Source organism: Moschus berezovskii, chromosome 14 (assembly GCF_049115385.1).
Source record: "Moschus berezovskii isolate FMDL1 chromosome 14, NW_MosBer_1.0, whole genome shotgun sequence".
In the NCBI taxonomy this organism is placed as follows: Eukaryota; Metazoa; Chordata; class Mammalia; order Artiodactyla; family Moschidae; genus Moschus; species Moschus berezovskii.
In genome coordinates, this window is record NC_142473.1 from 59,162,872 (window position 1) to 59,234,960 (window position 72,089).

Genomic DNA, 72,089 nt, shown 5'->3' on the forward strand with positions numbered 1-72,089 from the left:
GAGTAAGCAATCTGGTGCAGTGGGAAAATGCGAGTTTGAAATTAGGCCTGCTGCTGCTAAGTTGCTTTAGTTGTGTCCAACTCTGTGCAACCCCATAGAAAGCAGCCCAGCAGGCTCCCCCATCCCTGGGATTCTCCAGGGAAGAACACTGGAGTGGGTTGCCATTTCCTTGTTCAATGCATGAATGCGAAAATGAAAGCACGCAGCCATTCTCCTCTAAGCGCAGCCGCCGGTTCTCCCTCCAAGCGCACAGTCATTCTCCCTCTAAGCGCCGCAGCCGGTTCTCCCTCTAAGCGCCGCAGCCGGTTCTCCCTCTAAGCGCGGGCGCCGGTTCTCCCTCTAAGCGCAGCCGCCGGTTCTCCCTCCAAGTGCACAGCCGTTCTCCCTCTAAGCGCTGCTGCCCAAGCCGCCCTGCCCAGCCCCCGCCTGCTAGTGAGGGGCGCGGGCGTCTGCACCGCTTCTCCGCTGAGAGTTTCCTCTGGGCACTTAGTCTGTGAGTTTTAATTATTTATGTCTTTTGTCTCCCAGTTATGCGGCCCTCTGAGGTTCCACTCGCCAGTGTTTCCAGGTGTTTGGAAACTTCTCTCTCTCTCTTGTTTTTTCTTTTTAAGCCCCCCTCCCAGGAGGGAGCTCCATCCCTCCCTCTTTTGTCTCTCTTTTTATCTTTTTATCTATTTCCTCCTTCCTTTCGAGGACTATGGGCTGCTTTTCTGAGTGCCTGATGTCCTCTGCCGGTATTCAGAAGGTTTTTTGTGGGATTTACTCAGCGTTCAAATGTTCTTTTGTTGATTTTGTTGGGGGAAAAGTGGCCGCCCCGTCCTATTCCTCCGCCATCTTCCCATGTTCTTCCCAAGTAGTTTCCAATGGCAGAACGAATAGAGCTGTTCATTCCTGCTCACACAGTCATTTCTTAGTTGAGTATAGGCAAACCAACTACCAAACTTTCTTTGCATTACGAGGTGATATTCTCATGTATGTTTATAGTGCTGCTGTCTCAGGACCATTCCCAAGAGAAGAAGACATGGCAGCTGCTTTCTGATCCACCTCCTCCCACAGACACAGTTTCTTCAAATCAGGGCGTCTGAGACTCCCAGATCCACCTTTCCCTTGAGGCTAAGAGCACATCCCCAAGGCTTATACCATGATACTGATTGCTCCTGGCTATGTGACCTTAAACAAGTTACTCAATCATCCTAAGCCTCATTTCCTCAGCAGTCAAACAGGAATAATAGCAGGTCTCTCTTCCTAGGATTGTTAGGATGACAGAAGAGATATTGCATGCACATGCTCATCTCATAGGCTAGCAAAGAAATGCCAAAAATTCTCCAAGCCAGGCTTCAACAGTACGTGAACATATGTGAACTGTGAACTTCCAAATGTTCAAGCTGGTTTTAGAAAAGGCAGAGGAACCAGAGATCAAATTGCCGACATCTGTTGGACCATCGAAAAAGCAAGAGAGTTCCAGAAAAACATCTACTTCTGCTTTATTGACTATGCCAAAGCCTTTGACTGTGTGGATCACAACAAACTGTGGAAAAGTCTTGAAGAGATGGGGATACCAGACCACCTGACCTGCCTCTTGAGAAACTTGTATGCAGGTCAAGAAGCAAGTTAGAACTGGACATGGAACAACAAACTGGTTCCAAATTGGGAAAGGAGTACATCAAGGCTGTTTATTATTTAGCTTCTATGTAGAATACATCATAAGATACTGGACTAAATGAAGTACAAACTGGAATCAAGATTGCCAGGAGAAATATCAATAACCTCAGATATGTAGATGACACCACACTTATGGCAGAAAGCAAAGAGCTAAGGAGCCTCTTGATGAAAGTGAAAGAGAGTGAAAAAGTTGGCTGAAAACTCATTTCAGAAACTAAGATCATGACATCCGGTTCCATCACTTCATGGCAAATAGATGGGGAAACATTGGAAACAATAAGAGATTATTTTTTGGGGTTCCAAAGTCACTGCAGATGGTGACTGCAGCCATGAAATTAAAAGACACTTTCTCATTGGAAGAAAAGCTATGACCAACCTAGTCAGTGTATTAAAAAGCAAAGACATTACTTTCCCAACAAAGGTCCATCTCGTCAAAGCTTGATTTTCCCAGTAGTCATGTATGTTTGTGAGAGTTGGACCATAAAGGAAGCTGAGCACCAAAGAAATGATGCTTTTGAACTGTGGTGTTGTTAGAGAAGACTCTTGAGAGTCCCTTGGACAACAAGGAGATCCAACCAGTCCATCCTAAAGGAAATCAGTCCTGAATATTCATTGGAAGGAGTGATGCTGAAGCTGAAACTCCAATACTTTGGCCACCTGATGCAAAGAGCTGACACCTTGGAAAAGACCCTGATGCTGGGAAAGATTGAAGGCAGGAAGACATGGGGACAACAGAGGATGAGATGGTGGGATGGCATCACCGCTGCAATGGACATGAGTTTGAGTGGTCTCTGGGAGTTGGTGATGGACAGGGAAGTGGGGCATGCTGCAGTCTATGGGTTGCAAAGAATCTGACAGAACTAAGCGACTGAACTGAAACTGAATGCGTGAAAATCCCTGCTGGCTGTATTGTTGATATATCAGAATCTTGAGGTTGACCTAATAGAATTGAAAAGGAGGGAGAAAGAGTGCTTACCTGCTCAGATGACCATTGTAGTAGGAAAACCAAGGGCACCTGTGCCTTCAGTCGTTCCTGCTCTGGGTCATGACTCACCTCTGTGTCTTGCAGTGGGGAAGCCCATCGAGGTGCAGAAGACACCATATCCCTGCCAGGAGGAGGTGGACAGGCTGTACCAGAGCTACATGAAGGAGCTGGAAAATGTCCTTGAAGCCCACAACCTCAGGCACAATGCCCCCAGAAACCAAGACTTGGAGATCTACTGAGGGCCTCCCAGAAGAGGGGCTCCTCTAAAATGCAGGGCAGGCATTAGGGAGGATGGAGGGAGGTGCTGTGATCCCAGAAGGCTTCCTGGGGGTGTCTGTTGAACACATCTCCAGAGCTTTCACTGACCTCTGAAACTCCACCCCACACCAGGCCTTGGGTCAGAGCTGGCTCCTGGGAGAGGAGACCAGACTCTGGTATTAGTGATTTACTCTTCTGCTGTGACTCCTGTGTAATGGGTCCTCTTCATTGTCTGCCCACCTGAGAAATGGGAGAGATCCTGGGAGAGAATGATGCCTGTGTCTCTGTCCTTTGTGATCCTGTCACTCACTGAGCGGGACAAAGAGCAGCTCCAGTGAGCAGGTTTCTCTTCCTGTCTTGAGTGACAGCACAGACAGACAGCAAGTGCAGGGCTTCTCCTAGAAGCTCCTGCAATCTGCATCCTTCCTGTCCCCCCTCCTCCCTCCCAGAGCTGGAGAGGAAGGCCAGGCCACAACCTCATGATTCATCCAGGCACCTTTGAGTTTCTGAATCATCTGCGCCCCAGGTTGGCATCCAGAAGGGCCCATGAGATGGGGAAGGAGACTTCAGGTCTATCACTGGCTAAATGACCACACGCAGACCTCTTCATCCTTCTTCTGAGTCTCTGTTTTCCTGAGTGAGTAAGGTGAACTCTGACCTCAGCTCTGATATCACATGAGTGGAGAGCTCCGTGAGATAGACCCTACTCATCCTTTGTAACTTAAACCTTGAGCTTCACACAAAAGGGAGCTCCATAATGTCAGTTTATGAGTGAAAGGATTCTGTTTCAGCCTTCTTCTTTTCCTCCACCCTACACCCCGACTAGGAGCACTAGTCAAGCCTCCCATTTAATCCCAACCTGGCCCTGCTGACATGTTTCCCCTTCCCAGATGGTGGATCAGATGAGCCAGAGAATGGTAAGTTACCTCTTCCTCCCTGACCTGTCAGCTCTAACTTACCACCTCTGCCCTATTCTGTGGGAGACAATGGGAAGCCTATGTAGAGACAGACCATCCAGAGACGGAACATGAGGAGTGAATGGGCCTATATGTCTGCAAGCAGGGCAGATGGGGACATGTCTCTGATGACAGATATTCTGGCCCACTGCTCAGCAACACACATCATAAGTGAGGGGACAGGATGGTAGTATAGGGCCAGTACTATTGAGCTCTAACACCTGGTGTGGGAAAATAATTTTCCTTACCACAGAAACTAACAACTCTAATAACTATGAATTAGGGCCATCTCAAGAATGTAAATACGCATCCAAGCCTGGCCTAGCCCTTTTCAGTGACCATGTGCAAGTCACATCCCCTCCAAACCTCAGTTTTGTTATCAGAGAAACAAGTATCACCTGTGCACCTCGAATCTTAGGAGTGGAATAGAGTTAATGAGATAATTAACCATTCTACATCCTGTGAGGAATGGTGGGAAAGTGAAGTCACTCAGTTGTGTCCAACTCTTTGGGACCCCATGATACAAGCCTGCCAGGCTCCTCTGTCCATGGACTTCTCCAGGCCAGAATACTGGAGTGGGTAAGCTGTTCCCTTCTCCAGGGGATCTTACCAACCCAGGGGTTGATCTGAGGTCTCCTGCATTGCAGATGAATTCTTTACCATCTGAGCCAACAGGGAATGTTGGGGGCAGGTGTAATTAGAAGTCAGGTCATATATGTGCCCAACATCTCATGAAGGCCTGTTCTGACCTGACCAGGTGTGTGCTATTCTTTCTCAAGGGAGGTGAAAATCAAGAGCAGGAGGCTTGAGAAGGAGAATGATGGTTTCCACTAGGGAAGAAGGAAGAGGTAGGAGGTGGGTGGGGCCACAAAGGCAAGGCAAGATTTGTCAAGGAGATTAATTCCCACCCATTGCTATTTTCCAGTGTTTGGTAATGAAGCACTGAGATCTTAGTGTCTGAAGGGAGCAAGAAGGTATCATGTCCTCACTTTTATGGGTGGCTCGGTGGTTCTTCTATGAGTTTCTGCTCTCTCACATACCATGTCTTGGGACTTGCTGATTTCTTTCCCTGGATGCCTTATCTCCTGAATTTGGTAAGTCAAGTTCGCCTCATTTGTCAAGTGAGCTCCGCACTACCCCATGATCCCGATCCCCAGCTCTCCAACTAACGGTCCTGCTCACAGTCAGTTAGTTACTCCTGTCGTGGGCTAACTTGGGGTAGAAAGACCGTGAGCATTAATGGATGGGTAATCAACTACATGCCTTGGGGGCTGAGAGCAACTGAGGCTTCCCAATCAGTTCATTCATGATGAGGCAGCCAACCTGTTCTAGTGTGGGGGAACAAGAGCCTTGATTTGGACTGGAGGACCCACTCTCAAGCTCACTCACAAAGCTTCTGGCAGAAGGCTTCAGAGCCCTGCTTGTGGGCTTGTCAATTACCTGGTAGTTGCCACTCATCAGACTTCTCCAGAGCAAGCCAGTCATGAAGGAGAGACAGAGGATGAGAGAATGAGAGAGCAGCACACACCTTCTAGTACATAAACCCTGAGTCACTTGGCATCAGTTCTACCTTATTCTCTCACTGGCATTCGAGTCCCTAAGTCCAAGCCACACTCAATAGGAGGATGTGACACCAGGAGGTGATTTCGCTGGAGACATCTTGTCGGCATTACCACAGCAATAGCCCACGAGCCCTCAGAAATTAAACTAGGCAACTTCAGTGCTGAGGAGGCTGCAGGAGGCAGTGTGCCTGGAGGACACAGGCTGAGATGCCCGCACATCAGAGTCCCAAGTAGGGTAAGGTGTGAGCCCAGGTCAGAGGTGGGAATCATGGCTGTGAGCCCAGGACTGGCTGGGATGCAGTAGAAGGTGACCATCAGACTGAGGCACCTGAGGTGACACTGTTGGAAGGTGACTAGTAGGACAAATGATAAGCAGTACAAGTCTCCAGCAGCCAAGTGGCCCCACACAACCTCAGCATCTCAGAGAACTGGGCTTTACTAGGTATCAGGAGGAGGCAGAAGTGGGAGCATGGGAGCTGCTGAGGGAACAAAGGCAGAGAGGAGGGAGAGGGCAGAGCACATGTAGGTGAGACTTCCTGGTGAGGGTCAGGGTCAAGGTGAGGTTTAGGGAACAGGAGGCTGAGGTTTAGGCCTTTGTGCAGGGAAGTTCTATTGAGATAGAAGGGGGCAGGGCAGACGGGGTCCCTGAGGATGCCTGGTCTGCTGTCTGGGGTCTGCCTCCAGTCCAGGGGTCAGGAATTCATCCCCAGGTTGGGAGGAGCCCTGGGAGGTGCTTGAGCTGGAGCAGGTCATGGACCAGATGGAGGGGCAGTGGATGCCTCAGGCTGGACTGAGCATTTGTCTTAGTGACCCCATAGCAAGGCAGAGTCAGCTCCCTGAGCCACTACTCAGGAACCCACTACATGCTGGGCTCTGGGAGGATGCTACACACAGAGTATCTCAATGTAACTGACAGTGACCTCTTCATGCAGATGAGGTTCGTATCTAGAATCCTGGTCCCAGTGTGAAAGCTGCCTGCTCAGGCATCCTGATCTCACCTTGCCTACTATGGTCTCAAACTCGGAAGAACTGTACATTGCAAACAGCAATGGCACCAGCTGCAGGCACGGACTCCCAACAGCACCTGCACTGTGTGCCCACACAACTCTCTCTCCCTCCCGTCTTCACCTATAACAGCTTCATCCCTAAATGAGGGTACAGCCAATGCCAGCTCTTCCTTATCCCTTCTGTTTGTAAATGCCTGGAAATGGATTTAAAAGACCTGAGAAGGTTTGCGTCAATCACCAGCTTAGTTTGCACTTTTTTTAGATTGATGTCTTCCCCTCACTCTCTGCCAGAGAGCTAACCTGAGTTTCCTTCTTCAACAAGTGGAACACGAGCCAGAAAAGTCATGTTATATCCCCAGTGAGAGAATGAATAGAAATAGATGGGCCGGAAAATTCCTTCTCTCAGTTATTTTAAAAGGGGCCCTGAACAGAACAAAACATCAAACCCTGGTCTTATCAGTAAATATCAGTCATGAAAGATCAAAAGGGCCACCTCCCTGAAATAGTGTTAAAAATGTCTGATGTTCTTTTTGGAGTTGCCCTAGATTAGTGGGCTTATCACCTCCATATGTTGTGGTACAGGTCCAGATTTTTGTATTATTTCTTTTTTCTAACCCGCCATGGCCTTTTCTTTGTTGTTATTTAGTCACTAAGTCATGTCCATCTCTTTGCGATCCCATGAAGTGTAGCCCACCAGGCTGCTTTGTCCATGGGATTCCCCAGGCCAAGATACTTAACTTGGTTGCCATTTGCTCCTCCAGGGGATCTTTTTGACCAAGGGATCAATCCTGTGCCATCTGCATTGGCCAGCAGAATCTTTACACCTGAGCTATCAGGAAACCCATCTATTTGTAAAATACACTATAAATTACCCAGAAATGAAGAAAACAAAGAAAATGAGTTCAATCCAATTTTCATTTATTGGTTTAATTACACAGAGAACTACTCTGTCACGTTGCTCAAAGGTTTCTGAGCAGTTCCTCTCCAACTCTGTACTTACCTTGTCAGGAACCAGTAACAGGCAGCTGGTGGACACAGGCAGGTCCTCGGACCACACAGGAGCAGCACTGTCCCAGGAAGTATGGTGCTGCCTGGTTGTTGAACTGTAAGGGGATTGTGAAGTGAGGGACACAGAAACCCCAGTGGACTGCTAAGCACTGCACACAGGTCACTAGGGGCTATCATCTCAGCCCCTGATACCTGGTAGGATGAGAGGCTCTGGGAAGAGAAGGAGTTTTCTGAGGTCACACAGCTGGAAAGTGGCGAATGCAGGACTGGTCTCAGCTCTCATCAGGGCTCTTCCAACTTGCCTTGAGGGGGGACCCTGGAAAATGACTCCCAGATGCACCTTCAAGGAAGGAAGGGTGGTCTGAGCTGCAGAGCTGCCTGCACAGGGGCAACTGATCTAAGACAGATCCAGGCTGGATGTCAGCCTTGGCCACTTTAGCCCAGTTTGGGCCCACTCTGATGGGCCACTTTGGTTTGCCTTTGCCCTCTGCCCAATTCCACCGTCTTCCTTCTTCACAAACTTTTCACACAATGGAAATGCAATGAATAAAGTCATGGTCACCATTCATGATGTTAAATGGAAATCAAGACCCCCAACTTGGTATCTCTTTAACACCAGCAAATAAGATGTCTGAATTTACCAAGGAGGAGACATGATCTGCATCCTTGGGACACTGATATATTCTGAGTAAGATGTAAATTAGTACTGCTGTTTTGGGAAAGCCTGACACCACTACTCTGTAGCTTGCGCAATCGTGTAGGCTTGGACCCAGCCGTCCCTCTGGCTGTTGAGACTGTGGAAGGGAGAAAGGACACAGAGACTTAGACCAGTGAGAACACTGGCGTCAGCGAGAATCAAAGAGGCTTTCTGTGGGGATGGGAAGCAGCGTTCCCATGCAAGAGATACGTACATCAACAAAAACTAGAACACGAACTTATAAAATGATATTCAAATGAACAGTGAACACTTTTTTTTTCACAGAAACTTTTTAATGCTCAGCTCTTGGCAATATGCATGGGAACAGTGTGTTTATTAAGCCCAAGAGAAAAGATAATTCACTGACAGAATGAAACATTCAAATATCTTCTTTTAAAATTTAGAAGTACTTTAACTATAGACAGATTCAGGTAGAGCAGAATTCTAATCCAGAACCTCCCATATTGTTTCTATCTTTCAGAAAAGTCTCTTCTTGACAGAATTGCTTTTCCTGTAAGTTTAGTAGGTTCTGGAGCAGCTCATTACTGTGTTCACTCAACCCCAACAATTGCCCATGACCAGCTAAGTGGAGAACCATACAACGAAGCCTCCAGCACCACTTTACACCTGTGCAGGGGATCTTTCAACACATGATTTCTGATTTAATGAGACAGCTATCACTGAGAAGGGCAGCAATTTCATCAGACACTGACTGAAGCTTATTTGGGAGAATGGTGTTCTTCCTGAGATATTGATCCATAGCCTCTCTATTCATAGGCCTTTTTCTTCTATTCTGAAGATGCATATTTTCCAGTCCATAAGTAACTTCAAACTTAGCCTGAAGCTGATGAAGGAACAACCTGCTGGACGATCTCCAGCAGAGAGCCCAGGATGGAGGCTGCCATGTTGTCCTGGCCCATTAATATTTTTAAATATTCTCAACCTCTGTTAAGCGTTAAGAAACCACTGTTAAACCTAGTGAAGTACACATGGAACCCCAGACAGAGCAGTGAAAGTTCAGAGTCCTAACAAGTTGACCACCAGTGTAACGTGTAATGACTTTAGACAATTCTATGGCTATGTGGAGACTGTAGCAAGGGCAGGAGAGAGGAAGTCAAGTTCAGTTTTAGACAGGCTGTGCTGGAGGTGCTGAGGAGACTAGCAGAGAGGATGTCAGTACCCACCTTCAAAGTCAAGTCTGGAGCCCAGGGGGAGGTCAGGCTGGAGATGCAGTCTGGAAGTGCTCATCCTGTAGACAGACTCCAAGGCCATGAACCTGGATAAGGTCTCTGCTGGAGAGAGGGTGGAGAGGAGAGGGAGTGTCCAGGGACTGAGGGGGCAGGAGGACCCTCAAGCACTTAGTCTGCTGAAGGACAAGAGCCACTGTGGAGACCCATGAGTATCCAGAGGGGCAGGATGCAATCCAGGAGAGGGTGGTGTCCACAGGCCAAATGATTTCAAGGAGGAGGGTGGGAACAGTTGTGTCTGAGGCTGCTGAGAGGTCACGATGAGAGCTGAGAACTGACCGCTGGATTCAGCAGTGTGGAGGCCACTGGTGAAGTTGTCAAGGGCAGTTCCATGGAAGAGTGGTGTCTGAAGTCTGGAGGAGGGAGGACAGAATGGGATCAGAGGGTGTTTAATGCAGATGGCTCTTCTTAAGTTGTGCTGTGCAGGTGAGCTGAGGAATAAAGCAGGAGAGGGAGGAGATGGTGGGGCTGATGGATATTTATATGGCAACTGTGAAGGGAAGATATGTGAAGAGGAACCATTGACCTGGTAGGTGAAAGGAGACAATTACTACAGCCAAGAAGTTCTGTAAGTGAAAAGAGGGCAGGATTGCCCTATACTTGCTGCTTCACTTGCCAAGTAATGGGCAAGATTTGAGCAAATGTGATCTGGCAGATAATGTATTGCCTGAGGAGTAAACTGTACTTCTCTTCCCCCATACTCACCTAGGTTCAGGCCAGGTGCTTTTAAAGATTTCTCCTAAGAAACTTGTTCCTGCAATGACACCTTTCGGTTGGCTGGTAACCCACCCCACCCCACACAAGTGCTTAGGAAACTGCTGGCAGCAATGAACCAGAGGTGTCTCAGACCACAGCAGAGCTCAGAGAAGCCTCCTGAGACAGCAGATTAAACAGCATGGTGGAGTTCGCCCCCTTGTTTGTGCCTTGGGAACGCAGGCTGCAAGCATTCGTGGTCCTGCAGTGTGTCAGCTGTTTCCTGGCCATGGGTAAGGTGAGCTGTTTGGAAACCGGTAACCTTGGGCACCTGTCACTTCTGGTGCACACAGTGCTTTGATGGGAGGAAAATGCAGATCCTAAAGGGGTTGCTACCTCAGCACCTGGTGATCACGGGGATGAAGGACATCCTGCTCAAGTGGCCATTGGGAGATTTACCAGAAGGAGTGTGTACGACTATCTGTGTCCACGCCCAGGCCAGCCTGGCCTCTGTGACCATCAGGAACAGCACAGGGAGGTCTAGTAGCCCTGAGCCTGGAGCTACAGTAAGGGAAGCTGAGAGATGGAAGGTGAGCCCACCAGTGCCAGAAACAAGAGACTGTACCTTGTCCCTTTTCCTGAGGGCAAAGGGTAGCCCCAAGAAGGCTTTAGGTACTGGAGTGACATGGTCCAATCTGTGTGTGACGGGCTGCAATTGAGGGATCTCAATTGTGTTGTGGTGTCTGGGGGAGGCAGATGACAGGGAGAAGTTGTTACTAACTCAAATTTGGGCCTGCTTTCCTGAGCACAGTAAAGCTCATATACTGATATTTGGTTGAGATAAGTTTTTAGAAAGTGCAATACTTATTGCAGGAGCCAAGAAAGAAGTCTAAGTATGTACGGCTTAAAATTACAGAACCCCCCCCCCCCATGAATTTCAGGGAATGGTATCTAGAGACTGGGTGAGGTAGAGTTTCTGGGCACATGATCAGCTCCTAGACAATCGTCAGATTGCTTGGTGGTGAGGTAACTGGGAGCCATCATCAACCTTCTGGTTCCCCCTTGTCTGAGGTCTACAGACTGATGAGCAGCTTCCTCTACCTGGCGGGGGTTCAGTATCTGGAAAACAGCTGAAAGATGAGGCTCAGAATATTATCTATAGCCCTTGAAGAGTTACTAAAATTTCTTGATTTGTTGAATAAGTTAAACTATTATTATTAATATTTTCTCTTGTTGACTGTTTTCCTTTCTTTCTTTGTTTATCATTTCTCTGGTGAATTTTACCCTTTAGAACTTTGGGAAAGCTTATGGGGTCACAGTATTTCTACAAATGAGGGGCAGACTGAGGATATGAGAGGTCTTTTCTAGGAAGGCTGCATATGTCCTGCTCAGGTACAAGGTCACAGTTAACACCAGGGGTCACAACGTAGGTCCATGGGCCAAATACAGCCACGTGATTGTTTTTGCATTTGTACAGCCCAAGAGTCAAAAATGGTTTTTACAGTTTAAATGCTCTCATTAGAAATGATTTTGTACCTATGCAATATCCTCCTAGTTGCCTCTTGAGCCCCACATTCTGAATTATGGCTCTGAATTCTGAAAGGATTCCTGACCCTGATCTAGGGAGGCTAGCAGCAGGTAGCGAGATGGGGCCCCTTTTCAAAGATTCTTAAGAGATTGTCCACAGGCAAAATGTACAGACTGGCAAGAAAGTAAGGGCTTGCAGTGGGCCATAAATGCTGCACATGTAGTGAACAGCTGGCTCATGCTGGACATACAGCTGGTATTTGGGGGAGGGGCAAAGAAGTGGCCAGAAAGGTCAACAGGGACATGTCACCACAGACTCAAGTCCCAAACAAATACTTTCTAGTGGGTTACTTGCTTACACTGTTCTTTTTTTTAATTCACACTCTCACACAGGAAGGTAAGCTCCTTTCAAACGGATGGTCTTGTTCTCATCTGCATCTCCAGCTCCTTGAAGAGTTTATGTTGGTATATGTTTGTTAAATGAAAGATTGTTGGGAGCATAACGGAGCCAAAATAGTAGAATTGAATGCCAGGTCCCATCCTACTAGCTTTCTGGGTGACCTAGCCAACCTGGTCTCAGTAAAATGGGGTTTTGCATTTTTCTTTCTGGGTGTTAGAAGGGGAAAGAAGGGATCTTCCTTTCTCAGGGACTGGAAATACTCCCAAGTTTGGCTTTGCCTGCTGACAGGAGTTAAAAGGTGAGCCCGAGGTGAGGTATACTGAGGTGTAGGAGAGTTCCTTTGGTCAAGTGGAAATGCCAGCTTTTTAAAATCTTTTTTCTTTTTCTGAGTGAAAAATGAATCCACGCTATTGTTACTCATTCAAACAGAATATGTATTTTAAAAATGAATCCAGGGAAAAGTGAATCTTACCCTGCAGGGAGCCACTATGAACAACTTGGGTCTTATTCTCTAGACCAGACATGGGAGTTCTCATTTCATGGGTACTGAGGTTCAGGTTGGGAAGATGAAAAGAGTTCCAGAGATGAAGGATGGTGATTGTTACACAGCAATATGATGAATTAATGCCATCAACAATACACTAAAAATCATTTCAGGTATATGCCCAGGAGTAGGAATGCTGGGTCTTATGGTAGCTCTATTTTTGGTTTTATAAGGTATCTCCATTTAGTCCTCTATAGTGCCCATGTCAAGAAAACCATAATATAAAAAGATCCATGCACCACAATGTTCATTGCAGCCCTATTTACAATAACTAAGACATGGAAACAATCTAAATGTCCAATGACAGAGGAATGGATATAAATGGAATATTACTCAGTCATTAAAAAAGCACAAATAATACCATTATAGCAACATGGATAGACCTAGAAATTGTCATAGTGAGTGACATAAGTCAGACACAGAAAGACAAATATTGTATGATATCACTTATATGCAGTATCAAAAAAGGGTACAAATAAATTTTTTTATTTACATAGCATATGGACTTGAAAACACATTTATGGTTACCAGGGGACCAGGAGGGAAGGGAAAATTAGGGGATTTGGATTGACATATACACACTCAGTTCAGTTCAGTTCAGTCGCTCAGTCATGTCCGACTCTCCGCGACCCCATGAATCACAGCACGCCAGGCCTCCCTGTCCATCACCAACTCCCGGAGTTCACTCAAACTCATGTCCATCGAGTCGGTGATGCCATCCAGCCATCTCATTCTCCATCGTCCCCTTCTCCTCCCGCCCGCAACCTTTCCCAGCATCAGAGTCTTTTCCAGTGAGTCAACTCGTCGCATGAGGTGGCCAAAGTATTGGAGTTTCAGCTTTAGCATCAGTCCCTCCAATGAACATCCAGGATTGATCTCCTCTAGAATGGACTGGTTGGATCTCCTTGCAGTATAAGGGACTCTCAAGAGTCTTCTCCAGCACCACAGTTCAAAAGCATCAATTGTTTGGCAATCAGCTTTCTTCACAGTCCAACTCTCACATCCATACATGACCACAGGAAAAACCATAGCCTTGACTAGACGGACTGCACATTGGGCCTGTCCTATAGCCCTGCTGCACTCCTGATGGACAGGCCAGGCATAGATTGCCCTCTTCCTTCCTCCCTCCTTCAGCAGGAAATGGCCTGGCAGCAGAGCAAAGAACTGAACAAAACCTAAAGAACTCAGGGAGTTGTATCCACACTGAGCAGCTTAGCGTGGCCAGAACAAGAGGCGCATGTGGTGAGTGAGGCTGGAGCAAGAGGAGATCAAGTTAGCAGTGGGGAGGCTGAAGTCAGGCTGAGCTGCTGGAGCTGAGCCTCAGCTATGAGAAGTCATGTGGGGACTTCAGCTAACGGGGAGACATATCTATGGAATATAGGATTTATCTATGGGAAGATGGGCTGAGGAAAACAGGAAGTGGGCTAGGTAGAAAGCTTCTTCATTCACAGGACGGATGCTCGAAAGATTTCATCCTGTCCCATCTCTACCAGGCACTTATTGAGCACCTGGTGAATACAGACTACTGAATAGGGCAGAGATGGCGGTAGAGGGAGAAGACTGAAAGGAACGAGGTGTCTGGGAAAAAGCGTCGTGGGAAAAAGCCAGTTTGAAGTTAGGTCTACCTGTTCAAACCCAATCTCCCAGTGTGACATGGGACAGGCTCATCTCTTCTTCCTTTAAGGCAGAGTAGGCCGACCCCTTCCTCTTGGGGCGAGGCCTGGACAGGACTGTGCTGCTAGTGCTGGGCAAATGGGGAGAGCTCGTGCCTTCATACCTCTGAGCACTAATGCTCCTGCCTCCCTCCCCAGGCATTGTCTGCTCTGTGGTCTTCATAGGCCTCCTGTTCACAAGATTCTGGATCTTCAGTATCCTGTATGCGATCTGGTGGTATGCGGATCGAGCCAAGCCCTGGCAGGGGGGCAGGCAGAGTGATGTACTAAGGCACTGGGTCATATGGAGGTACATGTAGGACTATTTCCCCATCTCGGTGAATAATGGGGGTGGTTGTGTTGTGGCCAGGATTGAAGTCCCCAAGTGTCCATGGGGAAGCACGTCCCTGTGTGCAGTGAGCAGAATACTGGGCTGGGAGGCAGGAGACAGGCTTTTACCCCTTTGTGACCTGAGAATAGTCGGTTTCTGTCTGGGTATGGTGTCCCACGTGTAGAGATGTGGAGCCAATACGAGGACTGATGTATGAAAGAGATTTGAAAGTTCGGTGGGCCAGGTAGTATGGCATATACACGTATCTTAGCACAGAAGTGTAAAGTTTTAGTAGTGCAAGGCAGGGACAGGCCCTCATCTGGAGGCAGGCACTCCTCTGGACACGGAAGAGAAGCGTGTATAGCGTGTAACCTCTGAAGGTGAACATCACAGATTCTAATACAGGGTCTGCAACATGCCGGCTGTATGACCTTGGGTGAGTTATACATGCTTGCCGAGCCTCGACGGCTTCATATGTAAAGTAGAGATGCTGCCACATACCTCATTGAGTTATGTGGATTCCATGACACAGCAGGTCCTCCTGGGGCCTTTAAGAACAACATCTGGCTCTCTTTTCACACCTGGAGCTGTGATCAATCCCACATCTGAAAGAAAAGTGGTGCCGAGTTGCTCTGTGCCTGTCTTATCTGCATCTATTCTGTCCCTACTCTGACAAGCTATCTCTCCCAGAGTATTTCTCCGCCTGGGCACTATTGATCTTGTGGGAAACTGAACCTGATTTCCAGAAATTCCACGTGCACAGTGTTCAGAACTGTAGGCCACTGCAGTCCTGTGGCATCAACACCTGCAGAGGGCGGGCAGTACCGCCAAGTGTCCAGCAGAGGAGAGATGACATGCACTTTGATCTCCCTGTCCTGGACTGAGGCTGGAAAGGGGGCTACTGTTGGCAGATTCTGGACTCTGTCACCCCTCAGGAGAACTTCCAAGTCATCCTCATCCCCTTACAGAGCAGGCCCTGCAGGAATTTTAGCATGGCAGGAGGTAGGGCAGCCAGGGAGAGAGTCTGCTGTCCACTGGAAACTAGTGCACAACCTTAGAGTTGTGAGGGGTTTTGTCCTTCGATGTTACTGAAGACTGTGGTCAGCAGAGAGCCTCGCAGCAACCTCTGAGGAGCTGTTCTAAAAGGCAAAGGAGGCTCAAGACTTATGGGTTTTGCTGGGGAAAAAAAACCACCTATGTTGACAAACATCAAAATATTACTGCCAGTCACAAAAAGCAGACAACTCAAGTAATTGATTTTCATGTTTTTCTCTGTGTGGGGAGGTGCAAAATCTGGGCTCACAGCAGTCGTTTCTTTGGTGTGCATCCTCACTCACTCTGACCAGTATCCTCTTTTCCTCCATCCTGAGTTCCTTTCCAGCCCCATTGTCAGTGGTGGCTACGGTGGCTGCTAGCTTGAAGGCAGGCAAGCAACATTCCTTGTGTCAACCACTCTGCTGGGCCTACTCCATAATACAAACTTTTCCACTGCGATTATATGAGCTACTACCTAATGATAGAGTTTCTAGTGAAATTAGGAGACTACTTCTGAGCACTAGAACTTTCTAAACACACCCTATGGGCTTCCTGAGGAGCTAATGGTGGAGAATCAGGCAGTGTTTCCCCCAGGACAAGCTACCTCCACCTCATGCTGAAGATCAGTCCAGGATCTGGGTTTCTCTGTGAAGATTTCATTATCCTGGAACAGCAGTGTCTGCAAAGACTAAGCCCTGAGCAAGAGTACAGTGCTGTGGACAGGCCGTGACCTGCTGTAAGGAAGTGCTGCAGACTTGGCAGGACACCTCCCTAACCCCTTCCCACCCACGCCTGTGGGCATCACCAGGACTTCATGCCCCTCCTCCTGGCCCCCATTTCCTTCCACACAGGAGTCTCTTACACTGAGTCATGGGGGCTCAAGGGTCAGCCCTGATCCGGGTCAGAGCTCTGGATGCCACAGCCCTTGGAGAGATGCTCACTCCCTCCTGTGATGGCTCCTTCATTCTGGGGGAGCTTTGCCTGGGATTAGGTCTCCCTTCACATAGGACAGGGGCTTGGGTCCCTGTCACCATCCCAGGAGTCTCACCTCTGCCTTGGGCAGGGGCCTTCCTTCCCTGGTGGGATGTATCGGCTTCATCCATTCATGGGTCTGTTCTCTCTCTCTTCATCCAACAGTCTCCCAGAGCATCTCCTTTGCCCCAGACCGGCACCAAGAACAAGGATCCTCAGATAAGCCATCTCTAATTTCAGGACACTCACATGGGGGTGTCATATCCCTTGGGGACACATAGAAGAGGTCAGCACAGACAGTTAGCAGAGACTGGGGAGGGCCTGAGGTGCAGCCCCGATTCACCAGGCTGTTCTCCTTGCAGCTGGTCAAGACTGCCGACATGGACCCCTCCCGGAACTACCTCGCTGGCTTCCACCCTCATGGGATCGGGGTGATTGGAGCTTTTACCAACCTTTGCACTGAGAGCACAGGGTTCTCCTCGGTTTTCCCAGGCATCCGCTCACATCTAATGATGCTAAACTTGTGGTTCTGGGTCCCTGTCTTCAGGGAATGCATCATGTCTGTGAGTGAGTCTTCCCAAATCTGGCCAGCCCGAGAGGTGAGGGCTGGAGACATGGAGGAAGGGTGTCAGGGAGGGCTGCTAAGATTTCTGTACTTCCTGAAGAGCATGTGCAGTGGAGAAGGAGGCTAGACCCAAGGAAGCATTTCCCACAGCTCTGTGCCCAGCAATGACCTTAGTGAGGGGTTGGAAAGAAGGGAATGATAGAGTCCCAGCCCTCAGGAAACTCCCAGCTGCGAGAGGAGGGTGAGTGGAGACCTGCCACACGTAGCCCACAGTCTCTCCCTGTCACCCCATACCTAACCACCTTCCTCTCTCCCCAGGGCTGGTCTCAGCAGACAAAGAGAGTGCTGCTCACATCCTGAGCAGGAAAGGAGGTGGCAATCTGCTGTCCATTATTGTTGGGGGCGTCCAGGAGGCACTGAATGCCAAGCCTGGAGCCTACAAGCTGGTGCTGCAGAAATGCAAGGGCTTCATCAGGCTCGCCCTGATGCACGGGTATTGGGGAGAGGGCTCTGTGTTCAGCTGGAGGTTGGCAAGGATTGTGTTTTTGTGGGATACACCAGAGATTAAGGCAGATTCTATTTTGGCAGGTAGATTCTCAATCCATTGACATTGAAGAGTCTATCTTGGTGATCGATATTTTGTCTCATTTCCAAATACCCAGAGAAGATTCTAGAAGGGAGTTTTGGTGATTAAAGGGAATAAGTGTCAAAGGTCATATTGTTGAGAGCTTGCATTACATCTGAGTCGAAGGGACTTGGACAATAAAGTTTGAGACATAGCTTAGAGCTGTTCTCCTATAGCATCTTTTTTCAGAAAATTTGGAGATATTTTATATCTAGGAGGACTCTCTGCGGCATTCTGGACTCCCTGTCATGTTACAACAGTCAGACAGTGGCCCCGAGACAGGCCAGATCCCAAGGCCTTGGCAGGTCTGAGACACACACAAAGCCTCCTACTCTTGTCCCAGGGCTCCGTCCTCTGCTCCAGTTGCTGCTCACTAGGTCCCTACAGGAGGCTAGGGGACCATTTTTTGTGCCTTCTTGCTCCTCCACACGCCCTCTCTCCTGTCTCCCTCTAGGGCAGCTCTGGTGCCGATCTTCTCCTTTGGGAAGAATGACATATACGACCAGATTGAGAGCTCTCCTGGTTGCAGTGGTTTCAGGACCGACTTCACAAGAGCATTAGAGGCACCATCCCTCTCTTCTATGGCCGTGGAGTCTTTCAGTACAGCTTTGGTCTTGTGCCCTTCCGCCAACCCATCACCACTGTGGGTGAGCCTAGACCCGGGCTGGGAGGGGAAGGGCTATAGAGAAAGAGGCCTGGGCTTGTGCTGCAAGGAGACCTGGACACAGAGCAGCGCACCCTTCACTTTGTGGAGCACAAGTTCTAGAGTGTGAGACAGACACAGAGGCAAGTAACCCTATGAAAGGCAGTCTAGAATGAGAAGAGTAACAGGGGTGTGAAGCCCAGTAGCCACTACTTATTCCTGAGCCCCTGCAGTGTGTCAGGCCCTGCACTGGCTCCTAAAATGTGGCAGCTTAGTTTTCCCAACAACTTGTGAGGAGGGACTCTCATCCTCATTTTATTGATTGCAAACACAGACCCACAGAAGGCAAATCACTTCCAAGAGATCAGGCTTCCCTCGGTATCAAAGTTGAGGTTTGATAAGGGTATTTGCCTTTTTATTATGTGAGACAAGGAGGGTATAATTCTGACCACATGGTCTAATGACAGTAATTGGAGAAGGTGGATACAAGGCCATGGCAGTTCTGTTAGAATTGTGTGTAAAGTAGCATTCAACAGGTTTTGAAGGAGAGCCAGAGGGATTTCCTTGTAAATAATGGTCATGGGCTTTAGTCCATAGACTTAGCACCATCTTTCAGCTATTTGCTTTCTTCCTGACTTCCAACTAGGTTCCAACGGCAGAACTAATACAGGTGTTCATCTCTACTCACCCAGTCATTTCTTAGTTGAGTACAGGTAACCTCCTCTACCAAATTTTCTTTGCATTGTGTGCTGATATTCTCATGAATGTTATAATGCTGCTGCCTCTAGACTATTCCCAAGAGAAGAAGACATGGCAACTGCTTTCTGATCCACCTCCTCCCACAGCCACAGTCTCTTCCAATCATGGCATGTGAGGCTCCAAATCCACCTTTCCATGAGGCTAAGAGCACATCCCTAGAGCTTGCAACCTGGCACTATTGTTCCTGGCTCAGTTCTGTTCAGTCCCTTGGTCGTTTCCTATTCTTTGCGACTTCATTAATGGCAGCATGCCATGCCTCCCTGTCCATCCCTGACTCCAGGAGTGCACCCAAATTCATGTGCATTGAGTTGGTGATGCCATCCAGCCATCTCATTCTCTGTCATCCCCTTGTCCTCCTGCTTCCAATCCCTCCCAGCATCAGTCCTTCCAATGAACACCCAGGACTGATCTCCTTTAGGATGGATTGATTGGATCTCCTTGTAGTCCAAGGGACTCTCAAGAGTCTTCTCCAGCACCACAGTTCAAAAGCATCAATTCTTTGGCACTCAGCTTTCTTCACAGTCCAACTCTCACATCCATACATGATCACTCAAAAAACCATGGCCTTGACTAATGGACCTTTGTTGGCAAAGTAATATTTCTGCTTTTTAATATGCTATCTAGGTTGGTCATAACTTTCCTTCCAAGGAGTAAGCTTCTTTTAATTTCATGTCTGCAATCAGCATCCTCAGTGATTCTGGAGCCCCCAAAAATAAAGTCTGACACTGTTTCCACTGTTCCCCCATCGATTTCCCATGAAGTGATGGGACCAGATGCCATGGTCTTAGTTTTCTGAATGTTGAGCTTTAAGCCAACTTTTTCACTCTACTCTTTCACTTTCATCAAGAGGCTTTTGAGTTCCTCTTCACTTTCTGCCATAAGGGTGGTATCATCTGCTTATCTGAGGTGATTGATATTTCTCCTGGCAATCTTGATTCCAACTGGTGCTTCATCCAGCCCAGCGTTTCTCATGATGTACTCTGCATATAAGTTCAATAAGCAGGGTGACAATATACAGCCTTGACGTACTCCTTTCTCTATTTGGAACCAGTCTTTTGTTCCATGTCCAGTTCTAACTCTTGCTTCCCGATCTGCATATAGGTTTTCAAGAGGCAGGTCAGGTGGTCTGGTATTCCCATCTCTTTCAGAATTTTCTACAGATTGTTTTGATACACACAGTCAAAGGCTTTGGCATAGTCCATAAAGCAGAAATAGATGTTTTTCTGGAACTCTCTTGCTTTCTCCATGATCCAGCGGAGATTGGCAATTTGATCTCTCGTTCTTTTGCTGTTTCTAAAATCATATTGAACATCTCGAAGTTCATGGTTCACATATTGCTGAAGCCTGGCTTGGAGAATTTTGAGCATGACTTTACTAGCGTGTGAGATGAGTGCAATTGTGTGGTGGTTTGAACATTCTTTGGTATTGCCTTTCTTTGGGATTGGAATGAAGACTGACCTTTTCCAGTCCTGGGGCCACTGCTGAGTTTTCCAAATTTGCTGGCATATTGAGTGCAGCACTTTCACAGCATCATCTTTCAGGATTTGAAATAGCTCCACTGGAATTCCATCACCTCAACTAGTTTTGTTTGTAGTGATGCTTTCTAAGGCTCACCTGACTTCACATTCCAGTATGTCTGGCTCTAGGTGACTGATCACACTATCGTGATTATCTGGGTCATGAAGTTCTTTTTTGCACAGTTCTTGTGTATTCTTACTCCCTCTTCTTAATATCTTCTGCTTCTGTTAGGTCCATACCACTTCTGTCCTTTATTGAGCCCGTCTTTGCATGAAATGTTCCCTTGGAATCTCTAATTTTCTTGAAGTGATCTCTAGTCTTTCCTATTCTGTTGTTTTCCTCTGTGTCTTTGCAATGATCGCTGAGGAGGGCTTTCTTATCTCTCCTTGCTATTCTTTGGAACTCTGCATTCAGATGGGTATATCTTTCTTCTTCTCCTTTGCTTTTCACTTCTCTTCTTTTCACAGCTATATGTAAGGCCTCCTCAGACAGCCATTTTGCTTGTTTGCATTTCTTTTCCATGGGGATGGTCTTGGTCCCTGTCTCCTGTACAATGTCATGAACCTCCGTCCATAGTTCATCAGGTACTCAATCAGATCTAGTCCCTTAAATCTATTACTCACTTCCACTGTATAATCATAAGGGATTTGATTTAGGTCATATCTGAATGGTCTAGTGGTTTTCCCTACTTTCTTCAATTTAAGTCTATATTTGGCAATAAGGAGTTTATGACCTGAGCCACAGTCTGATCCTGGTCTTGTTTTTGCTGACTGTATAGAGCTTCTCCATCTTTGGCTTCAGAGAATATAATCCATCTGATCTTGGTTTTGACCTTCTCGATGTCCATGTGTAGAGTCTTCTCTTGTGTTTTTGGAAGAGGGTGTTTGCTATGACCAGTGTGTTCTCTTAGCAAAACTCTATTAGCCTTTGCCCTGCTTCATTCCGTATTCCAAGGCCAAATTTTCCCGTTACTCCAGGTGTTTCTTGACTTCCTACTTTTGCATTCCAGTCCCCTGTAATGAAAAGTCTACATGTTCCTGGCTACATGACCATAATCAAGTAACCTTAAACAAGTTCTTTAACCTCCCTGAACCTCATTTCTTCAGCAGTCAAACAGGAATAATAGCAGGTTCTGACCTCCTCAGATTGTTAGGATGACAGAAGAGATAATGCATGCAAATGCCTGCTAGCTGTAATGTTGATATATCAGAATCTTGGAGTTGCTAACATCTTCAAATCTATGACTCAAAATAGAATTGAAAGGGAGGGAGAAAGAATGTTTACCTGCTCAGATGACCATTGTGATGTGAACATCAAGGGCCCCTGAGCCTTCAGTGGTTCCTGCTCTGGGCCACACTCACCTCTGTGTCTTGCAGTGGGGAAGCCCATTGAGGTGCAGAAGACACCGCATCCCTCCCAGGATGAGGTGGACTCTCTCCATCAGCGCTACATGCAGGAACTGGAAAATGTCTTTGAAGCCCACAAGCTCAAGAACAGTGTCTCCATAGACCAACACTTGGAATTCTGCTGAACGCCTCCCTAGGGGAGGGGCTCCTCCAAAGGGCAGGACTGGCATTAGGCAGGATGGAGGGAGGTGCTGTTGAAGCTGAAAAGTTAAAATTTTACATAACCTCCTGCTCCTTCTGCCTCTGTAACTCAGCTTGCTCCTTGCAAAGTGTGGATCCCGTAGGTCTCAGATAGTGGGGACTCGCAATATTAGGAACTGGAGCTTATCTCACTCACCCTTGTCCTTCTCTTTGCAATTTCCCAGCCCCTGGAAACCCACAAACCCACTTATTCATGGCTGTCTGTGTATCAAACTCTGTAATCCCTTTGTTCGTGGCTCAGAGCTTGGAGTGTTAACTCCTCTGGCCCACAGGCATAACAACGCTGAGTTCTCCAACTCTCCAAGTATGTGCTTGGTTTCTCAAGTACTGGTTTCTGCAACATTTCTGGATGCCCCAGCGACATTCCAACCGTGTCGGACCCTTGAGCCACTGGACTGGTGGCTTGGCCAGGCTGGAGTGAAGGATCCCCAGATGAACAAGGAGGCCATTCTGGAGGGATTCTGGGTTCTCTTTCGGGCCGGTGTTCCGAATCTCCCGATGGCCGAGCCCCGACTGGACTCATTGGAGGGATGGACCAACTCACCAGGAATGGCCACAGGATCAGTAAGGCCCCGGGGCCAGTCCCCAGTCAGATCCTACCCCAATGGGCAGAAGAGGAGATTGATCACCTTCTTGGAGCTCCCATGAAGGGAGCAACAGTTAAGGAAACCTGAGGACTTGGGAGAAGGGAGCCTTTGTGACAGACTCTGAATGATTGTGAGTGCGTGATTGCTGATTGAACAGAGTGAGAGAAATTTTTCTTTTTGGAAACTGCAAAACTAATTCTTTCTGCATATGCAGTTAAAAACAACTAGCTTGTTAAAAGTCTTGCGAGGAAAAAGCTTGATGTTAACCCTTTCCATGTCCTTGAAATACAGAGCCAACTTTACCTGAGACCTCAGCCTTGGGCAGATTAGAACTTCAAGCAAAGAAAAAAAAAAGTGTCAAAGGGATATTTTAAATCTCACACAGAATACTATAAGATCTCTGTCAGTCTGTCTGTCTGGTTTTATGTATGTCTCAGTGTATGTCTTTTGTTTTTTTTTTCATGATAATACTGTTGAAGTTGTAAATGAGTTTAATTTAATTGGCCTCAAGGAAAGTAAGTGCTAAAACTCCTAGAGGAGAACATAGGCAAAACCCTCTCCGACATAAATCACAGCAGGATCCTCCATGCCCCAACTCCCAGAATATTGGAAATAAAAGCAAAAACAAACAAATGGGATCTCATTAAAATTAAAACTTCTGCACAGCAAAGGAAACTATAAGCAAGGTGAAAAGACAGCCTTCAAGAAGGGAGAAAATAATAGCAAATGAAGCAACTGACAAAGGATTAATCTCCAAAATATACAAGCAGCTCCTGCAGCTCAATTCCAGAAAAATAAACAACCCAATCAAAAAATGGGCCAAAGAACTAAACAGACATTTCTCCAAAGAAGACATACAGATGGCTAACAAACACATGAAAAAATGCTCAACATCCCTCATAATCAGAGAAATGCAAATCAAAACCACAATGAGATACCATTTCACACCAGTCAGATTGGCTGCTATCCAAAAGTCTACATGCAATAAATGCTGGAGAGGGTGTGGAGAAAAGGGAACCCTCTTACACTGTTGGTGGGAATGCAAACTAGTACAGCCACTATGGAGAACAGTGTGGAGATTCCTTAAAAAACTGGAAATAGAACTGCCATATGATCCAGCAATCGCACTCCTGGGCATACACACCGAGGAAACCAGAATTGAAAGAGACACATGTACTCCAATGTTCATTGCAGCACTGTTTATAATAGCGAGGACATGGAAGCAACCTAGATGTTCATCTGCAGACGAATGGATAAGAAAACTTTGGTATATATACACAATGGAGTATTACTCAGCCATTAAAAATAATACATTTGAATCAGTTCTAATGAGGTGGATGAAACTGGAGCCTATTATACAGAGTGAAGTAAGCCAGAAAGAAAAACACCAATACAGTATACTGACGCATATATATGGAATTTAGAAAGATGGTAACCTTAACCCTGTATACAAGACAGCAAAAGAGACACAGGTGTATAGAACAGTTTTTGGGACTCTGTGGGAGAGGGTGAGGGTGGGATGATTTGGGAGAATGGCACTGAAACATGTATATTATCATATGTGAAATGAATCACCAGTCCATGTTTGACGCATGATACAGGATGCTCAGGGCTGGTGCACGGGGATGACCCTGAGGGAGGATAAGGGGAGGAGGGAGAAGGGGAACACATGTACACCCGGGGCAGATTCATGTCAATGTATGGCAAAATCAACCAACATAATATTGTAAAGTAATTAGCCTCCAATTAAAAAATATATATATATAATAAAAAAAAAGAAAAGTAAGTGCTTACAAATCAAACAATTCTAAATAGAAGAAAAATTAATCTAAATAAATTTCAGATTCATGTAAACTAGGAAATATTCAATATTAAATATCTAGTATTAATGTTTGTTTTCTAATCTAATAAGGAAGTAGGATGTATGTTTTTAAGAAAGAAGGTATAAAAAATGAAATAATGTTGTATAAAGGGAAAAGAAAGTGGGTCTGACGTATAGCTGGTTGCTACAAAAAGTCATTAAAACGTTTGTGGAAAGTGGACCCTGAAAAAAGTTTTGTGCTTGGTTAGGACTGACTAAGTTTAAAATAAATTTAATTAAGTTTACCTAAATGAGTTTAAAGTAAGCTGGTGCAAAGAACTTGACCTTTCTCTCTGTTAAGAAGACATAGTTTATTCAGTTGTTGAACTGCTTTTAATAACACATTTAAATTTCTTTACCTCTTAACTGATCTGTTTTATATTTACCCTTGAAATCTTTTGTTAACTTTGACTAAGTGAATAACTTATTTCACCATAATTTATATGATCCTACCTGACTGAATGTTATAAACCCTTTCGACATGTATTGACAAAGCTTCCTAAATATCTTGATTTCTAGCTAACTTTGGGATGCTTCAGAGGGCCCCTGAGACATCCCAGAGAGCTATTAAGCTACCTGGGTTCACTGATCGTGTTGAACTACTTGAGAAGCACTGCTGAAGGGGTGACAAATCTTCTCAGGTTGTACTGTATGGCTGATGTTACTAATATAGATAACCTAAAATTATGTGATATTCATATAGATCTGATTGCCTGATAAGATATGGTCAATTATAATTCTAGTTGTCATATTAAAGTTTATGAACAGGTTTCTTTGTTTATTGCAATAGAATCAGATTTTAAACATGCCTTGTATGCTTTTCCTGTCATGCCTTTGGAAGAATACTGCTAGTTCTTCAAAATTTATGGAAAAGACTTTCTAAGATTAAGCAGATAAACTACTTTTGTTACTAACAGTAAGTTGATACCAGACTGGAATTTGGTCTTCACTCAGTTTAGAGAACAAAGTTTTCTTAGAATGCAGCTTTTGATAACAGATTATGAGTTTCTTTGCCTTTAAGTGATTTATATTTGTTTTAAAAATCTTTTTGCTACTTTGGTAGAGAAAATAAACATTATTCAAGATTATGGTATGTGTAGACAAAGCTCATTCTGCTTGTACAAAAAATAACCCCTCACAGTTAGACATTTGCTACCTTGATGTACATGAAACATGACAATAGTTTGCTTCTAAATCAGGAAATTAAAAATGGATAAACAATAGCTAAAGATCAAAGAGCCAGGGCTATAGGAAATCCAAGATGGCCACTTGGCTTTTCTCTGCTCACTGACAGACCACATTTTTATTTGACGGGTTAAAGCCTTCCCTGGCTACAGTATTAATGCCCTCACAATGAGTTCTCCAAAAAAAGAAAAAAATAGGTTTCACTGAATATTAAGTTCTAGTTTTGTTAATTAAGGTCTGTGCTTACTAAGATTCACTTCTGAGATAGTTCTTTGTTACACTGTTAAAAGTTTTATTTAAGGACACTCTAAGGTTGTTTCTAAAGCTTATCTCAGTAACCAATCTTTATTAAAGGTCAGATGCTCCCTGATGTACAACCAGGGATTAACTGTAAGACTAGAGATCTTGTCAAGAAAATTAGAGATACCAAGGGAATATTTCATGCAAATATGGGCTCAATAAATGACAGAAATGGTATGAACCTAATAGAAGCAGAAGATATTAAGAAGAGGTGGCACGAATACACAGAACTATATAAAAATGATCTACAACACCAAGATAATTATGATGGTGTGATCACTCACCTAGAGCCAGACATCTTGGAATGTGAAGTCAAGTGGGCCTTAGGAAGCATCACTATGAACAAAGCTAGTGGAAGTGATGGAATTCCAGTTGAGCTATTTCAAATCCTGAAAGATGATGCTGTGAAAGTGTTGCATTCAATATGTCAGCATATTTGAAAAACTCAACAGTGGCCACAGGACTGGAAAAGGTCAGTTTTCATTCCAATCCCAACGAAAGATATTGCCAAAGAATGTTCAAACTACTGCACAATTGCACTCATCTCACAAGCTTTCAAGGTAATTCTCAAAATTCTCCAAGTCAGGCTTCAGCAGTATGTGAACTGTGAACTTTCAGATGTCCAAGCTGAATTTAGAAACTGCAGAGGAACCAGAGATCAAATTGCCATCTGTTGGATCATCGAAAAAGAAATCCAGTTACAGAAAAACATCTGCTTCTGCTTATTGAATATACCAAAGCCTTTGACTGTGTGGATCACAACAAACTGTGGAAATTTCTTAAAGAGATGGGAACCAGACCACCTGACCTGCCTTCTGAGAAATCTGTGTGCAGGTCAAGAAGCAACAGTCACAACTGGACACGGAACAACAGACTGGTTCCAAATAAGGAAAGGAGTACGGCAAGCTGTATATTGTCATCCTGCTCTTTTAACTTATATGCAGAGTACATCCTGAGAATTCCTGGGCTAGGTGAAGCACAAGCTGGAATCAAGATTGTCAGGAAAAATATCAATAACCTCAGATATGCAGATGACACCACCCTTATGACTGAAAGTGAAGAAGAACTAAAAAGCCTCTTGATGAAAGTGAAAGAAAGTGAAAAAGTTGGCTTAAAGCTCAACATTCAGAAAACGAAGATCATGTCATCCGATCCCATCGCTTCATGGCAAATAGATGGGGAAACGGGGGAAACAGTGGCTGACTTAATTTTTCTGGGCTCCAAAATCACTGCAGATGGTGATTGCAGCCATGAAATTAAAAAACGCTAACTCTTTGGAAGGAAAGTTATGACCAAACTAGATAGCATATTAAAAAGCAGAGACATTACTTTGCCAGCAAAGATCCATCTAGTCAAGGCTATGGTTTTTTCAGTGGTCATGTATGAATGTGAGAGTTAGACTCTAAAGAAAGCTGAATGCCGAAGAATTGATGCTTTTGAACTGTGGTGTTGGAGAAGACTCTTGAGAGTCCCTTGGACTGCAAGGAGATCCAACCAAGCGCTCCTAAAGGAGATCAGTCCTGGGTGTTCATTGGAAGGACTAATGTTGAAGCTGAAACTCCAATACTTTGGCCACCTGATGCGAAGAGCTGCTTCATTTGAAAAGACCCTGATGCTGGAAAAGATTGAGGGCAGGAGGAGAAGGGGGTGACAGAGGATGAGATGGTCGGATGGCATCACCAAGTCTATGGATTTGGGTTTGGGTGAACTCCCAGAGTTGGTGATGGACAGGGAGGCCTAGCATGCTGTGGTTCATGGGGTAGCAAAGAGTCAGAGATGACTGAGCGACTTTCATGTCACTTGATTAGTGGCAAATAATGCCTCAATATGTTATGTTAAAGGTTGAGTTTTTTGTATTATATCTTTTTTCTAACCTACCACAATGTAATCTATTTTTAGTTGCTTTTGTTGTTGTTTTGGCAGTAAGTCGTGTCCAATTCTTTCCGATCCCATGAAGTGTAACCCATTAGGCTCCTCTGTTCATGGGATTTCCAAGGAAAAATACTGAACTCACTTGCCATTTCCTTCTCCAGGGGACCTTCCTGACCCAATACGATTCCTTGTCTCCTGCATCGGCTGGCGGATTCTTTACTACTGAGCTACCAAAGAGGACCATCCATTTGTAAAAAAGGATAAATTACCAAAGTAATTAAGAAAACAGTTCAAATTCAGTTTTTATTTGTTAGTTTCATACATATAGAACTACTCTGCCACGTTGCTCTAAGTTTTCTGAGCAGTTACTCTCCGACTCTGTACTTACCTTGTCAGGAACCAGTAACAGGCAGGTTGTGGAAAAGGCCGGTCCTCATACCACACAGGAGTCACACTGCCACAGAATATAAGCTGCTCCATGCTTGTGTACTTGTAAGGGGGTTGTGAGGTGAAGGGCACAGAACCCTGGTGGACTGCTGAGCACTGTACATGGGTCAGTGGGGTCCCCATCTTAGCCCCTGATACCCAGTAGGCTGAGGAGCTCTGAGAAGGGAAGGACTTGTCTGAAGTCACATAGCTGGGAGGTGGGCAATACAGGATTGGTCTCAGCTCTTATCCGTGGCTCTTCCAACCTGTTGAGGGAGGACCCTGGAAAATGCTTGCTAGATACACCTTCAAGACTGAGGGGTGGTCCCAGCTGCAGAGTTGCTTGCACAGGGGAGATGATTTTGGAGCCCCCAAAATAACCCCTGTCACCTTTTCCACTGTTTCCCCATCTATTTGCCAAAAAGTGATGGGACCGGATGCCATGATCTTAGTTTCCTGAATGTTGAGCTTTTCCCCTCTCTTTCATTTTCATTAAGAATCTCTTTAGTTCTTCTTCACTTTCAGCCATAAGAGTGGTGTCATCTGCATATCTGAGGTTATTGATATTTTTCCCGACAATCTTGATTCCAGCTTGTGCTTCATCTAGCCCGGGAATTCTCATGACGTACCCTGCATATAAGTTAAATGAGCAAGATGACAATATGCAGCCTTGCTGTACTCCTTTCCTTATTTGGAACCAGTCTGTTGTTCCATGTCAAATTCTAACTGTTACTTTTGGACATGCATACAGATTTCTCAGAAGGAAGGTAAAGTGGTCAGTATTCCCAGCTCTTTAAGAAATTTCCACAGTTTGACGTGATCCACAGGGTCAAAGCCTTCAGCATAGTCAATAAAGGAGAAGTAGATTGTTCTGGAACTGGCTTTCTTTTTCGATGATCCAGCAGATGTTGGGTATTTGATATCAGTTTCTTCTGCTTTTTCTAAATCTAGCTTGAACATATGGAAGTTCACAGTTCATGTACTGTTGAAGCCTTGCTTGGAGAATATTGAGTATTACTTTGAAAATGTGTGAGATGAGTGCAATTTGTGGTTGTTTGAATATTCTTTGGCATTGCCGTTCTGTGGGATTGGAATGAAAACTGACTTTTCCAGTCCTGTGGCCACTGCTTTGTTCGTAGCGATGCTTCCTAAGGCCCACTTGACTTTGTTTTCCAGAATGTTTGGCTCTAGGTGAGTGATCACACCACCGTGATTATGTGGGTCGTGAAGATTTTTTTGGATAGTTCTTCTGTGTTTTCTTGGCACTTCTTATTAATATCTTCTGCTTCTGTTATGTCCATACCATTTCTGTCCTTAATAGCACCCATCTTTGATGAAATGATATCACTCTATACATCAGCAAATAAGATGTCTGACTACACAGAGAGCCAGAGAAGATATGTATCTGGACACTGCATATATTCTCATCAAAGTCTACATTGGTGCTCCAGTTTTGTGCAAAAACCTAACTTGTGTAGTCACATACCCAGCAGTCCCTCTGGCTTACGAGTCTGTGGGAGGAATAAGGGCACAGGGACAGGGACCAGCGAGAACGTTGTCATCACAGTCCGTCAAAGTGCCTGGTTGTGGTGGTGGAAAGCAGTTTTCCATTGCAAGAGATATTTAAATCAACAAAGAGTAGAGCATGAACTTGATGAAATGATATTTAATGACCTGTAAACATTTTCAATAACCTCAGATATGCAGATGAAATCACACTTATGGCAGAAAGTGAAGAGGAACTAAAAAGCCTCTTAATGAAAGTGAAAGAGGAGAGGGGAAAAGTTGGCTTAAAGCTCAACATTCAGAAAGCAAAATCATGGCAAATAAATGGGGAAACAGTGGAAACAGTGTCAGACTTTATTTTTTGGGGTTCCAAAATCACTGCAGATGGTGATTGCAGCCATAAAATTAAAAGCAGCTTACTCCTTGGAAGGAAAGTTATGACCAACCTAGACAGAATATTAAAAAACAGAGACACTACTTTGCCAACCAAGGTCCGTCTAGTCAAGGCTATGATTTTCCAGTGGTCAGGTATGGATATGAGAGTTGGACTGTGAAGAAAGCTGAGCACCAAAGAATTGATGCTTTTGAACTGTGGTGTTGGAGAAGACTCTTGAGAGTCCCTTGGACTGCAAGGAGATCCAATTAGTCCATCCTAAAGGAGATCAGTCCTGGGTGTTCTTTGGACGGACTGATGCTGAGGCTGAAACTCCAATACTTTGGCCAATTCATGGGAAGAGTTGACTTATTGGAAAAGACCCTGATGCTGGGAGGGATTGGGGGCAGGAGGAGAAGGGGAAGACAGAGGATGAGATGACTGGATGGCATCACTGACTCGATGTACATGAGTTTGAGTGAACTCCGGGAGTTGCTGATGGACAAGAAGGCCTGGTGTGCTGCGATTCATGGGGTCACAAGGAGTCGGATATGACTGAGTGACTGAACTGAACTGAACTGAAACATTTTCAGGTATACTCACTACCTTTAGGAAAGCACTATAATCACAATGAAATTTCCAAGGCACCTAGGCCATCAGCCATGAAAGGCAAAGTCCTAAGCACTGGATGACCAGGATATTTCCTGTGTGACCATTTTGCAAAGGTCTGTGGCTATGTGGAGACTATAGCATGGGCAGGTGGGGGGAAGTCAAGTTCAGTGTTAGACGGGCTATGATGGAGATGCCAAGCCAACTATCAGGGAGGATGTCAAGTACCCACCTACATAGTCAAATCTGGAGCTTGTGGGGAAGTCAGGGCTAGAGATACAGTTTGGAAGTCTTCATCCTGTAGACAGACTCCAAGGCCATGAGCCTGGAGGAGTTCTCTGAGTCAGGGAGGGTGGAGGTAAGAGAGAAGTTCTAAGAACTGAAGGGACAGAAGGGCCCTGAAATACTTAGCCTTGTGAAGTTGGGAAAAGAGCCACCATGGAAACCCAGAGGTAGACGGAGGGCAGGAGGGAAACCAGGAGAGTGTGGTGTCCACAGATCAAGTGGTTTCAAGGAGGAGGGAAGAGACAGTTGTGTCTGAGGCTGCTGAGAGGTCAAAATAAGAGCTGAGAATTAGTCACTGTTTTCAGCAGTGTGGAGGCCAGTAGTGAACTTGTCAAGGGCAGTTCAATGGAACAGTGGCATCTGACGTCTGGAAGGAGGACAAATTGGAGGAGAGGGCGTGGAAATCAGACGGCTCTTCCGTGAGTTTTACTGACCAGGCAAACTGAGGAAAAGGCAGCCAGATGAGGAGATAGTGGGGCCTAGAGATATTTATATGGGAGCTCATAGTTCTTATATGTAAAGGGGAACCATGGACCTGTCGGGTGAAAGGAGATAATTACTGCAGCCAAATAGTTGTATAAGTGTAAAGAGGGCAGGTTTGCCCTATACTTGCTGCTTTTTTTGCCAAATAATGAGCAAGATTTGAGCAAAGGTGATCTGGCAGATAATGTATTGCCTGAAGAGTCCAGTGCACTTCTCTTCTGTAGTAAGTTTAGTCCAGGCCAGGTGATTTTAAATATTTCACCTAAGATACTGCTCCCTGCCAGGGTAGGTGCAATGAGACTCTACGGCTGGCTGGACACCCTTCCTCCCCACTCCCACAAATACTTAACAACCTCTGGCAGCAACAAAACCCAGCAGATGTCTCAGACCAGCAGAGCTCAGAGAAGCCTCCAGAGGAAGCAGAGGAATCATCATGGTGGAGTTTGCACCTTTGTTTGTGCTACTGGAACGCAGGCTGCAGACCTTCGCGGTCCTGCAGTTGATCTTCTCTTACTTGGCCCTGCGTAAGGAAAGCTGAGATGGATTTGGGAGGCCATGGGCACCTGCCACTTCAGGTGCCCATGGTGTATTATTGGGGGAAAGATACAGGTCCTAAGGTCATGCTGAACCTAGTTTCTGGGGATCACCTGGGATGAGGGATATCTTGCTGACATGGCCTTGGGGGAGCTTTGCCAACAGGAGTGTGTGTCTGACTGTCCATGCCCACCTCAGCCCAGCCTGGGACCTGGGAGTATCCAGAGGAAGACAGACAATCAAGTAACCTTGGGCCTGGAGCTAGAAGGAGAGGAGCTGAGAAAAGGCATCTGGACCCTCTGATGCCAGGAACAGTAGCTTGTACCTTGTCCCTTATCTCAAGAGCAAAGGGGATCCCCAGGAGAACTTTAGGTACAGGAGTGACAAGGTCCAATCTGTGGGTGACAAGCTGTAATTTAGGGATCTTCTGTATTGGGGTATTGGGGGAGACAGATGACGGGGAGCAGTTGTTAGCAAATCAGATTAGGGTCTGTTTGTGGGAACACAGTAAAGCTCCTATACTGACAATGGTTGTGGTGAAAGAAAGTTCAGGCTTTGTTGCAGGGACCAAGCAAGGAGTCCAGGGAACTTATGCTCAAAATACCTGAAACCCCTTTGATTACCAGGGAACAGTGTCTAGAGACTGGGTGAGGTAGAGATGCTGGGTGCATGATCAAACCCTAGAGAATTGTCTGGTTGCTTGGTGGTGAGGTAACTTGGAGTCACCATCATCAACCTTCTGGTTTCCTTCTGAGTCTGTAGGCTTGTGAGCAAATTCCTTCCACCTGCTGGGAGTTTAGTATCTGCAGAACCGCTCAGTGATGAGTCTCAGTATTATCTATGGCTCTTGGGTACAAACTAAAAGTGTTTGAATTTATGTAATGGTTAAAGCGTTATTTATTTTTTTGCTTGACTGTTTTCTTTCTGTGTTTATGATTTCTCTTAAAAATTTTATTTTTGAAATTTGGTGAAGGCTTAGGACGCTGAAATTTTTTGACAGATAAGAGGCTGGCAGAGGACATAAGGGCTCTTTCCCAGGAAGGCTGCAGAGATCCAGCTCAAATACAAGGTCTCAGTCTACAACAGAGGTCACCATATAGACCCATGATTGAAAACCAGCCCCCTGATTGTTTTTGTGTTTGTATAGCCCATGAGTGAAGTATGGTGTTTGAGTATTAAATGCTTGCATTTTAAGAGATTTTGTGCCCATGCAATATCCTCCAAATTGCCTCTTGAAGCACAGTGTCTGAAATACTTACAATCTGGCTCTTTGAAAAAGATTACTTACCCTGGACTAGGAAGGCTGGCAGTGGGTGGAGAGAAGGGGCTCTTTCCCAAAGATATTAGGAGATGAATCTACAAGGCAGAATGTACAGACCTTCCGGCAAGTAAGTTTTCCCAGGAGGCCAGTAAACATTGCACATATAGTGAAGAGATGGTTCATGCTGGCCTAGTGCAGTTGTTTGAGGAGGGGTGAAATGTGGCCTGAAAGGTCAACAAGGACGTGTTCCTGAGGACTCAGGCCCCAGCATCAAACACTTTCCAGTGGATTCCTCGTTTTATCTGTTTCTTTCCTCTTCTCTGTAATTCACAGACTCACACAGGAAGGTAGTTCCGTTCTGTTCAGTCACTCAGTCATGTCCAACTCTTTGTGATTCCATGGACTTCAGCACACCAGACCTCCCTGTCCATCACTAACTTTCGGAGTTTACCCATACTCATGTCCATTGAGTCGGTGGTGCCATCCAACCATCTCATACTCTGTCACCCACTTCTCTTCCACCTTCAATCTTTCCAGCATCAGGGTCTTTAAAATGAGGCAGCTCATTTCATCAAGTGGCCAAAGTATTGGAGTTTCAGCTTCAATATCAGCCCTTCCAATGAATATTGAGCACTGATTTTCCTTAGGAAGGACTGGTTGGATCATCTCCTTGCAGGCCCAAGGACTCTCAAGAATCTTCTCCAACACCGCAGTTCAAAAGCATCAATTCCTCTGCGCTCAGCTTTCTTTATAGTCCAACTCGCACATTTATACATGGCTACTGGAAAAACCATAACCTTGACTAAATGGACCTTTGTTGGCAAAGTAATGTCTCTGCTTTTTAATATGCTCTCTCAGTTCAGTTCAGTTCAGTCGCTCAGTCGTGTCCGACTCTTTGCGACCCCATGAATCACAGCACGCCAGGCCTCCCTGTCCATCACCAACTCCCGGAGTTCACTCAAACTCATGTCCATCAAGTTGGTGATGCTATCCAGCCATCTCATTCTCTGTCGTCCCCTTCTCCTCCCGCCCCCAATTCCTCCCAGCATCAGAGTCTTTTCCAGTGAGTTAACTCTTCGCATGAGGTGGCCAAAGTATTGGAGTTTCAGCTTTAGCATCAGTCCTTCCAATGAACACCCAGGACTGATCTCCTTTAGAATGGACTGGTTGGACCTCCTTGCAGTCCAAGGGACTCTCAAGAGTCTTCTCCAGCACCACAGTTCAAAAGCATCACTTCTTCGGCGATCAGCTTTCTTCACAGTCCAACATACATACATGACCACTGGAAAAACCATAGCCTTGAACTAGATGGACCTTTGCTGGCAAAGTAATGTCTCTGCTTTTGAATATGCTGTCTATGTTGGTCTTAACTTTCCTTCCAAGGAGTAAGCATCTTTTAATTTGATGGCTGCAGTTACCATCTACAGTGATTCTGGAGCCCAAAAAAGTAAAGTCAGCCACTGTGTCCACTGTTTCCCCATCTATTTGCCATGAAATGATGGGACCAGATGCTATGATCTTAGTTTTCTGAATGTTGATCTTTAAGTCAACTTTTTCACTCTCCTCTTTCACTTTCATCAAAGGCTTTTTAGCTCTTCTTCACTTTCTGCCATCAGGGTGGTGTCATCTGCATATCTGAGTTTACGAGGGAGTGATGGAAATGTGAGAGTGAGGGAGATGTTTAGATGGGGGAGTTTCTGATCAAGTAGGAATGCCCACAGATGTAAATTATTTTTTCTGACTGAAAAACAAATACGTGCTATTTCAACACATTGAAACAAAATGTGTGTCCTAAAACTCAAAGATTTCCCCCAAATCCTACCCTACAATGAACCACTATTAACAACTGGTTTTACTCTCTCAACCTGGATGGAAAAAGGAGCAGGAAGGTAAGCTCCTTTCAAAGAGCTGGTGTTATTCCCATCTGTATCTGCATCTCCTAGAAGAGTTAATGTTGATAAATGCTTGTTGAATGAATGAATGTTGGGAGCATGATATGGACATAATAGTAGAACTGAAACCACCACTCATCCTACTGGCTTTCTTTATGAGGTTAGCTAACATAAATACCCTCTCTTGGTCTTGGTAAAGTGGGATTATACATCTTTCCTTCCTGGTGTTATGAGGGGAAGGCAGGTTTCCTTTCTTAGGGACTGAAGATATACCAAAGTTAGGATTTTGCCTGCTGACAGTAGTTAAACGAGAGGCCAGAGTGAGGGAGATGTTTAGATGGGGGAGTTCTTTCTGATCAAGAGGAAATGCGCACATTTTAAAATTTTATTTCTGACTGAAAAACAAATACATGCTATTTTAACACACTGAAACAAAATGTGTGTTCTAAAAGTCAAGGATTTCCTCCAAATCCTACCCTACAATGAACCGTTATTAGCAACTTGGTTTTATTCTCTCAAATTGGATGGAAGTTCTAATTTCTGGGTACAGAGGTTCAGTTTAGGAAGATGAAAAGAGTCCTGAGATGAAGGCTGGTTTAGTTACAAAACAATGTGAATAAATTTAATTATACCAAATTGACTCTCAAAAATCATTTCGAGTATATGTCCTTGAGAGGGACTGCTATAGTATTCTAATAGTTTTATAAGAAATCTCCATACTGTTCTCCATAAGACCTCTGTCATGAGCCCATAATTTGGAAAGATACAATCTCCCCAATGTTCATAATAGCACATTTACAATAGCTAGGACATGGAAGCCATCTAAAATCCATTAGAGTAATGCATAAAGAAGATGCAGTAATACAGGCGATGGAATATTACTCAGTCATAAAAAGGAACATATTAACACCATTTTCAGCAACATGTGTGAACCTAGAGATTGTCAAACTGAGAGAAGATAGTCACAGAAAGACAAATATCACATGATATCACTTAAATGCAGAATCAAAAAAGAGATACAGAAGTACTTATTTACAAAACAGAAGTAGGAAGAAACCTATGGTTACCAGGGGGTAAGGGAGAAGGATTAAATGGGAGATTTGGATTGACAAATAACATTACTGTATGTAAAATAGATAACAATAAGGACATTCTGTGTAGCACAGGGATCTCTACTCAGTGCTCTGTAATGATCTGCATAGGAAAGGAATTAAGAAAAACAAACAAATCAGACTTGATATGTGTATGAGTTTAACAGGTTTACTTCCTACACAACTGAAACTAATACAGCATGTAAATGAACTATACTCTAACGAAAATTTAAAAAGAATAATAAAACACCAAAGAGTTATTTCGATGACTAGTGTATGTTAAACACATCTGCTGCTGGTGCTGCTGCTGCTGCTGCTAAGTCGCTTCAGTTGTGTCTGATTCCGTGCGACGCTACAGACGGCAGCCCACCAGGCGCCCCCGTCCCTGGGATTCTCCAGGCAAGAACACTGGTGTGGGTTGCCAATTCCTTCTCCAATGCATGAAAGAGAAAAGTGAAAGTGAAGGCGCTCAGTCGTGTCCAACTCTTCGCAACCCCATGGACCGCAGCCCAGCAGGCTCCTCCATCCATGGGATTTTCCAGGCAAGAGTACTGGAGTGGGTTGCCATTACCTTCTCCGATAAACATATCTAACCAGCGTTAAAACTGAAAAAAACGAAGTGCTCCAAACACAACCCTGAAGCCAGCACTAGGACGGCAGGAATTCCTGTCCGTTGTTCATGGCTGTAGTTACACAACACCAGCACATGACACGTTGGAGGTGCTCTGTAGAAAGAGAGCCTCTGTGAGCCCCGAAATACTTGGATTTATGCATTTTGCTACTATTCAGACTGGGTTTCCCCACTGCCTCAGCAGTAAAGAATCTGGCTGCAATGCAGGAGCCACAGGAGATGTGGGTTTGATCCCTGGGTCTGGGAGATCCTCTAGAGGAGAGCGTGGAAACTCACTCCAGTATTCTTGCCTGGAGAACATGAACAGTGGAGCCTGGAGGGCTACAGTCCACAGCGCAAAGAATCCTGTGGAAGTGGGCTGGGTAGAAATAATACCTTTTCTCTGGGGTTCTAAAGAATGGATACCGGAAAAAGTTCATCCTACCACATCTCCATGAGGCATTTATCAAGCATGGGGTGAATAGAGACAGAAAAGGAAGTGGAGGGGGAAGACCCAAAAGAGTAAGTAATCTGGTGCAGTGGAAAAATGCGAGTTTGAAATTAGGCGAACTGGTTTCAAATCCAGGCTGTCAATGTGACACTTGTCGTGTTGACAGCATTCTCTCCTCCTCCAAACCTTGGGAAGCTGATCTCTTCCTTCTGGGGTAAGGGCTGGACTGGACAGTGCTGCTAGAGCTGGATATATGGGGAGAGCTCATTCCTTCATACCTCTGAAAACTGCTTCCCTTCCCAGACTTGATCTGCTGCGTAGTCTTCATTGGCCTCCTGTTCACAAGATTCTGGATAATCAGTATCCTGTACGTGATCCGGTGGTACCTAGATCGAGACACGCCATGGCAGGGGGGCAGGCAGACTGCTTTCATAAGGTGCAGGACCATATGGAAGTACACGAAGGACTATTTCCTCTTCTCGGTGAGTAAGGGCTGACTAGGGAGTGGTCAGGACAATAGTTCCCACGAGTCCATGGGAATGTTTGACCCTGTGTGCAGCGAGCAGAATACTGGGCCAGGAGCAGGAGACAGGCTTCTACCGCTATATGGCTAGGGGAAGAATCAGCTTCTGTCTGACTATGGTTGTCCTACTTCAGTGAGGTGAGGCCACTATGACAACTGATGAATGAGCAGGATTTGAGGAACCCAGTAGGCCATGAAGTGCAGCTCACTTATGTATCTGACAGGTATAAACCCCTCAACAGTCTAAGTTTGGGGTGAAGGAATCTGTAATGAAAACAAGCTTTTGAGAACTTTGGTTGACGCTTTATCAGATGAGGATACTGATACCCTGAGAGGGAAGAAGATGTGAGCAAGATACAGAGCAGCTTGTGTTACTGCTTTTAAAGTGTGTGCATTGGCTCTGAGAATAGAAACAGAGCCGAGAGCCCTCAGGACGTATCCTGACCCTGTGTGTTTGGTATGTTGTGTGTCCTTGGACAGAGCTTTGCTCATTCTCAATCTCAGTTTCCCCAGGGATCCACTAAACAGTCCAGTTCCTCCTCTTCTGCCTATCTCTTAATCTTTGATCTCTGGCTCATGGTACCTCATGTCCATTTTGTACACTGAACTCTGGACCAAGGATCAATCCTTAGGGATGCAAGCCACGAATTTCAGTGAACTGACTTTTGCTCCATTCTGAATCCCAGACAGGCAAAACCCTTGGATGTAAGTGGGGATAGGAAGAGGAAGGCAGTGAGGACACAGAGAGGAGCCAGGCGGGGACAGGCGGCCCTCTCTGGACAAAGGAGACGAGAATGTATGCGGTGTTACCTCTGGGAGTGGACATCATAGGTTCTAATACAGGGTCTGCAACACGCCAGTTGTAAGACCTTAGGTGAGATACACATGCTCTATGAGTTTCAATTTCTTCATGTGTAAAGTGGAAATGCTGCCACATTCGTCATTGGGCTGTGTGGATTCCATGAGACATCAGGTGATCCTGGGGCTTCCAAGGACAGCATCTGGCTCTCCTTTCACCCCTGGAATGCTATCATTTGTACATCTGGCAGAAAATCTCTGCTGAGCGTCTCTGTGCCGGTCTTATCTGTGTCTGTTCTGTCTCTCCTATAACCAGGTCTCTACCCCAGGGGATTTTTCAAATAGCACACTATTGATATTGTGGAAAACCGAACCTGATTTGCAGAAATTTCATGAGTAGAGTGTTCAGGATTGTAGGCCCCTGCATCCTTGGCAACAACAGCTGCAGATGGTGGGCAGTACCACTGAACAGCCAGCAGAAGGAGGGATAACATGCAGTTCCACTGCCCTGTCCTGGACTGAGGCCTGCAGGAGGTGCTGCAGCTTACAGATTGTGGACTCTAGTCACCTTCCAGGACAACTTCCAAGTCATCCACACACCTTAACAGAGAGGCCCTGCAGGGATCTTTGGTTGGCAGTGGATAGGGGGGTCAGGGAGTCTCTACTGTCTACTGAAAACAAGTGTACAACCTTAAAGATGTCAGGTGTTTTGTTCTGAGGCCTTACTGAGGACTGTATTCAGAGATAGCCTCTCAGAAATCTCTGAGGAGCTGTTCTAAAAGGGAAGGGAGAAGTCAGTACTTACGGGGCTTTGTTGGAAAAAATAAAACAAAACAAGCCATGTAGCTAAACATCAAAAGATTGCTGCCAGTCAAAAAGCAGACATCTCCAGTTAATGATTTTCATGTTTTTCTGCATTTGGAGAGATACAAAATCTGGGCTCACTGCAGTATTTCCTGTGATGTGCATCTTCACTCTATGTGACCAGTATCCTATTTTTCTCCACCCTGAATTCCTTTCAAGGCCCATTGTCAGTGGCAGGTACCATGGCTGCTAGCTTGAATGCAAGTAAGCAACATTCCTTAACCTAACAATTCTGATCGGACTTCTCCACTTCACAAGCCTTTATGCTGTGATTCTATGAGCTAGCACCTAAAGGCAGAGTTTTTAGAGAATTTAGGAGACTACTTATGAGTACTGGAGCTTTCTAAATGCACCCTATGTGCTTCCTAAAGAGGTAATGGTGGAGATCAGACAGTGTTTCCCCGAGGACAATTGATTCCCCCTCATCCTGAGGATCAGTTTAGGAACTGGGTTTCTGTGTAAGATTTCATTATCCAGAGAAGCAATGTCTACACAGGCCAAGGCCTGAGCAGGGGTGCAGTGCTGTGGGCAGGCTATGACCTGGTGTCAGGGAGTGCTGCAGACTTGACAGGACACCTCCCTGACACCTCTCCACCCATACCTGCAGGAGTCACTAGAGACTTCATGGTCCTCCTCCCAACCTGTAGCTTCAGCACCCTGGGGTCTGTTATACTGAGTCACGGTGACTCAGGGATCCAGCTCTTTACCTGGGACATAACTCCAGATGCCACAAAACTTGGTGAGAAGCTTACTCCCTCCTGTGCTGGCTCCTTCCTTCTAGTTATGCTCTGCCTTGAAGAAGGTGTCCTTCTCTGCTACATGCTTCCACTGGGGTCAAGGATTCTCAGACAGGTCAACTCTCATCACAGGACACTCACATGGAGTGTGAAAGCACTTGGGCTCAGGGGACAGATAAAAGAGGTCAGCACAGAAACTTAACAGGGAGACTGGATCGGGGCTGGGGGGTACTAGGTGTAGCCCCGATTTACCTGATTGCTGTCCCTGCAGCTGGTCAAGACCGCTGAGCTGGACCCCTCCCGGGACCACCTGGCTGGCTTCCACCCTCATGGGGTCCTCGCCACTGGAGCTTTTACCAACCTGTGCACAGAGGGCACGGGCTTCTCCTCAGTTTTTCCAGGCATCCGCTCACATCTGATGATGATGCACTGGTGTTTCTGGGCCCCTGTCTTCAGGGATTGCATCATGTCAGGGGGTGAGTCCTGCCACTCTTTCTAATCCAGGAAGATGAGGGCTGAAGGCATGAGGAAGGGTTTTAAGGAGGGCGGCCAACTGTTCTCTACTTCTTCCAAGTGAATGTGAAGTAGACAAGGAGATGAGACCCAAAGAAGCATTTTACATTCCTGTGTGCTCAGTGATGAGTTTCATGGGAGTATTGGGAAAGGAGGTAGCACTCAGTGCCTGTCATCTGGGGACTCCCAGTTGGAGAGTCGGGTAGAGCCCAAGTCATACTCCTGAACCAGGCTTGCCCCCTTCACACTGCACGTGACCACTTTCTTCTCAACCCAGGGCTGGTCTCATCAGACAAGGAGAGTGCTGCTCACATTCTGAGCAGGAAAGGTGGTGGCAACCTGCTGTCCATCATTACTGGGGGCGTCCAGGAGTCACTGAATGCCAGCCCTGGAACCTACAAGCTGGTGCTGTGGAACCGCAAGGGCTTCATCAGGCTCGCCCTGATGCACGGGTATTGGGGAGAGGGCCCTGGGTTCAACTGGAGATTGGCACGGATTGTAGTTTGGAGGGAAGACTGCAGAGGCAAATGCAGAACTTATTTTGGCAGGCAGAGTCTCCATTCATAACAATGAAGATTGTATATTGTTGATAGATACACTGCCTCAGGTCCACATACCCAAAGAAGATTCTAGAAGAAAGATTTTGTAACAAAAAGGGTTAATCTCAACGGTCATATTGCTGAAAGGTTGCATTGCATCTGAGATCTAGGAACTCAGGGAGAATGGAGCTTGGGACAAAGCTTAAAGCTATTCTCCTATCTTTAAACATCTGTGAAGAATACACAGCTAGCCGGAAGAGATTTTCCCAGAAAGTCTGCAGATGTTTTATATCTGGGAAGACTCTCAGCACTCTTCTGGTTTCTCTTATGATCCTGTAACCAAAAAAGGTTAATCTTGAATTTTTTCTGTACCTGATCTGTGACTTTAACCCTCATCTTGCGGCTTTTGTTACTGTAAGAACGGATAATGGGCTGCCTAAGGAAGATAACCTGAGTTGCCCACCTGTAAAGGACTGTAAGTGAAACTAACACATTCCCCTGCCAGACACTCGCCTTCTATTAGACATTCGCAAGGATCAAATAGTTTTTTTAGTTTATTTCCTCACCTATATCCCAATCTATGATCCATAAAGAACTTGGCAACCTGGCCCTTCAGGATGGTTATTTGGAGGCACTAGCGTGCTGTCTTCTTGGTCACTAAATTCGAATAAAGTCCCTTCCTCATCCCAAAACTTCCTCTCAGATTCACTGGCCTATCTTGTGGCAAGCAGAGTGAGCATGGACAATCCCAGTGCCAGTCGTTGGCACTGAGAAGAGCCATGACCTGCATGAAATTATAAATCAAGAACGTGGCAGTTCTAGATGACACCCGAGGCCTCCTACTTTTGTCCCAGGACTTTGTCCTCTCCTCCAGTTCCTGACCCCTAGGTACCTAAGGGAGGCTAGGCGACCAGCTTGTGACCCTCCACATGCCCTCTCTCCTGTCTCCCTCTAGGGCAGCTCTGGTGCCGATCTTCTCCTTTGGGGAGAATGACATACATGACCAGGTTGAGAGCTCTCCTGGTTCCTGGTTGCGGTGGTTTGAGGACCAACTTCACAAGAGCACTAGAGGCTCCATCCCTCTCTTTTATGGCCGTGGAGTCTTCCAGTACAGCTTTGATCTTATGCCCTACCCCCGACCCATCACCACTGTAGGTGAGCCTAGACCCGGTCTGGGAGGGGGAAGTGTTATAGAGTTAGAAGCCTGCACTTGTGCTGCAAGGAGACATGGACCAGAACACCCTTGACATTGTGGAGGACACTTTCTAGTGTGTGAAATAGACACACAGGCAAGTAACCCTATGAAAGGCAGTAGAATGAGAAGAGTAACAGGGACACAAAGGTCAGTTGCCACTACAGATTACTGAGCCACTGCAGTGTGTCAGACACTGTACTTAGTCCTTACATGCAGCAGCTTATTTTTCCCAATAACTTGGGAGGTAGGATTCTCATCCACATTTTATTGCTTGGAAACCCAGATCCACAAAAGGTAAATCAATTCCAAGAGATCACCCTGCCCTTGGTAACAAAGTTGAGGTTTGATAAGAGTACTTGCCTTTCTATTATGCAAGATAGTTCAGTTCAGTTCAGTTGCTCAGTCGTGTCCGACTCTTTGCGACCCCATGAATCACAGCACGCCAGGGTCTCTATCCATCACCAACTCCCTGAGTTCACTCAGACTCATGCCCATCGAGTCGGTGAAGCCATCCAGCTATCTCATTCTCTGTTGTCCCCTTCTCCTCCAACCCCCTATCCCTCCCAGCATCAGAGTTTTTTCCAGTGACTCAACTCATCGCATGAGGTGGCCAAAGTATTGGAGTTTCAGTTTTAGCATCAGTCCTTCCAATGAACATCCAGGATTGATCTCCTTAGAATGGACTGGTTGGATCTCCTTGCAGTCCAAGGGACTCTCAAGAGTCTTCTCCAGCAACACAGTTCAAAAGCATCAATTGTTTGGCGCTCAGCTTTCTTCACAGTCCAACTCTCACATCCATACATGAACACGGGAAAAACCATAGCCTTGATTAGACGGACCTTTGTTGGCAAAGTAATGTCTCTGCTTTTAAATATACTATCTAGGTTGGTCATAACTTTCCTTCCAATGAGTAAGCGTCTTTTAATTTCATGGTTGCAATCAGCATCAACAGTGATTTTGGAACCCCCAAAAATAAAGCCTGACAGTGTTTCCACTGTTTCCCCATTTATTTCCCATGAAGTGATGGGACCAGATGCCATGATCTTCGTTTTCTGAATGTTGAGCTTCAAGCCAGCTTTTTCACTCTCCTCTTTCAATTTCATCAAGAGGCCTTTGAGTTCCTCTTCACTTTCTGCCATAAGGGTGGTGTCATCTGCATATCTGAGGTTATTGATATTTCTCCCGGCAATCTTGATTCCAGCTTGTGCTTCTTCCAGCCCAGCGTTCCTCATGATGTACTCTGCATATAAGTTAAATAAGCAGGGTGACAATATACAACTTTGACATACTCCTTTTCCTATTTGGAACGAGTCTGTTGTTCCATGTCCAGTTCTAACTGTTGCTTCCTAACCTGTATACAGGTTTCTCAAGAGGCAGGTCAGGTGGTCTGGTATTCCCATGTCTTTCAGAATTTTCCACAGTTTATTGTGATCCACACAACCTTACAAATAACTGTGAAAAGAAGAGAAGCGAAAAGCAAAAGAGGAAAGGAAAGATATAAGCATCTGAATGCAGAGTTCCAAAGAATAGCAAGGAGAGATAAGAAAGCCTTCCTCAGCGATCAATGCAAAGAAATAGAGGGAAACAACAGAATAGGAAAGACTAGAGATCTTTTCAAGAAAATTAGAGATATCAAGGGAACATTTCATGCAAAGATGGGCTCGATAAAGGGCAGAAATGGTATGGACCTAACAGAAACAGAAGATATTAAGAAGAGGTGCCAAGAATACACAGAAGAACTGTACAAAAAAAGATCTTCACGATGAAGATAATCACAATGGCGTGATCGCTCACCTGGAACCAGACATCTTGGAATGTGAAGTCAAGTGGGCCTTAGGGAGCATAACGACGAACAAAGCTAGTGGAGGTGATGGAATTCTAATTGAGCTATTTCAAATCCTGAAAGATGATGCTGTGAAAGTGCTGCACTCAATATGCCAGCAAATTTGGAAAACTCAGCAATGGCCCCAGGACTGGAAAAGGTCAGTCTTCATTCCAATCCCAAAGAAAGGCAATGCCAAAGAATGTCAAACTACCACGCAGTTGCACTCATCTCACACGCTAGTAAAGTCATGCTCAAAATTCTCCAAGCTAGGCTTCAGCAATATGTGAATAGTGAACTTTCAGATGTTCAAGCAGGTTTTAGAAAAGGCAGAGGCACCAGAGATCAAATTGCCAACATCCGCTGGATCATGGAGAAAGCAAGAGAGTTGCTTGATAAGGAGGGTTTAATTCTGACCACAGGGTCTAATGACAGTAACTGGATAAGGTGGATACAAGACCATGGCAGGTCTGTTAGATCTGTGTTTAAAGTAGCAATCAGCAGTCTCTGAAGGAGAGCCAGATGGATTTCCTTCGAAATAAAGGACATGGGCTTTAGTCCATCGACTTAGCACCATCTTTCAGCTATTTGCTTTCTTCTTGAATTCCAACTAGGTTCCCATGGCAGAACTAATAGAGCTGTTCATCCCTGCTCACACAGTCATTTCTCAGTTGAGTACAGGCAAACCAACTACCAAACTTTCTTTGCATTATGTGGTGATAGTCTCATGAATGTTTATAGTGCTGCTGCCTCAGGATCATTCCCAAGAGAAGAAGACAGGACAGCTGCTTTCTGATCCACCTCCTCCCACAGACACAGTCTCTTCCAATCATGGCATCTGAGACTCCCAGATCCACCTTTCCCTGAGGCTAAGAGCCCATCCCCAGGGCTTAAATCCTGGTACTGACTTTTTCCTGGCTACGTGACCTTGAACAAATTATTTAACCTCTGTGGGCCTCACTTCCTCACCAATCAAACAAAATAATAGCAGGTATATCCCCACAGGATTGTTAGGATAGCATAAGAGATAATGCATGCAAATGTCTGCTGGCGGTGCTGTTCATACAGAGATTTTGAAGTTAACCTAACATCTTGGATTCTATAACCCAGAAGAGAATTGATAGGGAAGGATTTAGAGTGCTTACCTGCTCAGATGACCATTGTAGTGGGGACACCAATGTCCCTGAGCCTTCAGTGGTTCTGACTCTGAGCCACCACTCACCTCTGTGTCTTGCAGTGGGGAAGCCCATCGAGGTGCAAAGGACACTACATCCCTCCCAGGAGGAGGTAGACAGGCTTCACTAGCACTACATAAAGAAACTGGAAAAACTCTTCGAAACCCACAAGCTTAAGTACAATATCCCCAGAGACCAACAGTTAGAGATCTGCTGAAAGCCACCCAGAGGATGGGCCTCTCCAAAATGTAGGGCTGGCATTAGGGAGGATGGAGGGAGGTTCTGTGATACCAGAAGGCTTCCTGGAGGTGTCTGTTGAACACATCTCTAGAGCCTTCACTGACTCCTGAAGCTCCACCCCATGTTAGTCCTTGCGTCACAGAAGGCTCCTGGGAGAGGAGACCAGACTTTGGCATCAGTGATTGTTCTCCTGCTGTGACTCCTCTGTAATGGGTCCTCTTCATGTCTGCCCTGCTGAGAATGGGAGAGATTCTGGGAGACAATGATGTCTGTGTCTCTGTCCTCTGTGATCCTGTCACTCAATGAGCAGGACAAAGAACAGCTCCAGTGAGCAGGTTTCTCTTCCTCTGCTTTGAGTGACAGCACAGAAGCCACCAGCAAGTATAAGGCTTTCTCTTACAAGCTCCTCCAGCCAAAACCTCCTGATTCAACCAGGCACCTTTGAGTTTCCGAGTCATTTGAGCCCTGGGCTGGCAGCCAGAGGGGCCCATGAGGTGGGGAAGGAGACTTCAGCTCTGTCACTGGCTAAATGACCATGAACATACGTATTCACCCTTCCTCTGAGTCTCTGTTTTCCTGAGTGGCTAACGTGATCTCTGACCTCTGGTCTGATGTCACATGAGTGGAGAGCTCCATGAGATAGCCCCTACTCATCCTCTGTAACTTCAGTCCTGAGCTTGACACAAAAGGGAGCTCCTAAAGTCAGTTTGTCAATGAAAGGATTCTGTTTCAGCCTTCTTCTTTCCTTCCACCCTACTCCCCAACTGGGAACACTGATCAAAGTCTCCCATTTAATCCCAGCCTGGCCCTGCAAACCTGCTGCCATGTTTTCCCCTTCCCACATGGTGGATCCGATGATCCACAGAATGGCATGTTACCTCTTCCTCCCTGACCAGTCAGCTCCAACTTACCACCTCTGCCCTGTTCTCTGGGAGAGAAGGGGGAGGGTATGTACAGACACAGGGCAGACCAGGAGGAGAAGAAACATAGGAGTGAATGGCCCTTTGTATCTGCAAGCAGGGAAGAGGAGGACATGCCTCTGATGAGAAGTATTCTGGGCCACTCGTCAGTGACACACACCATAAGGGAGGGGACAGGATGGGAGCATAGGGCCAGTATTGTGAGCCCTAACAGCTATGTGGGAAAATAGCTTTTCTTCCAAAAGAAGGTAATACCACCAATAACTATGAATGTGGTCCATCTCAGGAATGCAAATATGTGTCCAAGCCTGACTTAAACCTTATTATTGACCATGCGCAAGTCACATCCCCTGAAAACTTCAGAGAAACAAGCATCATGATGTGCACCTCGAATCTTAGGAGTGGAATAGAGTCAATGAAATAATTAACCACTGTACATCTTGTGAGGAACAGCGGGAAAGTAAAAGTCACTCAGGCATGTCCAACTCTTTGGGACTCCATGGACTGTAGCCTGTCAGGTTCCTCTATACATGGACTTCTCCAGGCCAGAATACTGAGTGGGTTGCTTTCCTTCTCCAGGGGATCTTACCAATCCAGGGATTGAACTCAGTTCTCCTGCATTGCAGGTGGATTCTTTACCATCTGAGCCACTAGGTAACCAACAGGTTGGCAGGTGTAACTAGAAGTCAGGTCGTATATAACCCAACATCTCATGATGGCCTGTTCTGACCTGATCAGGTGGGTGTTATATGTTCCTAAGACAAGTGGGAATCAAGAGCAATAGGTTTGAGATGGGGAGTGATGGTTTCCATCAGGGAAGACCGAGGAGGTGGCAGGTGGGCACGAACATGAAGGCAAGGCAAAATTCCCCAAAAGGATAAATTCCTGCCCACTGCAATTTTCCATTCTTGGGTAAGAAACCACTGCAGACCTTAGTGTCTGAAAGCAGCATGGAGTTATTATGCCTTCACTTTTCTGGGTGGCTCGGTGGTTTTCCATGTGTTCCTGCTCTCTCATCTACTGTGTTCTGGAACCTGCAGATCTCTTTCCTTGGACACCTTATCTCCTCAGATTGGTCAGTGACTGTCCCCTCCTTTGTCACATCAGCTCCACGCTCCCCACGATCCCAATCCCTTTCCGCCCCAGCTCACTCTCCTGATCACAGTCAGTGACTCGTGTTGTGGGCTTGCTTGGGGTGAAAGGTCATGAGCATTAATGGATGAGTGGTCAATTATGTACCCTGGGCACTGGGAGCAACTGAGGCTTCCCCTCAATTCATTCATGGGGGGGCAGCCAACCCGTCCTAGTGTGGGGGGACATGAGCTTTGATTTGGACTGGAGGACCCACTCTCAAGCTCACTCGCAAAGCTTCTGGCAGAAGGCTTCAGAGCCCGGCTACTGGGCTTGTCAGTACCTGGTAGTTGCCACTGACCAGACTTCTCCAGAGCAAGCCTGTCACGAAGGAGAGACAGAGGGTGAGAGAATGAGAGAGCAGCACACACCTTCTAGTACCTAAACTCTCAGTCACTTGGCATCAGTTCTGCCTTATCTCTCAGTTGGATTCGAGTCCCTAAGTCCATTTCACACTCAGGAGGAGGAGGAGACACTTGGAGGTGATGTCACTGGAGGCATCTTGCCGGCATTACCACTAGACTAGGCAACTCCAGTGCTGTGGGTGTTGCTGGAGGCAGTCTGCCTGCAGGACAAAGGCTGAATGCCCACACAGCAGAGCCCCATGTGGGGCAAAGTTGTGAGCACAGGTCAGAGGTAAGAATCATGGCTGTGATCCCCGGCCTGGCTGGGAAACAGTACAAGGTTCCAATCAGACTTAGGGCACCTGGATGGGGGGTGGGGGATGGGGAGAGACTGGCTGGGCCAGAGGGAAGGAGATCCCCTCATTCACCGCAACATTGAGCCACACAGAAGGAAGCAGAGAGTGTGAACTCGGAGAAGTGCTCAGTAGTGAGGAACCCAAATAGTTACATCCCCACTGGAGTTTATGTGAACAAAGATGTGCTTTTATGTATTAAACACTGACACTGGGATGTTTTTTGGCATTGCCATGGATACAGAGAGCCAGGAGCTGCACAGCAAGGGTCCAACACTACACAGCACCTGCTCCCTGACAGCCCGCAGTACTCTCAGCCTGCCCGAAAGGACTTGCCCTCATAGGAAGATCTCTCCCCAACACACAGGCTGACTCAGACAGTCCAAGGAGCACAGGAGCTGTCGGGTATGGCAGAGAGGCTCAGAGGCCCTCAGGGTTGGGCAGAGCTGGAGCCTCCTCCTCAAATCAGGCAGCTGTTGACCTGGAACAAGTTCTCAGACACTACTACACACAGGGGTCTAACCTGGTGACACTCCTGGATGGTAATGAAGTGACAGTTGACATGAGGTCAGTCAGCACAGATCTGTCAGCAAACACGTGGACTGGTCAAGCCTCACCCTTGCATGTGGAATGGACTTTGCTAGGGTCAGGAGATGGGAGAGGTGGGAGCGTGGGAACTGTGAGAGAGCAAATGCAGAGAGGAAGGAGCGGTCAGAGCACACGTGGGTGAGATTTCGTGGTAAGAGTCAGGGTCAAAGTGAGGTTTAGGAAACAGGAGGCTAAGGTTTAGGAAACAGCAAACTTCTATGGAGATGAAGTGGGCTGTCAGACAGGGTCCCTGTGAATTTTGCCTGCTGTCTGGGGGACTACTGTCCTATCCAAGGGTTAGGAATTCATCCCCAGGTAGGGAGGAGGCCTGGGAGGTGCCTGGGCTGAAGCGAGTCATGGACCAGATAGAAGGGCAGTGGATGCCTCAGGCTGGACCGAGCGTCTGTCTTAGTGACCCCACAGTAGGGCAGAGTCAGCTGCCTGAGCAACTTGCTAGTGAGCGCCTACTCTGAGCTGGCTCTGGGTGTCCGCTACACATGCAGGATCTCAATGTAACAAACTGACCTCCTCATAGAGATGAGGCTCACAACAGAGGCTAAAGACCTTTCTAGAATCCTGGTCCCATTATGAAAGCTGTCTGCCCAGGTGTCCTGCTCTCCCCTTGCCTTCTGTGTCCTCAGTCTTGGCAGAATTGTACACTGAAAACAGCACTGGAATCAGCTGGGTTCACGTCCCACCCACCAGACCCACCTGCTGGCTGCATGTCCCCTCACAACACTCATTCCCTCCCCTCTGCATCTATAAATGGTTCATCCACAACTGAGGGTCCAACTAATGCCAGCTCTTCCTCATCTGTTCTTTTCATAAATGCTTCCAAATGGCTTTAAAAGATGTGAGAGGGTTTGTATCAATCACCAACTAGGTATGGACTTTTTAAAAATTCCATGTCTTCCTCTCACTCCCTACCAGAGAGCTGACCTGAGTGTTTCCTTCTTCTACAAGTTGAACTGGTGCCACGTCTCTCAAGTTATATCCCTAGTGAGAGCTTAGATAGAAATAGATGGGCAGGAAGATTCTTTCTCTCAGCTATTTTACGAGGGGCCCTGAATATTAACAAGAACATCATCAAGCACTGGTCTTATCAGTAAATATCAGTGATGCAGGATTAAAAGGGCTACGTCCCTCACAAGGTGTTAAAAATGTCAGTTGTTCTTATTGTAGTTACCCTAGATTAGTGGGCCTCCCTTGTGGCTCAGCTGGTAAAGTATCCGTCTGCAATGTAGAAGACCTGGGTTCAATCCCTGGGTTGGAAAAATCTCCTGGAGAAAAGAAGGGCTACCCACTCCAGTATTCTGGGCTGGAGAAGTCCATGGACTGTATATTCCCAGGGTCACAATTCACTTCACTTGATTAGTGGGAAATATTACCTCAATATGTTATGTTAAAGGTTGATATTTTTGCCTTATTTCTTTTTTGTAACCTACCACGAAGTTATTTATTTTTAATTGCTTTTGTTGTTGTTTTGGCAGTAAGTTGTGTCCAACTCTTTGTAAGCCCATGAAGTGTAGCCTACCAGACTCCTCTATTTATGGGATTTCACAGGCAAAAATAACTGAACTCAGTTGCCATTTCCTTCTCCAGGGGATCTTCCTGACCCAGTGTTGATCCCACATCTCCTGCATTTGCAGGCAGATTCTTTACCACTGAGCTACCAAAGAGGACCATCCATTTGTAAAATACAATATAAATTACCAAAGAAATGAGAAAACACACATTTCAAATCAAGTTTTTAATAATTAGTTTTATACACCTACAACTTTTTTGCCACATTGTTCAAAGGTTTCTGAGCAGTTACTCTCCAATTCTGTACTTACCTTGTCAGGAACCAGTAACAGGCAGAACCAGACAAAGCAGGTCCTCAGACCACAGAGGAGTCACACTGCCCCAGGACATAGGGTGCTCCCCGGTTGTTTACTTTAAGGGGGTTGTAAACAAGTTGACTCACTGGAAAAGACTCTGATGCTGGGAAAGGTTGGGGGTGGGAGAAGAAGGGGACGATAGAGAATGAGATGGCTGGATGGCATCACCGACTCTGTGGACATGAGTTTGAGTGAACTCCAGGATTTGGTGATGGACAGGGAGGCCTGGCGTACTGTGATTCATGGGGTCGCGGAGAGTCGGACACGACTGAGCGACTGAACTGAACTGAACTGAATGTGAAGGGCAAAGAACAGCTGGTGGACTGCTGAGCACTGTACATGGGTCAGTAGGGGCTCCCATCTTAGCCCCTGATACCCAGTAGGATGAGGAGCTCTGAGAAGGGAAGGACTTGTCTGAAGTCACACAGCTGGGAGGTGGCCAATACAGGACTGGTCTCAGCTCTCATTCAGGGCTCTTCCAACCTGTCTTGAGGGAGGACCCTGGAAAATGACTGCTAGATACAACTTCAAGACAGAGGGGTGGTCCCAGCTGCAGAGTTTCCTGCACAGTGGTAACTGATCCTAAGACAGATCCAGGTGGAATGTCAGCTTTGGTGACTTTAGCCCAATTCAGAACTTCTCTGAGAACCTATTTTGGTTCAACTTCTCTCTCTCAATTTCACTATCTCCTTTGCTCATAAATTTTCCAATAGGAGGAATGCAATCAATAAAATCATGTTCACCATTCATGATGAGGAAATGGAAATCAATACCATGATCCGATCACTCTCAGTTCAGTTCGGTTCAGTCGCTCAATCATGTCCAACTCTTTGTGATCCCATGGATTGCAGCATGTCAGGCTTCCGTATTCATCACCACGTCCCAGGGTTTACTCAAACTCATGTCCATAGAGTCAGTGATGCCATTCAATATCTCATTCTCTATTGTCCACTTCTCCTGACTTCAATGTTTCCCAGCATCAGGGTCTTTTCCAACAAGTCATTTCTTCGCATCAGATGGCCAAAGTATTGGAGTTTCAGTTTCAGCATCAGTCTTTCCAATGAATATTCAGGATTGATTTCCTTTAGGATGGACTGGTTGGACCTCCTTGCAGTCCAAGGGACTCTCAAGAGTCCTCTCCAACACCACAGTTCAAAAGCATCAATTCTTTGGCGCTCAGCTTTCTTTATAGTCCAACTCCCACATCCATACATGACTACTGGAAAAACCGTAGCTTTGACTAGATGGATCTTTGTTGGCAAAGTAATGTCTCTGCTTTTTAATGTGCTGTTTAGGTTAGATGACCATTATATCTACTACTGCGGGCAGGAATTCCTTAAAAGAAATTGAGTAGCCATCATGGTCAACCAAAGAGTCCGAAACGCAGTACTTGGATGCAATCTCAAAAACAACAGAATGATTTCTGCTCATTTTCAAGGAAAACCATTCAATATTATAGTAATCCAAGCCTATGCCCCAACCAGTAATGCTGAAGAAGCCGAAGTTGAATGGTTCTATGAAGACTTACAAGACCTTTTAGAACTAACACCCAAAAAAGATGTCCTTTTCATTATAGGGAATTGGAATGCAAAAGTAGGAAGTCAAGAAACACCTGGAGTAACAGGTAAATTTGGCCTTGGACTAAGGAATGAAGAAGGGCAAAGGTTAATAGAGTTTTGGCAAGAGAACGCACTGGTCATAGCAAACAGCCTCTTCCAACAACACAAGAGAAGACTCTACACATGGACATCACCAGATGGTCAACACCAAGATCAGGTTGATTATATTCTTTGCAGCCAAAGATGGAGAAGCTGTATACAGTTAGCAAAAACAAGACCGGGAGCTGACTGTGGCTCAGATCATGAACTTCTTATTGCCAAATTCGGACTTAAATTGAAGAAAGTAGGGAAAACCATTAGACCATTCAGGTATGAGCTAAATCAAATCCTTTATGATTATACAGTGGAAGTGAGAAATAAGTTTAAGGGACTAGATCTGATAGACAGAGTGTCTGATGAACTATGGACGGAGGTTATTGACATTGTACAGGAGACAGGGATCAAAACTATCCCCATGGAAAAGAAATGGAAAAAAGCAAAATGGCTGTCTAGGAGGCCTTAAAAATAGCTGTGAAAAGAAGAGAAGCGAAAAGCAAAGGAGAAAAGGAAAGATATAAGCATCTGAGTGCAGAATTCCAAAGAGTACCAAGGAGAGATAAGAAAGTCTTCCTCAGAAATCAATGCAAAGAAATAGAGGAAAACAACAGAATATGAAAGACAAGAGATCTCTTCAAGAAAATAAGAGATACCAAGGGAACATTTCATGCAAAGATGGGCTCCATAAAGGACAGAAATGGTATGAACCTAACAGAAGCGGAAGATATGAAGAAGAGGTGGCAAGAAAACACAGAAGAACTGTGCAAAAAAGATCTTCACGACCCAGATAATCACAGTGGTGTGATCACTCACCTAGATCCAGACATCCTAGAATATGAAGTCAAGTGGTCCTTAGAAAGCATCACTACGAACAAAGCTAGAGGAGGCGATGGAATTCCAGTTGAGCTATTTCAAATCCTGAAAGATGATGCTGTGAAAGTGCTGCACTCAATATGCCAGTAAATTTGGAAAACTCAGCAGTGGCCACAGGACTGGAAAATGTCAGTCTTCATTCCAATCCCAAAGAAAGACAATGCCAAAGAATGTACAAACTATCGCACAATTGCACTTATCTCACCCGCTAGTAAAGTCATGCTCTATATTCTCCAAGCCAGATTTCAGCAATATGTGAACTGTGAACTTCCAGATGTTCAATCTGGCTTTAGAAACGGCAGAGGAACCAGAAATCAAATTGCCAATCTCCGGTGGATCATGGAAAAGGCAAGAGAATTCCAGAAAAACATCTCTTTCTGCTTTATGGACTATGCCAAAGCCTTTGACTGTGTGGATCACAACAATCTGTAGAAAATTCTGAAAGAGATGGGAATACCAGACCACCTGACCTGCCTCTTGGAAACCTATATGCAGTTCAGGAGGCAACAGTTAAAACTGGACATGGAACAACAGACTGGTTCCAAATAGGAAAAGGAGTACGTCAAGGCTGTATATTGTCACCCTGCTTATTTACCTTATATGCAGAGTATATCATGAGGAACGCTGCGCTGGAAGAAGCACAAGCTGGAATCAAGATTGCTGGGAGAAATATCAATCACCTCAGATATGCAGATGACACCACCCTTATGGCAGAAAGTGAAGAGGAACTAAAAAGCCTCTTGATGAAAGTGAAAGAGGAGAGTGAAAAAGTTGGCTTAAAGCTCAACATTCAGAAAACGAAGATCATGGCATTGGACCCATCACTTCATGGGAAATAGATGGGGAAACAGTGGACTTTATTTTTTTTGGCTCCAAAATCACTGTGGGTGCTGATTGCAGCCATGAAATTAAAAAATGCTTACTTCTTGGAAGAAAAGCTATGACCAACCTAGACAGCAAATTAAAAAGCAGAGATATTACTTTGCCAACAAACGTTCTTCTAGTCAAGGCTATGGTTTTTCCAGTGGTATCATGTATGGATGTGAGAGTTGGACTGTGAAGAAAGCTGATCTCTGAAGAATTAATGCTTTTGAACTGTGGTGTTGGAGAAGACTCTTGAGAGTCCCTTGGACTGCAAGGAGATCCGACCAGTCCATTCTAAAGGAGATCAGTCCTCGGTGTTCACTGGAAGGACTGATGCTAAAGTTGAAACTCCAATACTTTGGCCACCTCATGCGACGAGGTGAGTCACTGGAAAAGAGTCTGATGCTAGGAGGGATTGGGGGTTGGAGGAGAAGGGGACGACAGAGAATGAGATGGCTGGATGGCATCACCAACTTGTTGGACATGAGTTGAGTGAACTCCGGGATATAGTGATGGACAGGGAGGCCTGGCGTGCTGTGATTCATGGGGTCACAAAGAGTCGGACATGACTGAGTGAACTGAACTGAACTGAACTGAGGTTAGTCATAGCGTTCCTTCCAAGGAGCAAGTGTCTTTTAGTTTCATGGCTGCAGTCTCCATCTGTAGTTATTTTGAAGCCCCCCAAAATAAAGCCTGTCACTGTTTCCATTGTTTCCCCATCTATTTGCCATGAAACGATGGGACCAGATGCCATGATCTTAGTTTTCTGAATGTTGAGTTTGAAGCCACATTTTTCACTCTCTTTCACTTTCATTAAGAGGCTGTTTAGTTCTTCTGCACTTTCTTGCATAAGGGTGGTGTCATATGCATATCTGAGGTTATTGATATTTCTCCCAGCAATCTTGATTCCAGCTTGTGCTTCATTTAGCCTGGGAATTCTCATGATGTACTCTGCATATAATTAAATGAGCAGGGTGACAATATATAGCGTTGATGTACTCCTTTTCCTATCTGGAACCAGTCTGTGTTCCATGTCCAATTCTAGCTGTTGCTTTTTGACATGCATGGAGATTTCTAGAAGGCAGGTCAGGTGGTCGGTATTCCCATCTCTTTAAGAAATTTCCCCCTTTGATGTCTCTTGCCTTTCTTTAATGGACCAGAACCTGGTGGTCCAGAGTTGACGATGAGAAAGTGAAAGAAGGAAAGAGACTAATATCCCTGTGTTACACATAAAACCTATAAAGCCCTATACTCTGTGTGAGTATATATACCGTTTTAGAAGGTAACTTCTTCAGATAAAGATCAAAAGACCAGACTTTACAAGTTACCAAGGAAGCAAGGAGTAATAGAGGCCATAAAGCCAAAAAGACAAACCATATCAAAAGAGGGTCGTAAATAATTACTTTCACCACATGGAAAAGCTAATCAAGGAAATCCTATACATGCATTCCCTCTCATGATCTCAGTCCTGGGAGCAGTGTGCCACTCTGCTAGTTCCTGTCCGGAACTGATAAGGAACAGCGGGCTCATGAGAGACTGGAAACAGCACACAGGAATCCTACCGTTAAATATTCCCTGACAGATGTCATCCACAAGGTCAAAGGTTTTGGCATAGTCAATAAAGCAGAGGTAGATGTTTTTCTGGAACTGGATTTCTTTTTCGAGGATCCAATGGATGTTGGCAATTTGATCTCTGCCTCAAAGAGATCAGCCTCTTCTAAATTCAGCTTGAACATCTGGAAGTTCACAGTTCATGTTCTGTTGAAGCCTGGCTTGGAGAATTTTGTGTATTACTTTGAAAGCATGTGACATGAGTGCAATTTGTGGTTGTTTGAACATTCTTTGGCATGGCCTTTCTGTGGGATTGGAATGAAAACTGACTTTTCCAGTCCTTTGGCCACCGCTGAGTTTTCCAAATTTGCTGGCATATTGAGTGTAGCACTTTCACAGCATCATCTTTTAAGATTCGAAATAGCTCAACTGGAATTCTATCACCTCCACTCGCTTTTTTTCATAGTGATGCTTCCTAAGGCCCAGGATGTTTGACTCTAGGTGAGTATTCACACCATCATGGTTATCAGGGTTTTGAAGACTGTTTTCGAAAGGTCTTCTGTGTTTTCTTGCAATTTTTCTTAATATCTTCTGCTCTGTTAGGTCCATACCATTTATTTTTTTAATATAAATATATTTTAATTGGTGGCTAATTAATTTACAATATTGTATTGGTCTTGCCATACATTGACATGACTCCACCATGGGTGTACATGTGTTTCCCATCCTGAACCCCCCTCCCACCTCCCTCCGCATTCCATCCCTTAGGTCATCCCAGTGCACCAGTCATGAGCATCCTGTATCTTGCATCGAACTTGGACTGGCGATTCCTTTCACATTTGATAATATACATGTTTCAATGCCATTCTCCCAAATCATCCCACCCTCACCATCTCCCACAGAGTCCCAAAAACTGTTCTATACACTTGTGTCTCTTTTGCTGTCTCGTATACAAGGTTAAGATTACCATCTTTCTAAATTCCATATATATGCGTTCAGTCAGTTCAGTTCAGTCGCTTAGTCGTGTCTGACTCTTTGCGACCCCATGAACCACAGCACACCAGGCCTCCCTGTCCATCACCAACTTCCGGAGTTCACTCAAACTCATGTCCATCGAGCCTGTGATGCCATGTCAGCCATCTCATTCTCTGCCGTCCCCGTCTCCTCCTACCCCCAATCCCTCCTAGCATCAGATACTTTTCCAGTGAATCAACTCGTAGCATGAGGTGGCCAAAGTATTGGAGTTTCAGCTTTAGCATCAGTCCTTCCAATGAACACCCAGGATTGATCTCCTCTAGAATGGACTGGTTGGATTTCCTTGCAGTCCAAGGGACTCTCAAGAGTCTTCTCCCGCACCAAGTTCAAAAGCATCAATTCTTTGGCACTCAGCTTTCTTCACAGTCCAACTCTCACATCCATACATGACCACTGGAAAAACCATAGCCTTGACTAGATGGACCTTAGTTGGCAGAGTAATGTCTCTGCTTTTCAATATGCTATCTATGCTGGTGATAACTTTCCTTCCAAGGAGCAAGCGTCTTTTAATTTCATGGCTGCAATCAGCATCCGAAGTGATTTTGGAGCCCAAAAAAATAAAGTCTGACACTGTTTCCACTCTTTCCCCATCTATTTCCCATGAAGTGATGGGGCCAGATGCTATGATCTTCGTTTTCTTAATGTTGAGCTTCAAGCCAACTTTTTCACTCTTCTCTTTCACTTTCATCAAGAGGCCTTTGAGTTCCTCTTCACTTTCTTCCATAAGGGTGGTGTCATCTGCATATCTGAGGTGACTGATATTTCTCCTGGCAATCTTGATTCCAGCTTGTGCTTCTTCAAGCCCAGCGTTCCTCATGATGCACTCTGCATATAAGTTAAATAAGCAGGGTGACAATATACAACCTTGACGTACTCCTTTTCCTATTTGGAACCAGTCTGTTGTTCCATGTACAGTTCTGACTGTTGCTTCCTGACCTGCATACAGGTTTCTCAAGAGGCAGGTCAGGTGGTCTGGTATTCACATCTCTTTCAGAATGTTCCACAGTTTATTGTGATCCACACAGTCAAAGGCTTTGGCATAGTCAATGAAGCAGAAATAGATGTTTTTCTGGAACTCTCTTGCTTTCTCCATGATCCAGCAGATGTTGGCAATTTGATCTCTGGTGCCTCTGCCTTTTCTAAAACCTGCTTGAACATCTGGAAGTTCACGATTCACATATTGCTGAAGCCTGCTTGGAGAATTTTGAGCATGACTTTACTAGCATGTGAGATCAGTGCAATTGTGCGGTAGTTTGAGCATTCTTTGGCATTGCCTTTCTTTGGGATTGGAATGAAGACTGACCTCGTCCAGTCCTGTGGCCATTGCTGAGCTTTCCAAATTTGCTTGCATATTGAGTGCAGCACTTTCACAGCATCATCTTTCAGGATTTGAAATAGCTCATTTGGAATTCCATCACCTCCACTAGCTTTGTTCATCGTGATGCTCTCTAAGGCCCACTTGACTTCACATTCCAAGATGTCTGGTTCCAGGTGAGTGATCACACCATTGTGATTATCTTCATCGTGAAGATCTTTTTTGTACAGTTCTTCTGTGTATTCTTGCCACCTCTTCTCAATGTCTTCATGCAAAGATGGGCTCGATAAAGGACAGAAATGGTATGGACCTAACAGAAGCAGAAGATATTAAGATATGTGAATCGTGGATCACAATAAACTCTGTGGATCACAATAAACTGTGGAACATTCTGAAAAAGATGGGAATCCCAGACCACCTGACCTGCCTCTTGAGAAACCTGTATGCAGGGCAGGAAGCAACAGTCAGAACTGTACATAAAACAACAGACTGGTTCCAAATAGAAAAAAGGAGTACGTCAAGGTTGTATATTGTCACCCTGCTTATTTAACTTATATGCAGAGTACATCATGAGGAACTCTGGGCTGGATGAAGCACAAGCTGGAATCAAGATTGCCAGCAGAAATATCAATAACCTCAGATATGCAGATGACACCACCCTTATGGAAGAAAGTGAAGAGGAACTCAAAGGCCTCTTGATGAAAGTGAAAGAGGAGAGTGAAAAGGTTGGCTTGAAGCTCTACATTCAGAAAACGAAGATCATGGCATCTGGCCCCATCACTTCATGGGAAATAGATGGGGAAACAGTGGAAACAGTGTCAGGCTTTATTTTTTTGGGCTCCAAAAAAACTTCGGATGCTGATTGCAGCCATGAAATTAAAAGACGCTTGCTTCTTGGAAGGAAAGTTATCACCAGCCTAGATAGTATATTGAAAAGCAGAGACATCATCTAGTCAAGGCTATGGTTTTTCCAGTGGTCATGTATGGATGTGAGAGTTGGACTGTGAAGAAAGCTGAGCGCCGAAGGATTGATGCTTTTGAACTGCGGTGCGGGAGAAGACTCTTGAGAGTCCCTTGGACTGCAAGGAGATCGAAACAGTCCATTCTAGAGGAGATCAATCCTGGGTGTTCACTGGAAGGACTGATGCTAAAGCTGAAACTCCAATATTTTGGCCACCTCATGCGACGAGTTGACTCACTGGAAACCTGTCTGATGCTGGGAGGGATTGGGGGTAGGAGGAGATGGGGATGGCAGAGAATGAGATGGCTGGATGGCATCACCGACTCGATGGACATGAGTTTGAGTGAACTCCGGAAGTTGGTGATGGACAGGGAGGCCTGGCGTGCTGTGCTTCATGGGGTCGCAAAGAGTCAGACACGACGGAGCGACTGAACTGAACTGAACTGAACTTCTCAATATCTTCTGCTTCTGTTAGGTCCATACCATTTCTGTCCTTTATCGAGCCCATCTTTGCATGAAATGTTCCCTTGATATCTCTAATATTCTTGAAAAGATTTCTTGTTTTTCCTATTCTGTTATTTTCCTCTATTTCTTTGCCTTGATCGCTGAGGAAGGCTTTCTTATCTCTCCTTGCTATCTTTGGAACTCTGCATTCAGATGCGTATATCTTTCTTTTTCTCCTTTGCTTTTAGCTTCTCTTCTTTTCACAGCTATTTATAAGGCCTCCTCAGACAGCCATTTTGCTTTTTTGCATTTCTTTTCCATGGGGATGGTCTTGGTCCCTGTCTCCTGTACCATGTCACGAACCTCCGTCCAGCATTCATCAGCACTCTATCACATCTAGACCCTTAAATCTATTTCTTACTTCCACTGTATAATCATAAGGGATTTGATTGAGGTCATATCTGAATGGTCTAGTGGTTTTCCCTACTTTCTTCAATTTAAGTCCGAATTTGGCAATAAGGAGTTCATGTTCTGAGTCACAGTCATCTCCTCGTCTTGTTTTTGCTAACTGTATACAGCTTCTCCATCTTTGGCTGCAAAGAATATAATCAATCTGATTTTGGTGTTGACCATCTGGTGATGTCCATGTGTAGAGTCTACTCTTGTGTTGTTGGAAGAAGGTGTTTGCTATGACCCGTGCGTTCTCTTGGCAAAACTCTATTAGCCTTTGCCCTGCTTCATTTCGTGCTCCAAGGCCAAATTTGTCTGTTACTCCTGGTGTTTCTTGACTTCCTACTTTTGCATTCCAGTCCCCTATAATGAAATGGACATCATTTTTGGGTGTTAGCTCTAAAAGGTCTTGTAGGTCTTCATAGAACTGTTCAACTTCGGCTTTTTCAGCGTTACTGGTTGGGGCATAGGCCTGGGTTACTGTTATATTGAATGGTTTACCTTGGAAGCGAACAGAAATCATTCTGTCGTTTTTAAGATTGCATCCAAGTACTGCATTTTGGACTCTTTTGTTGACCATGATGGCTACTCCATTTCTTCTAAGGGATTCCTGCCCACAGTAGTAGATCTAATGGTCATCTGAGTTAAATTCACCCATTCCAGTCCATTTTAGTTCACTGATTCCTAGAATGTCAACGTTCACTCTTGCCATCTCCTGTTTGATCATTTCCAATTTGCCTTGATTCATGGACCTAACATTCCAGGTTCCTATGCAATATTGCTCTTTATAACATCGGACCTTGCTTCTATCACCAGTCACATCCACAACTGGGTATTTGTTTCACTTTGGCTCGATCCCTTCATTCTTTCTGGAGTTATTTCTCCACTGATCTCCAGTAGCATACTGGGCAACTACCGACCTAGGGAATTCCTCATTCAGTATCCTATCATTTTGCCTTTTGATACTGTTCATGGGGTTCTCAAGGCAAGTATACTGAAGTTGTTTGCCATTCCCTAGTTAGACAGGGCTGTGGTCCATATGATCAGATCAACTGGTTTTTTGTGATTATGATTTCAGTGTGTCTGCCCTCTAATGCCCCCTCCCAATACCTACTGTCTTATCTGGGTTTCACTTACCTTGGTCGTGGAGTATCTCTTCACAGCTGGTCCAGCAAAGTGCATCCGCTGTACCTTACCTTGGACGAGGGGTATCTCCTCAAGGCCACCCCTCCTGACCTTGGTTGTGGAGTAGCTCCTCTCGGCCCTCCTGTGCCCGCGCAGCCACCGCCTCTTGGACATGGGACAGCTCCTCTCAGCCACTGCCCTGACCTTGCACGTGGGGTAGCACCTCTTGGCCGCTCTTCTGTGCGTGGTCGGTTATGCCGAGCCAGTGGCTCTCGCGTTAGTATACTGTATTGGTGTTTTTCTTTCTGGCTTAATTCACTCTGTATAATAGGCTCCAGTTTCATCCACTTCATTAGAACTGATACAAATGTATTCTTTTTAATGACTCAGTAGTTCTCCATTGTGTATATGTACCAAAGCTTTCTTATCCGTTCGTCTGCAGATGGACATCTAGGTTGCTTCCATGTCCTGGCTATTATAAACAGTGCTGCAGTGAACATTGAGGTACATGTGTCTCTTTCAGTTCTGGTTTCCTCACTGTGTATGCCCAGGAGTGGGATTGCTGGGTCATAAGGCAGATATCTGAATGGTCTAGTGGTTTTCCCTACTTTCTTCAATTTAAGTCTGAATTTCGCAATAAAGAGTTCATGATCTGAGCCACAGTCAGCTCCTGGTCTTGTTTTCGCTAACTGTATACAGCTTCTCCATCTTTGGCTGCAAAGAATATAATCAATCTGATTTTGGTGTTGACCATCTGGTGATGTCCATGTGTAGAGTCTTCTCTTGTGTTGTTGGAAGAGGGTGTTTGCTATGACCAGTGCATTCTCTTGACAAAACTCTATTAGCCTTTGCCCTGCTTCATTCCGTGCTCCAAGGCCAAATTTACCTGTTACTCCAGGTGTTTCTTGACTTCATACTTTTGCATTCCAGTCCCCTATAATGAAGTGGACATCTGTTTTGGGTGTTAGTTCTAAAAGGTCTTGTAGGTCTTCATAGAACTGATTAACTTCGGCTTCTTCAGCATTACTGGTTGGGGCATAGGCCTGGATTACTGTAATATTGAATGGTTTGCCTTGGAAACGAACAGAAATCATTCTGTCATTTTTAAGATTGCATCCAAGTACTGCATTTCAGACTCTTTTGTTGACCATGATGGCTACTCCATTTCTTCTAAGGAATTCCTGCCCACAGTAGTAGATATAATGGTCATCCGAGTTAAATTCACTCATTCCAGTCCATTTTAATTCACTGATTCCTAGAATGTCGACGTTCACTCTTGCCATCTCCTGTTTGACCACTTCCAATTTGCCTTGATTCATGGACCTAACATTCCAGGTTCCTATGCAATATTGCTCTTTACAGCACTGGACCTTGCTTCTATCACTGGTCACATCCACAACTGTGTATGGTTTTGCTTTTGCTCCATCCCTTTATTCCTTCTAGAGTTATTTCTCCACTGAGCTCCAGTAGCATCCTGGGCACCTACCGACCTAGGAAATTCCTCATTCAGTATCCTATCATTTTATTACCATCTTATTTGGGTTTCTCTTACCTTGGTCGTGGAAAATCTCTTCACAGCTGCTCCAGCAAAGTACAGCTGCTGTACCTTACCTTGGACGAGGTGTATCTCCTCAAGGCCGCCCCTCCTGATCTTGAACGCGGAGTAGCTCCTCTCGGCCCTCCTGCGCCCGCGCAGCCACTGCCTGTTGGACGTGGGGTAGCTCCTCTCGGCCGCCGGCCCTGGCCTCAGGCGTGGGGTAGCTCCTCACGGCCGCACCTCTTTGCCTGGTTCGTTGCGCCGGGGCCGGCGTCTCTCGCGTGGCGTCTGCGCCGCCAGGGCCGGCGTCTCTCGCGCCGCGTCTACTAGACCATTCAGATATGACCTCAATCAAATCCCTTATGATTATACAGTGGAAGTGAGAAATAGATTTAAGGGACTAGATCTGATATAGAGTGCCTGATGAACTCTGGACGGAGGTTCGTGACATTGTCCAGGAGACAGGGACCAAGACCATCCCCATGGAAAAGAAATGCAAGAGAGCGAAATGGCTGTCTGAGGAGGCCTTACAAATAGCTGTGAAAAGAAGAGAGGCGAAAAGCAAAGGAGAAAAAAAAAGATATAAGCATCTGAATGCAGAGTTCCAAAGAATAGCAAGGAGAGATAAAAAAGACTTCCTCAGTGATCTATGCAAAGAAATAGAGGAAAACAACAGAATAGGAAAAACAAGAGACCTCTTCAAGAAAATTAGAGATTCCAAGGGAACATTTCATGCAAAGATGGGCTCGATAAAGGACAGAAATGGTATGGTCCTAACAGAAGCAGAAGATATTAAGAAGAGGTGGCAGGAATACACAGAAGAACTGTACAAAAAAGATCTTCACGACCAAGATAGTCACGATAACGTGATCACTGACCTAGAGCCAGACATCTTGGAATGTGAAGTCAAGTGGGCCTTAGAAAGCATCACTACTAACAAAACTAGTGGAGGTGATGGAATTCCAGTTGAGCTATTTCAAGTCTTGAAAGATGATGCTGTGAAAGTGCTGCACTCAATATGCCAGCAGATTTGGAAAACTCAGCAGTGGCCATAGGACTGGAAGAGGTCAGTCTTCATTTCAATCCCAACGAAAGGTAATGCCAAAGAATGCTCAAACTACTGCACAATTGCACTCATCTCACACGCTAGTAAAGTCATGCTCAAAATTCTCCAAGCCAGGTCAGCAGTATGTAAACCATGAACTCCCAGATGTTCAAGCAGGTTTTAGAAAAGGCAGAGGCACCAGAGATCAAATTGCCAACATCCGCTGGATCATGGAGAAAGCAAGAGAGTTCCAGAAAAACATCTATTTCTGCTTCATTGACTATGCCAAAGCCTTTGACTGTGTCGATCACAATAAACTGTGGAACATTCTGAAAGAGATGGGAATCCCAGACCACCTGACCTGCCTCTTGAGAAACCTGTATGCAGGTCTGGAAGCAACTGTTAGAACTGTACATGGCACAACCAACTGGTTCCAAATAGGAAAAGGAGTACGTCAAGGTTGTATATTGTCACCTTGCTTATTTAACTTATATGCAGAGTACATCATGAGGAACGCTGGGCTGGAAGAAGCACAAGCTGGAATCAAGATTGCCGGGAGAAATATCAATCACCTTAGATATGCAGATGACACTACCCTTATGGAAGAAAGTAAAGAGGAATTCAAAAGCCTCTTGATGAAAGTGAAAGAGAAGAGTGAAAAAGTTGGCTTGAAACTCAACATTCAGAAAACAAAGATCATGGCATCTGGTCCCATCACTTCATGGGAAATAGACGGAAAAACAGTGGAAACAGTGTCAGACTTTAATTTTTTGGGCTCCAAAATCACTTCGGATGCTGATTGCAGCCATGAAATTAAAAGACACTTGCTCCTTGGAAGGAAAGTTATGACCAACCTTGATAGTATATTAAAAACCAGAGACATTACTCTGCCAACCAAGGTCCGTCTAGTCAAGGCTATGGTTTTTCCCGTGGTCATGTATGGATGTGAGAGTTGGACTGTGAAGAAAGCTGATCACCGAAGAATCGATGCTTTTGAACTGTGGTGTTGGAGAAGACTCTTGAGAGTCCCTTATACTGCAAGGAGATTCAACCAGTCCGTTCTAAAGGAGATCAATCCTGGATGTTCATTGGAGGAACCGTTGCTAAAGCTGAAACTGCGATATTTTGGCCACCTCATGTGACGAGTTGACTCACTGGAAAAGACGCTGATGCTGGGAAAGGTTGGGGGCGGGAGGAGAAGGGGACGACGGAGAATGAGATGGCTGGATGGCATCACCGACTCTGTGGACGTGAGTTTGAGTGTACTCCGGGAGTTGGTGATGGACAGGAAAGCCTGGCGTGCTGTGATTCATGGGGTCGCGGAGAGTCGGACACGGCTGAGCGACTGAACTGAACTGAAAGCCGATATATTTTCAGATTTTTAAGTAATCGCCACACTGTTCTCCATAGTGGCTATGATAGTTTCCATTCGCACCAAGAGTGTAAGAGGGTTCCCTTTTCTCCACACCCTCTCCAGCATTTATTGCTTGTAGACTTTTGGATAGCAGCCATTCTGACTGGCGTGAAATGGTACCTCATTGTGGTTTTGATTTGCATTTCTCTGATAATGAGTGATGTTGAGCTTCTTTTCATGTGTTTGTTAGCCATCTGTATGTCTTCTTTGGAGAAATGTCTGTTTAGCTCTTTGGCCCATTTTTTTGATTGGGTCGTTTATTTTTCTGGAATTGAGCTATAGGAGTTGCTTGTATACTTTTGAGATTAATTCTTTGTCCGTTGCTTCATTTGCTGTTATTTTCTCCCATTCTGAAGGCTGTCTTTTCACCTTGATTATAGTTGCCTTTGCTGTGCAGAAACTTTTAATTTTAATTAGGTCCCATTTGTTTATTTTTGCTTTTATTTCCAATATTGTGTGAGGTGGGTCATGGAGGATCCTGCTGTGATTTATGTCGGAGAAGGTTTTGCCTATGTTCTCCTCTAGGAGTTTTATAGTTTCTGGTCTTACGTTTAGATCTTTAATCCATTTTGAGTTTATTTTTGTGTATGGTGTTAGAAATCTGAATGGTGTTAGAAATCTGTATGGTGTAAGTATCTGAATGCAGAGTTCCAAAGAATAGCAAGGAGAGACAGGAAAGCCTTCCTCCGGGATCATTGCAAAGAAATAGAGGAAAACAACAGAATAGGAAAGACTAGAGATCTTTCCAAGAAAATTAGAGATATCAAGGGAACATTTCATGCAAAGATGGGCTAGATAAAGGACAGAATTCGTTTTGACCTAACAGAAGCAGAAGATATTAAGAAGAGGTGGCAAGAATACACAGAAGAACTGTACAAAAAAGATCTTCATGACCAAGATAATCATGATGGTGTGATCACTCACCCAGAGCCAGACATCCTGGATTATGAAGTCAAGTGGGCCTTAAAAGCATCACTACCAACAAAGCTAATGGACGTGATGGAATTCCAGTTGAGCTATTTCAAATCCTGAAAGATGATTCTGTGAAAGTGCTGCACTCAATATGCCAGCAAATTTGGAAAACTCAGCAGTGGCCACAGGACTGGAAAATGTCAGTCTTCATTCCAATCCCAACGAAAGGCAATGCCAAAGAATGTTCAAACTACCGCACAATTGCACTCAGCTCACACGCTAGTAAAGTCATGCTCAAAATTCTCCAAACCAGGCTTCAGCAGTATGTGAACCGTGAACTTCCAGCTGGTTTTAGAAAAGGCAGAGGAACCAGAGATCAAATTGCCAACATCCACTGGATCATGGAAAAAGCAAGAGTTCCAGAAAAATATCTATTTCTGCTTCATTGACTAGGCCAATGCCTTTGACTGTGTCGATCACAATAAACTGTGGAACATTCTGAAAGAGATGGGAATCCCAGACCAACTGACCTGCCTCTTGAGAAACCTGTATGCAGGTCAGGAAGCAACAGTTAGAACTGGACATGGAACAACAGACTGGTTCCAAATAGGGAAAGGAAGGCAGCATATTGTCACCCTGCTTATTTAACTTATATGCAGAGTACATCATGAGGAATGCTTGGCGGGATGAAACACAAGCTGGAATCAAGATTGCTGGGAGAAATATCAATCACCTCAGATATGCAGATGACACCATCCTTATGGCAGAAAATGAAGAGGAACTCAAAAGCCTCTTGAAGAAAGTGAAAGAGGAGAGTGAAAAAGTTGGCTTGAAGCTCAACATTCAGAAAACGAAGATCATGGCATCTGGCCCCATCACTTCATGGGAAATAGATGGGGAAACTGTGGAAACAGTGTCAGGCTTTATTTTTTTGGGCTCCAAAATCACTGTGGATGCTGATTGCAGCCATGAAATTAAAAGACACTTACTCCTTGGAAGGAAAGTTATGACCAAACTAGACAGCATATTAAAAAGCAGAGACATTACTTTGCCAACAAAGGTCCACCTAGTCAAGGCTATGGTTTTTCCCGTGGTCATGTATGGATGTGAGAGTCGACTGTGAAGAAAGCTGAGCACCAAAGAATTGATGCTTTTAAATTGATGTGGTGCTGGAGAAGACTCTTGAGAGTCCCTTGGACTGCAAGGAGATCCAACCAGTCCGTTCTAAAGGAGATCAGTCCTGGGTGTTCATTGGAAGGACTGATACTAAAGCTGAAACTCCAATACTTTGGCACCTCATGCAAAGAGTTGAGTCACTGGAAAAGACTCTGGCTCTGGGAGAGATTGGGAGCGGGAGGAGAAGGGGACGACAGAGAATGATATGGCTGGATGTCATCACCGACTGATGGAGGTGAGTTTGAGTGAACTCCGGGAGTTGGTGATGGACAAGGAGGCCTGGCGTGCATGGGGTCGCAAAGAGAGACATGACTGAGTGACTGAACTGACTGACTGATGCTGTTAGAAAGTATTCTAGTTTCTTTCTTTTACAAGTGGTTGACCAGTTTTCCCAGCACCACTTGTTAAAGAGATTGTCTTTGCTCCAATGTATATTCTTGCCTTTTTTTGTCAAAAATAAGGTGTCCATATGTGCATGGATTTATCTCTGGGCTTTCTATTTTGTTCCATTGATCTATATTTTTGTCTTTGTGCCAGTGCCATACTGTCTTGATGACTGTGGCTTTGTAGTAGAGCCTGAAGTCCCGCAAGTTGATTCCTCCAGTTCCATTCTTCTTTCTCAAGATTGCTTTGGCTATTCGAGGTTTTTTAATTTCCATACAAATTCTGAAATTATTTGTTCTAGCTCTGTGAAAAATACCATTGGGAGCTTGATAGGGTTTGGATAGAATCTATAGATTGCTTTGGATAATATACTCATTTTCACTATATTGATTCTTCCAATCCATGAACACGGTGCGTTTCTCCATCTATTAATATCCTCTTTGATTTCTTTCACCAGTGTTTTATAGTTTTCTATATATAGGTCTTTTGTTTCTTTAGGTAGATATATTCCTCAGTACTTAATTCTTTTCTTCGCAATGGTGAATGGAATTGTTTACTTAATTTCTCTATTTTCCAATTATTAATGTATAGGAATGCAAGGGATTTCTGTGTGTTGATTTTATATCCTGCAACTTTACTATATTTATTGACTAGCTCTAGTAATTTTCTGATAGAGTCTTTAGGGTTTTCTGTGTAGAGGATCACGTCATCTGCAAGCAGTGAGTGTTTTACTTCTTCCTTTCCAATTTGGATTCATTTTATGTCTTTTTCTGCTCTGATTGCTGTGGCCAAAACTTCCAAAACTATGTTGAATAGTAGTGGTGAGTGGGCAGCCTTGTCTTGTTCCTGACTTTAGGGGAAATGCTTTCAATTTTTCACCATTGAGGATAATGTTTGCTGTGGATTTGTCATATACAGCTTTTATTATGTTCAGGTATGTTCCTTCTATTCCTGCTTTCTGGAGGGTTTTTTTTATCATAAGCGGATGTTGAATTTTGTCAAAGTCTTTCTCTGCATCTATTGAGATAATCATATGGTTTTTATTTTTCAGTTTGTTAATGTGGTGTATTACATTGATTGATTTGCAGATATTGAAGAATCCCTGCATTCCTGGCACAAAGCTCACTTGGTCATTATGTATGATCTTTTAAATGTGTTGTTGGATTCTGATTGCTAGAATTTTGTTAAGGATTTTTGCATCTATGTTCATCAGTGATATTGGCCTGTAGTTTTCTTTTTTTGTGGCATCTTTGTCAGGTTTGGTATTAGGGTGATGGTGGCCTCATAGAATGAGTTTGGAAGTTTACCTTCCTCTGCAATTTTCTGGAAGAGTTTTAGTAGGATAGGTGTTAGCTCTTCTCTAAATTTTTGGTAGAATTCAGCTGTGAAGCCGTCTGGTCCTGGGCTTTTGTTTGCTGGAAGATTTCTGATTACAGTTTCAATTTCCGTGCTTGTGATGGATCTGTTAAGATTTTCTATTTCTTCTTGGTTCAGTTTTGGAAAGTTGTACTTTTCTAAGAATTTGTCCATTTCTTCCAAGTTGTCCATTTTATTGGCATTTAGTTGCTGGTAGTCGTCTCATGATCCTTTGTATTTCTGTGTTGTCTGTTGTGATCTCTCCATTTTCATTTCTAATTTTATTCATTTGATTTTTCTCCCTTTGTTTCTTGATAAGTCTGGCTAATGGTTTGTCAATTTTATTTACCCTGTCAAAGAACCAGCTTTTGGCTTTGTTGATTTTTGCTATGGTCTCTTTTCTTTTGCATTTATTTCTGCCCTGATTTTAAGGATTTCTTTCCTTCTACTAACCCTGGGGTTCTTCATTTCTTCCTTTTCTAGTTGCTTTAGGTGTAGAGTTAGGTTATTTAGTTGACTTTTTTCTTGTTTCTTGAGGTATGCCTGTTTTGCTACGAACCTTCCCCTTAGCACCGCTTTTACAGTGTCCCACAGGTTTTGGGTTGTTGTGTTTTCATTTTCATTCATTTCTATGCATATTTTGATTTCTTCTGTGATTTGTTGGTTATTCAGCAGCATATTGTTCAGCCTTCATATGTTGGAATTTTTAATAGATTTCTCTTGTAATTGAGATGTAATCTTACTGCTATGTGGTCAGAAAAGATGCTTGGAATGATTTCATTTTTTTGAATTCACCAAGGTTAGATTTATGGCCCAAGATGTGATCTATCCTGGAGAAGGTTCCATGTGCACTTGAGAAAAAGGTGAAATTCATTGTTTGGGAGTGAAATGTCCTATAGATATCTATTAGGTCTAACTGGTCTATTGTATCATTTAAAGTTTGTATTTCCTTTTTAATTTTCTGTTTAGTTGATCTATCCATAGGTGTGAGTGAGGTATTAAAGTCTCCCAGTATTATTGTGTTATTGTTAATTTCCCCCTTCATGCTTGTTAGCTTTTGTCTTACATATTGCAGTGTTCCTATGTTGGGTGCATATATATTTATAATTCTTACATCTTCTTCTTGGATTGATCCTTTGATCATAATGTAGTATTGTTGTCTCTTTTCACAGCCTTGTTTTAAAATCTATTTTATCTACTCCTGTTTTCTTTTGGTCTCTATTTGCGTGGAATATCTTTTTCTAGCCCTTCACTTTCAGTCTGTATGTGTCCCTTGTTTCAAGGTGGGTCTCTTGTAGACAAAGTATATAGGGGGAGGGAGGAGATAGAGGTGACCTTGTGGAGAAAAAGGAGAGTCCAAAGGGGGAGAGAGCAGTCAAGCCAGTAATCTAGCTCCCAAGTAAAAATGGGTACTGAAGATTTGGTTCTTAAAGGTACAAATACAAAAAAGCAAAGATTAAAGATCTAGAGTAGAGGTTGGAGTCTCAAAAATACAATATTAAAGAAAAAAAGTCACAAAAATTATAAAATATATATATATGAAGTTTGCTTTAAAAAACAAGGTCTTCTTTTTTTGCAAAGTAATAGTAGGTTATAAAAATGAAAATTAAAGGAGTAATAGAGGACTTTAAATAAAATTCTTTTAATTTAAAAAATGATAATAGTAAAAATACATCTAGGAGACTTTCTCTGTTGTTGTTGTGGACAGTGTGGGTTCAGTTCATTTTCAGATAGTTCCTTGATCCAGCTTATACTTCTCAAGATCTATCTGCCCCTTCCTATGTAGTTAGTGCTAACTATTTCACCTGTCATTTCCAAGGTGGTTCCCTCTGTTTGTTTTAGCTCCTTCTGTTTGCTGGTCTCTTCAGCGTCTAATTTCTGCCCTGACACAAGGGGCGATGGTGGACGCTTTTTTAGGCTCACTTGATCAGTCGTGCTGTGGGGAGGGAGGAACACTGCTAACAAATAACACTGGTGTGTGCTGGCAGTGTCTCAGCCACACTGGGTTTGCCCCCACGCATGGCGTGTGTGCTTTCCCTGTCTACACCGCTTAGGCTCTAGGTTGCTCTGCTGGGAACTGTCTGAGGCTGTCCCTGGGTTGTATGCACTTCCCAGGTCTACGTTGCTCAGGTTCAGGTACTTGGGTACTCCACAAAGGCGCAAACTCGGTTAGGCCTGCATTTTGCTCCCATCCCAGGTCCGAGCAGCTCAGGTGACCAGGTGCTTGGTGAGCACGGTCGCTGCAACTTATCGCCTCCCCTGTCCCTGCCGCTCGGTTTTCTGGGTGTACAATCAGCGCACCTTCTCAGGTGTGCCGTGTATCTCTTCTGGGGAACTGATATCTGGCTGCAACCCTCCCGGCGTAGGTCGACCATCCAGAATCCCAAGAAGTCTTGGTTAGCAAGGAAGCCTGCTTGCAGTTTGGTAGATGATGCCTCTCTGGGACCGCAGTTGCCCCCTTCTGGCTCTCGCTGCCCTTGCCTGCCTGTCTCTGGCAGAGGATGAGTCAGTCTGCAGCCGGCTAGCTCTGCTCAGTCTTTTGATCTGTGAGCGGACCTGGTGGTGTCTTAGGTTAAGGCTTTTCACGGGGTAGCTATCCCACAGTCTGCTTTGCTAGCTCAAGATAGTTCCCTCAGATTGCCCTTGGGGCATTCAGGCCCGGTCCTTCCTCTAAGCAATGCAGCCCATACCTCCCTGCCCAGCCCCTTGCTTGCTAGTGGCAGATGCAGGCGTCTATGCTGCTTCTTCGCTGGGAGTTACCTTTGGGCTCGTAATCTGTGGGCTTTAATTA

The 72,089-nt window shown here is 45.0% G+C and overlaps 2 pseudogenes; both read left to right on the forward strand.

Moving 5' to 3' along the window:
- Positions 1-10,277: 10,277 nt before the first annotated feature.
- Positions 10,278-22,177, forward strand: LOC148775641 (2-acylglycerol O-acyltransferase 2-like; annotated as a pseudogene).
- A 9,996-nt stretch (positions 22,178-32,173) lies between these two features.
- LOC129559817 (2-acylglycerol O-acyltransferase 2-like) lies at positions 32,174-45,962 on the forward strand (annotated as a pseudogene).
- The last annotated feature ends 26,127 nt before the right edge of the window (positions 45,963-72,089 follow it).